Source organism: Zootoca vivipara, chromosome 3 (assembly GCF_965207765.1).
Source record: "Zootoca vivipara chromosome 3, rZooViv2.hap1.1, whole genome shotgun sequence".
Classification (NCBI taxonomy): Eukaryota; Metazoa; Chordata; class Lepidosauria; order Squamata; family Lacertidae; genus Zootoca; species Zootoca vivipara.
The window spans coordinates 16,901,894-16,967,240 of record NC_142586.1 but is presented as its reverse complement, the minus strand read 5'-3'; the positions used below and the strand labels follow the sequence as shown (position 1 = coordinate 16,967,240).

Sequence of the window (65,347 nt, the reverse complement as noted above, 5' to 3'; positions counted from 1 at the left end):
TCTCTCTCTCTCTCTCTCTCTCTCTCTCTCTCTCTCTCTCTGTGTGTGTGTGTGTGTGTGTGTGTGTCTAATGTTGCACTTAATTTTCATAATGCTTCCTTGATTGGATGTTGGAAGAAAATAATGGAGCCTTTATATTTAGCTCAGCTAGTATTGTGGTGTTTTAGATTTTTGTCCCGTGGACTGTGCATTTAAAATAATCTGCTAGATGCTGTATGCACATATAAGGATTAGAGGATATGCAAAGCTTAGAAAGCAAAATAAATCCATCTTTTAAGGGCTGTCAGTATAAAATACTCTCACTGCGTTTACATTTAGCATTACATGAACAGCCTTAGCCTCCCCCTCCCCCACCTAGCCTTATGCACTTATGGCATGTCCATGAGGAGAAAATCAAAAGCTTCCACTTAGATTAAGTGCAGTTTAGAGTGCCATTATAGAATCATAGAATTGTAAAGTTGGAAGGGACCCCAAGGGTCATCCAGTCCAACCCCCTGCAATGCAGGGATCCAAACCCTCAAAATTGCTTAGAGAAAGCAAGTCAGATTTATAATATATGGTCTGAAGTTGTCTTGTTTTCACTAACCATAGTTAAGGTTATCCACAGTTTTAACAACCTGGGTAGCTGCTATTAATCTAAAATAGAGGCAAAAACTTCTGAACTTCTCACGGCCAAGTAAGAAAAGGGAGAGGTGGCACATGAGCCAAACAAATGTGACACTAGATGGCGACAGTGAGCTATGCAAATTTCAATGTATTTTCCAAAACTTTTTTTTTAAAAAAAAAAACATTTTCACAGTGTTTTTTTATATGTGTGTAGATTCCACCACGGTCTTTCATATAGCGTGGACTTACAGCATGTAGAGTTTTATAGGTCATAACCAGCACTTTGAATTATACCTGGAAACAGGCCAGTAGCAGATGAGCGATGACAAGCCATTAAATCTAGTCATGGGAAGAGAAACTCACCAAGTTTATTTAGAAGTAGGCTCCATAGTGCCCAATGGGACTTTTCCCCTAAGAAGACAACAGTGGGACTTCTAAGAAAACATGCCTAGGATTGCACCACACAATAAGATCAATTGCAGGAGAGATTCTCTGCAGCCCATCCGCTGCATATGTAAGAGAAATAGCACTTCTATCAGGATTAGAAATAATAAAGATATATGTGTGCCAACTTCCCTTCCCACCAGAAGTCTTTGTAAACCCTGATACCTTCCGGAGATTTTCATCCTCCTACCTTCACCCACTGCGCAGAGCCCTTGTATAATCTTTTATTCTGTTTGTACGACTGGAAAGGGGAAGGAAAAGGAGCTAAAAGCCTTGACTAGGCGGCATGAAACCAACCTAGCAATGGGCTAATTATATGTAAGAATGGGGCTTTCTAAGCAGTAGGGCTGAATCCAAAGAAAAGCGCAGAACTTTGAGAATCCCAAGTGAGCGGAAAGGTGGGGTTGGAGGCACAGAAGAAACACGAGGATTTGTGGAGGAGGAGGAAGATGTCAGATGTGGGCAGTGAATATAAAGCATGGTGGAAAGAGAATAATGTAAACATGAACCCTTCTTCTTCTTCTTCTTCTTCTTCTTCTTCTTCTTCTTCTTCTTCTTCTTCTTCTTCTTCTTCTTCTTCTTCTTCTTCTTCTTCTTCCAGAAAACTCTTTCAAGTCTCTTGGCCATTTGCATTTTTTAAAAAAAAATGGGGAGGGGAGTCCATACCGTCCAACATTTCTCTGAGGAAAATAGTGATGTCCTATTTAATAACAACAACATCAGTTTTACTATACCCCACCCATCTGACTGGGTGCCCTCAGACACAATTCTTACCATATTCAATGGGGCTTACTGCCCCTAGTGTGTTTAGAATTGCAGCCTTACAATGCAATCCTGCATATGTCTACTCAGAATTCGTGTCCTCCCTCAAAGAGGGCATGTGTTGCGCTGAGACCTGGCAACCAAACCCTTGTATTGTGGGTGGGTACGATTGGATAGCCCCAACACCCGATTGGTAGGTCCCTTGATGCTGGGTTTAATCTGACCAATGGGACGCTAGCCAAACAGATCAAGGGACCTATATATGCCAATGCATGTGACCCTGAACTTTCTCTCTTGGTCAGTGCATCGGAACACCCACACACCTCTCCCTATATTTAGGGCTTGCGCGCTTGACCTTGCTATGCCGTCATGTTTCGTCTGTCGTTGAGACAAGGGCACGGAAGGAATTTTCCCCACTTGCCTGATTGGCTGGTGCCATTTGGGTTTCACCTGCCGTGTAGCAAATCGTCACAACTTGTAAGGTTGTGGATAGGCTCTGGTTCAGGTGATAGGGATGGGGGAACGGTCTCGCCATCCCTATGTGAGGGGGTATTTCGTTAAAGGAATCCAGGGACTCAATGGTTTGGTCCACCTTGCAAGGGGTTGTGCCCGTGCCTGAGTCCAGGAGGACATCTGAGTGGTGGACATAGCATGTCCCCAGCTTTCCGCCATTCCAGGTGTTTACCCTAGGCTGACCTATGGTAGAGCCCTGGGTCAGCGCTACCTGCAACGGTGCAGGGAGCTAGTCGAACCAGAGCCTATGCAACCACTCACCTTCTGTAATCAATAAAGTGGTGGCCTAAATTCTGCCAAAAACCAAACAAAAAAACTGAGTCTTGTGTGAATTTATTTAATGGGGGAGGTTTAAAGGTCTGAACACGCAATTAAGTCCTATTGAGTTCTGTGGGGCCTGCTCCCTGGTAAGTGAGCATAGGGCTACTACAGCCTGCAGACTCCACATGTAATTTATAATCAGATTAAGAATTTGTCCTCCTCCTGCAGACCGGTCAATGTAGGATCACAGATGAATGAGAACAATTTTAAAAATGCACTATTTCCTGGGCAAATGTATCTTATCTGCTCTCAAATCAATGTCTGGGGTTCTGCCAACAACATTTTTAAAAGGTTTATATGAATTTAAATTGATAGATATGTAGAGAGATATTTCATTTTCATTGACAAAGACTATGCTATGCTTTCTATTCACCTACCTACCTCCTATTACTGTACAGTATAAACTTTTCTTTGGTATCAACAGACATGGTGACAGAAATACTGGATATTACTTATTAAGCCTCAGATTTATGCAGATCATACTTTGATTATGTTAACAACAGCAACTGGTTCAATAAGGTAATTAAAGAATTGGCATTTACGTTGTTATTGAAAAGGAAAATAGGGTTATAAATGCAATTAAGAGAGAGCCACCAGAGTAATTTTTCTGTGACCTCAGCGATGGCATTGGGAACTAAGTGGGAGAGCTTGGGAAATCACTAATTAGGAGAAACTTTTTGGTCTGCATTCCAGACTGTCATGAAACTGGCCTCCAAACCAGAGGAGAAAGAATGTGCCTGAACCAAGCTCCTCACCTGAGTCTGAGGCTGGTGGTCAGACACTGGAGCCCTCATAAACTAACAGAGATAGAGTGAGGGCCCTCAGCTGTGTCTCCCCGAGGAATCATGTCTCCTGCAGTTCCACAGTTCCACACCTGCTTAACAGTGCAGGGAGGCTACCAGACAGGAGACAATAGGAAGGAGAATAATCTGTATTCAGATCTGGAATGGCCCTTTAAGAATTCTACATTCTTCAAGCAACTAGGTGATGCTTAGGAGGAATAAACTGGAGGCAGGGGTTAATTAGGTTCACAAGGAGCAAGATACTTGCTAGGAGTAATCTAAAACAGTAGTGGGTGGTATGTTGCTGCTCCTCTGACAGCTAAGGGCACCTCCCAGCATGCTTCCTATTGTGCATGTATTTCATTGCCCAATTCCTGTTCCTTTGCTTGCAGATAATAGCTAGGTTCCCCCTCCCCCCCAAGTTAACTTTTTAAAACCACTTCAAGTCAAGTCATTTTATTATGGTCAATGACCAGTATCAAAACAAAACACTTGTTTTAGGTATGTACAGTGCAGGCATCCCCAAACTTCAACCCTCCAGATGTTTTGGACTACAATTCCCATCTTCCCCGACCACTGGTCCTGTTAGCTAGGGATCATGGGAGTTGTAGGCCAAAACATCTGGAGGGCTGCAGTTTGGGGGTGCCTGGTACAGTGGTACCTCTACTTACTAATGTTTCTACTTACGAATGGAGCTCTGTCCACCATCTTGGATGCAGTTTAGATAGATTTTTTTCTACTTACGATTTTTTAGATAGGGTTGCTTTGACTTACATTTTTTTTTGACTTACAAATGTGCGTTCGGAACGCATTAAATTCGTAAGTAGAGGTACAACTGTATTTGTTCTCCCCCTCCTCAATGTAAGTATCAATCTTTGTACTGAAATATTTGTTTTATTCAAAAAAATACATTGTCTTCAGTGACTGCCAATGGCTCGCTAGGGTTTCTGGCAGACATCTTTCCCAGCCCTTTCTGGATATGCCAACGACTGAAACTGCAAAACGGATCCTCTTCTCCTCAGCTACAGCCCTTCGTCTAACAATATTTTTTCTATAATCGGATTTATTTACACATAAACTAGCAGAACCTATTGGAAGCAAGCAGGCTGTTGAAACAGGCAGGAAAACTAATGATTCTACTTCAGATTTGATTCAAGCAACAGGATAAACTATCACGGGTCTCATCTGCTTTCAATCTGGTGCTCTCTCTGTGTGTGGACAGATGAAAAAGAAGACTGGGCTTCTGCATCTTTAGTTGTAGAGAGGAAAGGAAGTTAATCTTGTTAAAATGCCTTCTTCTTCACAACTAAAGGTGCAGGAGCTCCACCCTCCCTCTCTCTAAAAGCTATTTACCAGTCTGTCTATATTCAAATGGGAACTGCCTTCAGTCTTTCCCCAGAACTTAAAAGGGTAGCAGATTTTCTAGGTTGGAGGCAAATTTTAGACCGGGCATAGGCAAACTCAGCCCTCCAGATGTTTTGAGACTACAGTTCCTGTCATCCCTGACCACTGGTCCTGTTAACTAGGGATGGTGGGAGTTGCAGTCCCAAAACATCTGGAGGGCAGAGATTGCCTATGCCTTAAGGCAGGCACCCCCAAACTGCAGCCCTCCAGATGTTTTGTCCTACAACTCCCATGAACCCTAGCTAACAGGACCAGAAGTTGGGGAAGATGGGAAATGTAGTCCAAAACATCTGGAGGGCCGAAGTTTGGGGATGCCTGCCTTAAGGAATCTTAAATCCTTTTTGTTACATCCCTGAAAAACTTGGCGTTTTCCTGATAAATTTGATGAGGGTGTGGCGATTCACAGTAATCAAAGACAGCCAAAGTCACATCTGTCCTAATTTAAATAAGGTTGACATCTCTTTAACAGTTCTTCCCCCCTCCCACTCTGTCTTCTGTAGCATCTTGATGTGCAGATACAGTGGTACCTCGGTTTATGAACACAATTGGTTCCGGAAGTCTGTTCATAAACTGAAGCGTTCATAAACTGAAGCGAACTTTCCCATTGAAAGTAATGGAAAGTGGATTAATCCGTTCCAGACGGTCCGCAGAGTAACCGTTCATAAACTGAAGCGAACTTTCCCATTGAAAGTAATGGAAAGTGGATTAATCCGTTCCAGACGGGTCCGCGGAGTACTTAAACTGAAGCGTTCATAAACTGAAACATGGGTGTAATTGGTTCCGGAAGTCTGTTCATAAACTGAAGCGTTCATAAACTGAAGCGAACTTTCCCATTGAAAGTAATGGAAAGTGAATTAATCCGTTCCGGATGGGTCTGTGGTGTTCATAAACTGAAAATTCATAAACCGAGGTGTTCATAAACCGAGGTTCCACTGTATTACCACATGGTAATATTCACCTCCATGGGGAGCAAAGCTTTAGTTGCTTATTTTCTGACGATCAAATGCCTATTAAAAGCATTTGAGTGGGGCAGACTATCCCTCCCCCCAATCTGTTGGAGATCCAAAATATACCAGTAAATAGCTCTTGATACAGAAAAGATACTAGGAGCATGACTCGATGGAAGAAGGGAGCATTAAAAATCCACAAAATGAACAACTAGTAGCAGATGGTAACTTGTAACCTGCTGAGTCATTAGAGAAGTGACTGCTTTGTTTGTAGTGGAAGAGAGAAATGCATATGCTGAAGTCATGTTTAACTTTGAGAACGTTGCTTCTACTAATCAAAGGGCATTTTTTTTTACATATGAGACTTGCTTGGAGCAGCTCTTGTTTCAATCAGTTTGCAATGCAAACATAAAACTTGCATTAGCCAGAAAGCAAGTTTATATTAACAAGAGTTTCTCTTCGGCGGTAACAAGAAGCAGATGTTCACATAAACAGCATGTGAGCGGCTCAAAGGTTATTTAAGTCTGTCGGCAAAATATGTGTTGCCTCTATACGTCGTTTCTCCTTACAGATTTAGAATGCAGAAGTGATACCAGCAGTGCATTTGGAAGCCGCTGTAGTAAGTTGCCCCTCTCTCTGAAAACCTTTATCCTCCTTATTCCCCTAATAAAGCACCAATGGACCTACTTCCAACACTGATCAAATAAATGCAAAATCACTGAGATGGTTCTGAGAGGCCAGATTCCAATTTTGCTACAGACAATAGTACTTCCTCTCTCACTAAAGCAAATTAGCCATGTAAACACCCAGTATCAGAGAAGAGGCACCCCACTGTCTCTAACACACATCCTCCAGTGATAATGTGATAACTATGCCGTGTTTATACATTCAGCAGAGTCGCAAAGTTATTTCCAATACCTAAATCTCAGCAGGATTTCAACACATATTTCTGTAACTGAACCCTATGGAACAGTAATGCTTGATCTTATCAGCCAACAGCTGGTTGCAAACAGGGGGAGACAGTCACTGTGGCAAACTGTAACAAAACAACTTTAAAGGTATGTCTGCCCACAGTGGGGAAGAGAAGTCACAAATGACTGTGTGAAACACCAAAATCTCAATTACAGAGGTTTTGAATGACAGGGTGCTAACTTTATAAGTTGGGGGGGGGACCCTGCCAAAAAAATAGAAGGAATAGCAATAGCACTTACATGGCAATTTTGATGTATATCTCTTTAATACATGAAAAGAAAGTGTTTTAACTCCCAAGCATTTATGCATCAGCCCAGGACAGTTTTGAAACACAGGCTGGTAAAATGCCTGACTCATGAAGCAGCTGAGATGTGAGTTTTACCAGAAAAATGCCCATTGCATACTCACCTTTTCCGTTTTCTATACATCTGTTGTGGGCCCTGCCACAATTCCCCAGGATGCACATGAAATAAATGTACAATCATACCTCGTGTTACGTTTGCTTCACATTGTGGCTTTTCAGGTTATGAACGCGGCAAACCTGGAAGTGTTTACTTCCGGGTTCGCTGTGTGTGCACGCACAGAAGCGATCTGTGCGCTTCTTGCATGCACAGAAGCGGTCTATCGCGCTTGGCATGCACGCAATAGCGGTGTTCTACTTATGGACTTTTCAGGGTGCAAACGGCACCCCAAAACGGATCATGTTCATAAGTAGAGGTACCACTGTATCCATATGTTACCTCAAAGCACCAACCTACATATGCTCTAGCCTTTCTTCAACATTTAACCCAGAAACTTTCACTCTAGCCCAGGTATCCCCAAACTTCGGCCCTCCAGATGTTTTGGACTACAATTCCCCTCATCCCTGACCACTGGTCCTGTTAGCTAGGGATGATGGGAGTTGTAGGCCTAAACATCTGGAGGGCCGCAGTTTGCTCTAGCCTATTAAAACGGGAAAACCTAAATATCTCTATGGAACTATGTATAAGATCACTTGTAAATCTTCTTATTCTTTGGCGATCACTCGTAGCCAAGTAAGATTGTCTTCCATAAACATGGTTTTAAAAATGAGTCTGTAAGTGACTATGGAGGCCAATTCTGGATCCACACATCCGTCCACAGTGGGGACATTGGTTTCCAGGCGGGAGTTGATCACAGTGTGGATTTGCCAAGTGTGCCTTCCTCTTAGCATTTTTCTCCCTTGCGTCCTGAGTTTGAGTGTCTTCAAAGCCCATGACACCTTTGGTAAAGGCTGTTCTCCAACTGGAGTGCTTGCAGGCCAGTGTTTCCCAGTTGTCAGTGTTTATACTACATTTTTTAAGATTTGCCCTGAGAGAGTCTTTAAACCTCTTTTGTTAACCACCAGTATTACGCTTTCTATTATTAAGTTCAGAATAGAGTAGTAGTTGCTTTTGAAGACGATCATCAGGCATCCGTACAACATGACCAGTCCAACGAAGTTGATGCTGAAGAATCATTGCTTCAATACTGGTGATCTTTGCTTCTTCCAGTACACTGATATTAGCTCGCCTGTCTTCCCAAGTGATGTGTAAAAATTTTCGGAGAAACCATTGATAGAATCTTTTGACGAGTTGGAGATGGCGTTTATAAGTGGTCCATGTTTCACAAGCATATAGTAAGGTTGGTAGTACAATAGCTTTGTAAACTAGCATTTTGGTTTCCCTGCGAATGTCCCAGTCCCTAAACACTCTGCACTTCAATCGGGAGAAAACCGCACTAGCAGAGCTCAGGCGATGCTGGATTTCGGCATCAATGTTGGCCCTTGTGGAAAGATAACTGCTTAGGTAGGAGACGTGATCAATGTTTTCCAACATTACATCATTGAGTTGGATTTGTGGCGTTGCAGAGGGGTTATTTTGTACTTGTTGGTGCAGCACTTTGGTTTTTGGGATGTTGAGTGATAGGCCAAGCTTTTTGTAAGCTTCTGCAAAGATATTTAGGATGGTTTGGAGTGTGTGCACGCTATGTTGTCATCAGCATACTGAAGCTCTATGACAGAAGTTACGGCAACCTTACTCTTTCCTTTCAGCCTGCTCAGATTGAAGAGCTTTCCATCTTTTCAATATATGATTTCTACTCCGGTGGGGAGTTTCCCTTTGACAAAGTGTAGGATCATGGCAATGAAAATAATGAATAGAGTTGGGGCAATAACACAACCCTGTTTAACACCTGATCCCACTGTGAATGGTTCACTTTGAGAGCCATTGTTATCTGCGATTTGCTGTCATATTATCATGGAGGAGCTGAATGATGTTTACAAATTTATCAGGGCAGCCAATTTTCAGAAGGACAGTCCACAGGGCATTACGATTTACAGTGTCGAAAGCCTTAGTCAGGTCAATAAATGCCATATACAGGGATTAGTTTTGCTCCCTGCATTTTTCTTGAAGCTGTCGAGCAGTGAAAATCATGTCTACTGTCCCACTAGAAGGCCAAAAACAATTTTGGGATTCAGAAAGGGTCACCTCGGATATTGTTACAAGACGGTTTGCTAAGATCTTTGCAAGAAATTTGCCGGCTGCAGCTAATGAGATATGCCTCGATAGTTTCCACGATCAGTTCTGTCACCTTTTTAAAAGAAATTGATAATTTTGGCATCCCTAAAGTCTGGTAGGATTTCTTCTCTTTCCCAGATTTTTTTCGATGAGCTTGTGAAGTTGTTGTGGAAGTTCAATTCCGCCCACTTTGAAGATTTCGGCAGGTATCCCATCAGGTCCACTGGCTTTGTTGTTTTTCATTTGGTTAACAGCTATACACAACTCTCCCAGATTTGGAGATACTGCAAGCTCATCTCTAACTTGTTTTTGCGGAATTTGTGAGCTACAGGGGAGTTGTGGTTAAGGAGATGTTGGTAGTGTTCTTTCCAGCGCAGTGCAATAGCTTCTTTATCTTTTAGAAGTGTGATACCATCTGCTGAGCGTAGGGGGCATATGCCATGATTTATTGGCCCATAGATGGTCTTTGTGGCTTTAAAGAAACTCTGTATGATTCTTGAGCCTATAGTCTGTGTGTGTGTGTGTGTGTGTGTGTGTGTGTGTGTGTGTGTGTGTGTTATATTGCATTGTGGGAATCTTTGGGTCTTCCATAATCCCTAAAGCCTAGGGTCATGTAGGCAGGATGCCCATCAGGGAAGTGCCTAAAGGAGTTTCTCTTCCAGAATCTGCAAACACTATTGTGTTAATAGCCTTAGAAGGTTGTCCCTGTTTGCTCAGGTACCCTACATAAAAGAAATCTCTGCATCCTGCTGTGCACGGCTGTTATCATGTAGACTACCCTAAGAAACTCTTATTTCCAGTGTCAATACTTCGTGTAAAGTCTGTCTGGAACTGTGTGAAAATGTGGTAATCTTCAGGAATGTGACACCCCAAACAAACAAGCAAATAAATAAATAAAAAGGTAAAAAAAGGTATCTAATGTAACCATGACAAATATCCCAAATGACCCTGCAGAAGGGGATGTCCTCCTTCACCCAAAACGCAAAACTTTCAAGAGAGTGGTTTTTTCTTTGTTTGGGGTCTTTCACCTCCTGGGGTGGGGGTGGGGATTTGTTGCAACAGATAATAAAAGATCAGCTTTGCTTTCACTGGAATTCTGCCTCAGCTCATTCATCTCTGTCCAGTAACAAACTTGGGGAGTTGAGCCATCAAAACACCCAGGCTGCTAGTTTAACATTTAGCTATTAATTATCTACCTATTTGTAGATAGGTACAAATGGTTTTTTTCTTTTTACAGAGAAGGACAGGCCCCTGCCTCAAGGGGGTAACTGTCTAAATGTTGGCACTAAAAGTTACTTTAAAGAGGTGCAAGTCTGAGAGTATGTACCCCGTTAGCATGCCTTTTCCTGATACAACAAATAAAGGTAGAAATTAATATTCAACTGAATAAATATTTCCTCTTGTCTCAGAGGGGTTGGTTATTGTGGGGAGGGGCAACAAAGCAGTGACATTTTAGGTGACCATATCTCTGCTTAACCATTCCAGGAGGAGTGTGGTGCTCTTTTGTTTAATGTGTAATCAACAAGAGATGATGTCAAAGATTTAAGAAGTGAAAAGAGGCAGAGGCAGCAGTCAGTGGATTTACAGGTGTTGCAATTCATCTTGCTTGAATGTGCCATACCAGAGGTAATGTAATAGAGGTGATCTCCTAGCCTCTCCAGGCCAAAGTAGCACTTTCCTTATCAGGTACAGGCTACCTTTCTGGGTTTACGAGTGCTTTGTGACATTGTGAGCAGACTCGACGCACATTTAAAACACATGGCTTCCCCATAGGAGCTGTGGTTTACCCATCACAGAGCTGCAAGCCTGGCATCCTTCACAAACTACAGTTCTCAGGATACTTTGGGGGAAGCCATGTCCTTCAAATATATGGTGCAGACACTCACTAGAGGAATCCCCTTTGGAGGGTGTCCTGGAGTGCCCAGAGTAAAATACCACAGAGCAGCAGTTTGTGTTGAATAATAATAATAGTAATAGTAATAATTTATTATTTATATCCCGCCCATCTGGCTGGGTTTCCCCAGCCACTCTGGGTGGCTTTCAACAGAATATTAAAATACAACAATCTATTAAACATTAAAAGCTTCCCTAAACAGGGCTGCCTTCAGAAGTCTTCTGGTAGTTTCTGTACCCTGTTTCTAGGGTTGCCAGACTCAATAGAGGACAGGACTTCTGTGCCTTTAATTGTCCTGCTCTCTTTTGAGTCTGGAAACCTTAAAGAGAAACCAGCAGACCCTTTGTTTAATTTCCAAGCAAAGGGTCTGCTGGTTTCTCTTTAAGGTTTCCAGGCTCAAAAGAGAGCAGGGCAATTAAAGGCACAGAAGTCCTGTCCTCTATTGAGTCTGGCAACCCTACCTGTTTCTGGTAGTTGTTTTTCTCTTTGACATCTGATGGGAGGGCATTCCACAGGGCGGGTGCCACTACTGAGAAGGCCCCCTGCCTGGTTCCCTGTAACTTGGCTTCTCGTAGTGAGGGAACCACCAGAAGGCCCTTGGCACTGGACCTCAGTGTCCAGGCAGAACGATGGGGGTGAAGACGCCCTTCAGGTATACGGGAGAAGGCCCACATGGGGGAGATCTGCAGCCTTAGGGGAAGCAGCAATTCAACATTACACCTCAAAGCACAAGTTGCCCCATGTCAGGGACAGAGGCAGAGGCTGACCCTTAAGGAGTGCAGGTGCCGGCTCAGATAGCTGCAAAATGCCAAAGTGCCTGCCTGAAGGCATAGCTGTCAAGTTTTCCCTTTTCTTGCGAGGAAGCCTATTCAGCATAAGGGAATTTCCCTTAAAAAAGGGAGGAACTTGACAGCTATGCCTGAAGGATTCCTCAGGAGTAGATGAATACTTCCAAGAAAGCTAGTATATGAAATATTCAAACACAATGGATGACTTGCAGCTGTGTTCTGAAGGCTCAGATCTAAAAGCCTTCAGTTCCAGTCCAAGCATGCTATGACACTATCTTTGCACCAGCTCTTTAGTACCCAGACAGTACTGTACTCATATTTGTGTTTGTTTTTGTTAGCCATTTTCTGCTGGCACCCTTGGCCCTTTTATTGATATGTGTGTGTGTGTGTGTGTGTGTGTGTGTATGTGTGTGTGTGTGTGATGTACCTCATTTATATCAAAAACTGCTGATACCAATTTTTCCCTGACCCCCACCCCGTTTTAGATTTCAGACTGTTTTTGGACCTTGGTTTTCCTGTCGCCTTATGTTATGACTTTGAACTGTTTATTGACCTTGCTTCCTCCGTGCCGCTCTTGCATGATTAAACTTTGGCCTACTGTGATTCACGGATTGTCTCTTGTTAACTTTTAGTCTCCCTGTGTGCCACATTGTAGGCACATTGATGTAATGTTCTTGAAAAAAACTTAGCAGCAGCTGTTTCAAAGAAGCTGTTTTTAAAATGTATGGTTAGAGTAGAAAAGCAATTGCATGGTTTTCAATTTCCCTGGGAGGGGAGCTATCGTTGAATGAATGTGAACTTTTCAAGGCGAATTCTTAGCGATCAAGCCATGGGGGAAAGGGAAGCAGTTTCATGCTATTAAAAGTCACCAAAGCACAGCTAGCAACAAGAGTTGGAAATCTTATGCTAGCCACTTGCTTAATGAATTTGTTGATTAGGCTGGGTGGCAAGGAGGCAGGACACTGGCACCTGCATAGGTGCATAGGAGACAATTTCAGACACTGTAGGATCTGAAATTATACATTCTGCAAGGTTATACACCACATTACATCAAAAGCAAGTCCTAGGCCCCCTGCATTTCTCATCAGTTTCTGTTCCAAAAAAAAGGCACACATACAAATGGCTTTATTTTTTGTAGGGTTGGGGGAAGAGAGAAAGCGGGTTTCTTGTGCCAATGAGTGTCACACCTGTTCCATCTGCGTTGCCTAAAATTGCCAGTACCCAACTTTAATAGAATTTTAACTTCTTTTTTGTGTGCGCAGGGGGCTGGAGATTGAGAATGGTTTACTATGAAGGATGCACAGGTTTCTCCCGGCTGCCTCATCCCCGCTTAGTGTATATTTGTACCAAAAATGGAGAACACGGACAGGCAGGCAGCTGCTCCTGCCTCACACCGTTTTTGTTGATGGATGGGGCCCATAAAGAACGAAACTTCCTCGCTCGGTCTGGGGGTTCCCAAAGAATGTCAGTCGGATCCCAAGGGTCATCTAGTCAAGCCCTTTGCAATGCAAGGAACCAACGGCTTTATTGTCTCCGTTTGTTTGTGCTTTTAACGGTTTGCTGTTTTATCTTTCATTTATTTACTAGATTTCTCAGTCGCAGGGCAACCCAAAGCAACTAACCCTTGGAAATCTAAAGCAGATTCCTCTCCTCACGTCAAGGCATAGCTGCCAAGTTATCCCTTTTTTTTAAAGGGATTTTCCCTTATGCTGAATAGGCTTCCTCGCGAGAAAAGGGAAAACTTGGCAGCTATGCGTCAAGGCCGCAAAAGCTCTCAGCATCCTCCACTCGGACACCACTAACGCGACTGACGGCGTGATGGGGGGGCGGGACTTAACTCTGAGGTAAACGCGAGCAGGCTCGCAGCGCCAACGGCCGAAGCGCGCGCCTGCCCACATCCCGACCGCGACCAATCGCATAAGCCGCGCCCCACCCGCGGCCACGAGACCCAGCCTCTTTCTTTCTCCCGAGTACTGTCGTGAGGCGTCGGTGGGCGGGGTTGCCTAGCCGCCGGGAGCCTCGTTAGTGGCCGGCTCGCCTGCCAATAGCGCGCCGTGGTCCCGCCCTGCGAACTTGATAAAGGAAGCCCTTCACTTCCTGATCCGCTTGCTGATTGGTTTATCCGGCTGCGTAGGGACGCTTTTAAGGGGACCCCTCAGCGCCTTCAGCGTTCCGTTCCGAGGCGAGCGAAGCGGGCCAGCGCCATTAGCGACACCGCCATGACTTTCAAGCGGGCCCGCGACCGGCTCTACAGCACCCGCTGCTGCGGCTGCTGCCATGTCCGCACCGGCACTATCATCCTGGGCACTTGGTACATGGTAAGGAAGGTCTCGCTGTTAAGGGGAAAGGGCCGCTTTTGTCCGTTCGGAGAGGTTGTGAAGCGATGTTCCGGGTGATGGGGATCCTTTATTGCGCCTGCGCGGAGTACAACGTCCCTTTTTTCCTCGGGCGCTGACGTGCCCCATGGAGCAGTCGCGCATGCGCGTTGCCCCCCCCGTGTTTTCAAGAACTTTGCCAGCAAATACGTAAGACCTGGGAGAGCGGCGTTCCCGGAAGGAGACTGGATTGGCCGCCTGCGGTTGGTCTTTCTTAGGCATGGCTTTTGAAAGCAACCTTGCAGCTGCACCTGCGCACTTGTTGCTATGTGTTCCCAAATTTTTCCGCCAAGTAGCTCTGGGTGACGTGTTGTACGTAGCTCTCCTCCTTTTTATCCTGGCGTTAGCCCTAAGAGACCGTGGCTGGCCGAAGGCCACCCCAGTGAGCTTCATTGCTGAGTGAGGATTTGAACTCTGGTCTCCCAGATGCTAATCCAAAGTGAGAGCCAGTGTGGTGTAATGGTTAAGAGTGTTGGACCATAATATGGGAGACCAGGATTTGAATCTCTGCTCAGCCATGAAGCTCACTGGGTGACCTTTGGCCAGTTACCATCTCTTTCAAGCGAACCTACCACACAGGGTAGCAGGTGCAGGTGGAGCTGTGGGTTAAACCACAGAGCCTAGGGCTTGCTGATCAGAAGGTCGGCGGTTCGAGTCCCTGTGACGGGGTGAGCTCCCGTTTCTCGGTCCCCGCTCCTGCAACCTAGCAGTTTGAAAGCATGTCAAAGTGCAAGTAGATAAATGGGTACCACTACAGCGGGAAGGTAAACGGCTTTTTCTGGTTTGCCAGAAGCAGCTTTGTCATGCTGGCCACATGACTAGGAAGCTGTATGCTGGCTCCCTTGGCCAATAACACATAATGAGCGCCGCAACCCCAGAGTCCTCTGTGACTGGACCTAATGGTCAGGGGTCCCTTTACCTTTCCACACAGGGTTGTTGTGAGGATGAAATGGGGAGGAGGAGAACCACGTACACCACCTTGAGCTCCTTGGAAGATAAGATTGATATAGAAATGTAGTAAATAAATAATCTGACACCCTCTCACCTGTGAAATCTTTACTCTCATGGAGGTAGTGTCTCAAAGAGACCTGCCAAGGTTTGTGTGAGAGAATTGGTTTGTGTTCCTCCTTAGGATTCTTCCCTGCTTCATGCCCCTTTTGTCAATTGCACAAAGTAGAGTGGGCTCTGAGTGCTAAACATTTGTTCTTACTCCCTTCCCTTTCCATGCTGACTACTCAGTCTATTTCTGGTCCTATAGTTTCTGCAGTGATGGAGAAGAGAGAATAAACACTAAAAAATAGTTTATATACTGGTTAATTACAGTTTCCTCTTGAGAATTATTTTTCATAAAATTCAGTAGTCTCCTAGTTCTAATATTGCCACTCTTCCATAGAGAATTCTGGGAGTTGTGGTTTTTGATGATGGTGGTGAGAATTCTTCTGAAGGTTCATAGTACACCTTCCCCTAAAATATAGATCCCTTGGGCAGAATGAATTTACTAGTTTATTTTGTCTGTTGTTGATGTTTCCAGACTCCAAACTACAGCTGGCTTTATGCTTTATTTCCAGATGCTAGTGGATATATTATAAGAGGATGTTACTGAAAGAGTTAATAAAACCAAACAATTGGCACTTTCACACTATGGAGAAAACGCATAGCATTGTGGCTTTGAAACAGCCACTTGCAAGGTTGTAGTTGTGAGCGCAATTTTAATTGAAATAGAAATTCACTGCTTCTTGTGAAACTTGCTACATAGTTCATAATATATGTAACATTAGTTTCCACTTCTATAAGGAAATTGGGAAATCACTTAGCAGCGAGTGTTTCTTGATTGTGCTAGTTAGCATGGAGGGGGTTGGGGTGTGACTTCCGTGAGTTTTCAACACAACTTGTATCACTTGTCTTCACAAGATCTTCTATTTTTGATGTTTTCACCTGCTGGTACGCAGGGAAGTGTTGGCATGCAGTCAGTTGTCCTTTCCATGGTGAGGGTGACCAGTCACCCTTATGATGCTGTTTGTGTTGCCTCTTACTTTCAGCAGGAAGAGATTGCATCTTTGTACTAGGTGGGAGGGAATATTGGGTCAGTAGGACACTTCCCACACAGCAGTAGTTACAGAAGGCATTTCCGGCATAGCATCTCATTAGCTAGGGTTCATAAATGTGCTTAACACTGGAGAGTTACTTTTTAAATCTTTCAATTCCTTGCCCCTCCCTTGAGCCTGGCATGGGTAGGATTTTTTTTAAAGAAGCAGAAAATAGCCATCTTGCTGCTTTCGGAGACTTTACAGCAGGGGTATATCCCCACCCACTCCCCACCCCTTATGCTGTAGTGTAGCAGAATTGTGCTTTCAGAACCTGCGACTTGATTATATGTTTCTTTTGACAAGACCCATCTTGAAGAGAGTACACCCTTGTCAAGTTCTCAGACAACAAAAAAGTGAAAAAATGTTAATTTGGGGGACACTAGTGCAGATCAGGCTAATTCCTGGCCAATGCACTAACACTAATTAGATCTTTCAATCAGAGTTTGAATTTGCAACCCGGTTAAGTGAGGAATAAAGCCATAGGCTCAGGATTGTAACTGAAATGAAAAATTTGGATTATGGATATACAGTGCTATGAAATTTTCAAACAATAAAACTTCTTAAAGGAATGTAATATAATACAAAATATATGTATTTTTTTATTTAAAAAATGGCACCAAGTTGCAAATGCATTGCACAATCAGAGTAAGTCATTTTCTCAAGCTTTGATTCCTAGCTGTTGGACTACAACTCCCATCATCCCTGATCACTGGTCCTGCTAGCTAGGGGTGATGGGAATTGTAGTCCAACAACAGCTGAGGACCCAAGTTTTAGAAACACTGAAGTATGGTTAAAATAGTCTCCTCCCAACTCCCCCCCCCAGCCCATCTAGTTGTGAAAGTTGTTAGCTCCCTAGCATTTTTGGATTTTAGAACAAAGTTTATAGTTACCAATCCAAGGCAAAAGGCCAAGATAATGGGACCTGTAAAGGTAAAGATAAAGGCACCCCTGACCATTAGGTCCAGTCGTGACTGACTGGGGTTGCGGTGCTCACCTCGCATTATTGACTGAGGGAGCCGGCGTACAGCTTCCAGGTCATGTGCCCAGCATGACAAAGCCACTTCTGGTGAACCAGAGCAGCACACAGAAACGCCTTTACTTGGGTATAAAAGCACATGAAGCAGAGATGGATAGATAATAGATAGCAGAAATACTGTGGGGGGGGGGAGATGATTCTGAAATCTGTACAGCATTTTCAAGCAGCTTGCACAGAAATGACAGTCGTACATTTCATCCATTTTGATCAACCATGGCTGCTGCATTGTAGGTTTGAAGTTTGCTGTGGTGTAGTTGTTTGTTCTGGCATAGCAGGATTCAGATTAACAAGGATTAGCTGACGTTTGGCCTTCAGGTGTTACTGGGGTACAATATTTATCTTTGGTCATGCTGGCTAGAGCTAATGGTAGTTGAAGTTCCACAACATCTGGAGCACCACAGCTCAGCCATCTCTACTATAGGCTGTACAAGTTAAGCCTATGTGCACAAAACTATTCACTGTTGAAATGAATAGCAATTCAGGACATGAATGTTGGCATTGTCGCAAGACAGGTGGATGGCAACATAGCACTAACAAAACTGGTGTGATAGAGTTGCAGTTCTGTTGTGTGTTCTTCTGTGGAAGATGTCAGCTCCTTCAGATTCTATGAACTAAAGTAAACATAGGAAAATTTATGAGATGGCGGTTTCTTTCAGCTTGTTGATCAGCTTAAATTAAAACAATGGGAACTATTGGTATTTATATTGTAACTGTATAGTGGCCTTATGGACTGGTTAGGACAGGCATCCCCAAACTGCAGCCCTCCAGATGTTTTGGCCTACAGCTCCCATGATCCCTAGCTAACAGGACCAGTGGTCGGGGAAGATGGGAATTGTAGTCCAGAACATCTGGAGGGCCGAAGTTAGGGGATGCCTGGGTTAGGATATTTAATGTGTTCTCTTGCTGATTGTCAATAGGACATTGTGAACCTACAAACTTCAAATTTAGAAATGGTTTTAAATGCCCAAGAAATGCCTTTTAAGTAAAGTGTGTATCCAAAATGTCTTCTTTCAAAAATAGCTTTTGTGTGACTTAGGTAGTTTTGGAGAAAATTCTGGGGAAAGTACTTGGGAAGTTAACACTTTAGATAAGTGGGAAGGAAGTAAGGAAATTAAAAATACGTTGACTTGACACTTCTGTCAGAAATGCATCCTGAAATTGGAGGAGGGGGAAGGAGAGATAATAGTACAGAGAAGGTGATAGAACAGGAAAATGATGAGGCTTCATATGGCTCCTTGGAGTGCTGCAGAGATTTCCCCCCAGAAAGTACCTGTGCCCTCAAAGCTCATACAAACTCCTTAGCCCTTTGCTACGTGACCAATTACTATGTTGCTTGCAGATATCCTTTGAATTGCAAGGATTTTTCTCAATACAGTATGTGACAAAAGGTCATACTCTCTGTCCATATCAGGTTGCCTGTAGGCAAATTGGCACAGCCATCCTGAAATGTGCAGTTTCATGGAATGTTATTTTCCTTTAATCTGATGTTTGGCTTAAACAAAATCCTGTTTATAGCCACCCGCAACTAGGTTTGTTCTCTTTGGCAATCTTGTCAGAGCTCACATTCCACCTCTTTTTATTCACATAATTTACATTCATTGCATTACAGAATGTAGTAAAATTAAAAATGTAACCAAGTGTGTATGGATACATTATATTATTGAGATCTTCAAACACTTTTCAACAAAATTGTAGGTGCACGACCTTTCCTACAATTGTTTTTGTTTACTTTAAAACTACAGAGTGTAGTTTTAAGCTGGAATCACGATGAATAAGACCGATCAATACTTAGTTGAGGGAGGTACAGAATTAGAGATTTTTATCCAGATATCATTTCCATGTGTTATATAGTTACATACTTATATAATGTATATAGCCACATACTTCTATAATGCATAACATTGTTAATGAGGCATATACATTGCATTAATTTTAGAATTTTAATAGTCTTGCAATTAACTAGGGATCCAATCCTATGCACATTTACTTAGAAGTAAGCCCAGTTGAACATTGCATGATTTCTGAGTAGGATTGGGCCACACCTTGAGTTTTCATAACTAGCACAAGTCTTTAATTGTAGTTGTGTTAAATAAATGCTTTTTAAAACTGAGGGTTGTATGTAACACTGCAGTTTTGCTCGTGCAACAAGGTTCCATGTGCACAATGGAACTGCCCTTTCCTCTCTGTCACTTGCACTCAGGACCATTATGGGCAGATTTTGGAACAGCCGGAAGGGAAGGGGAAGTCCTACTGTTCAAGTGAAAATCCACTTGAGTAATAATGGATACAACCCTTGAACAGTGTTTGATCATATTTCACCAGTAAGTTGCCCAGCTCCTATAAAATCTTTTTGGTACAGTGAACCTGTGTTCCTCTGTTTTAACCTAGAAAAACACTTATTAAATGCAAGGCAAAGTGCATTTCAGTCTCTGTTCTTTGGTAAGATTATAATAGGGAAAGGTTCACTGGCTGCTTGGAACACAAATTATTACATAATGCCTGTCTATTCATGAGGCACTTTTGTTTTCTGTTTGTGTTGCGGATTATAACAAACCTATTAAGATTAGCCAAACAAAATCCTCTTTTGCAAACTTAAAGGAAAGTGTTGCAGTTCATTTTGTAAAAGCATGTCTGTTCTGTTCAATTGCTGCCATTTGATTTCCACCCCTCCTTGATGGTATGCTTTCTCAGATTTGGTATGTGAGCAATATTAAGCTAGAATACTTAAAAACAATCACATTGGGGGTTTGTATGTGCAGTTTAAAATTTTAATTCATGTTCCCTGAAAAAATATTTTACAAAATATTAAACACTATGCCATATTCATATTTTCTTAGGCGGAAAGAGTAGATTGTCAAACCATCCAAATCCTTTGAAATATTTTAAGTAAATGTAAAGCTTTTTACTACTGCATTGGGCTGATAGGAAGATTTGGAGCCAGATTATTGCTCTTTATAGTTTTCCAACTGTCCACATTCATATTCAGCCTTTCCTAGATATATAGCTCGTTTTGCAGTGAATGTGAATTCCTGTTAATGGGGAATAGATTACTGTGAAGTTTGTATTTCTAAATTATTCATTGATGGTGATCATTAAGAGAGATGAGCAGGGTATAATAGTATCACAATTGTCAGATAGAGAATGCTGTACCTAAGTTGCTTAACTGTTGTAATAAACTGAAAAAGCTTGAGAGAGGCTTCCCAGTGTGGCTTCTATTATTTGGGAGTGGGTCTTGCCGATTTCATTTTAAACTAAATATGTTGCACTGGTGATATTTATTATACGGCGGGGGAACATTTTTTAATACCAGTTTGGGAGACTGAAGACAGCATTAAAATTTGTTGAAACAGCCATTTAGGTGGGAAAACATGACCTTTTATGTTACAGAACAATTTTTACGAGGTGGAAATACTGGTCCTTAAATTGTTTAAAAATCGTTAGCCATTTTGCAAAGTGAATATTTTATATTGACTCAATGCCTCCTGCGTGTAAATGTGATCTGAAGTCAGCAGAGAGAGAAACTCTACATTGTGGTTGTCATTGTAGTGCCCATGGGCACCCATTTGCTTTCAGGGGTCTTCTTTGCTGTCTGCAGGACTTCCCCACCCTGTCTGAAATTAGTCTTGAAACAGGCATTCTAATGTCACCATTATAGCATTTGGTTGCAAAATGTGATATGGTGCCCATGAGTTTCTCCAGTTTGTTGATGTGCCCAATGACCTCAAAAAGTTGGTGATGTTTTCAGTTAATCCGTAGGAAATGTGGAGGGAGGGGGCATGGAAGATGAAGATATTTCCTGCTAAGATTCAAAACATTTGGTGTGCCTAGTGCATCTTTACATCTTAAATTCAATCCATGGCCTTGAATTTAGTGTTCCAAAGTTTGGTGTTTTTGGAGACTGTGTTAGAAACTGAGATATGAAAGCTAGGAGTTAAATGGCACCTTAAACCTAGGCGTGCTATGGTCCATGGGGTCACGAAGAGTCTGACACAACTAAACAACAACAACAACAAACCTAGGTTAGGGGCACAACGGAATGTCTGGATGTGCTTTTTTATAACAAGAATACAAAGCTGGAAATGCATGAACTGCAGCTAAAAATATTATGTTCATTTTTCACATAGCCTAGTCCAGGCATCCCCAAACTGCGGCCCTCCAGATGTTTTGGCCTACAACTCCCATGATCCCTAGCTAACAGGACCAGTGGTTGGGGAAGATGGGAATTGTAGTCCAAAACATCTGGAGGGCCGAAGTTTGGAGATGCCTGGCCTAGTCTTCCCTTGCTCACCCCCCTAATATTTTTAAGAGAGTTTCAGACACTGTTTGGAGAGTTGCATTGGGTTTTTTTTTTCCATAACCAGAACTACCGTTATGGCCAGTGCTTCTTTTGGGGGGACCAGACTTAAAGTATAACATTTAAGTGTGTAACACAGTGTTTCTGTAGGATTTCCCCCCCTTTGTGCAGCACAGGTGGTATCACCTGCGTTCCTTAGCTCAGGCTTTTATACCTACAGCTTGTTATCTTAATGTTTGTAAAAGTTCTCAGGAGTTAGAAAGGTCTCATCACAGCATCAATATATATTAATAGCTCAGTTAAGTGTAACAAGAATCTCTTGTGTTTCATTAAGTGGTATTACTCATACAAGTTGTTCCTTTTAGCAACCTTAGCAACCTTGCCACTTGTCTCCGCAAGGGTGATTTGCCTGACAACTTGATCTGTGGGATTGTCACACAGTTTCTCATTAAGTTTCCTTCTGGCACTGGTTTGCTCTCCAGATTTCTCTGCTTTCACTTTGTTTTGTGTGTCGGTAGCCATTTGGATAGGCAAAATAATGGAGAATTGAATGTTCCCCTTGCCGCTTGTCATTTATTCTCAAGATCTTGTGGAGGTCATGTAACATAATGAGTTTAGTTTGTAGTTTGTTGGGAGAACGTAAGCACTACTAGATCAGGCCAGTGGCCCATCTAGTCCAGTTTTCTGTTCTTACAGTACCTAACAAGATGCTTACAGAAAACCTGCAAGCAGGACCAGAATAAACACAGTGTAAGAAACTCAGATATATAAGTTAGACACTAAATGGCTCCTTTAACCAGAGTTGCAGTCACCAAAACAAAATGTCTAGTTGCCATTTTTGGGTAAGACTGCTTGAAAGTCTTATTTTTCAGATGATGGACTGACTGTGATTGATTCTCAGTTAAACATCTGGCTAGTTCAGATGAAAACCTTGAGCTAGGTTAAGAACATTGAGAACCTAAAGAAGAAAAGTCCCTTGATCCCAAGGACAGTCCACATGTATATTGGCCTATTTTGACCTCTTGTTCTTAATGGTGACTACTCCTGCTCAGGCTGCACAGAAAAAGCATTTTGGTTCCAGAAATTCATTCCAATTGTACAGATAAAATATAACTGATAGAATTCTACATGGTGGTGCATTTAGTGTGTGAAAACAGTCTAGATCCAATGATTCCCAGGCATGTATCTCCTGATGGTAGAGATGTCGGGGGCCCTTGCACCCAAGCATCTTCACTTGGTCGCAAGTAATCAATAGCCAGGTGCAAAATGCGCCTGGAGCCTGACTAATTTCAGACACTGACAACACACTCCCCTCTTGTGATTCCCAGCAACTGGCATGCAGAGGTATACTGTCTCTGACAGTGGAGGGTAGTATATAGCCATCATGGCAAATAGCCATTGGAAGGTAATCTTATCCTCTGTGAAACTTAAAACTCTCTCTTCATCGATAACTAGAAAGCATGGGCTCTGCTGTGCTTGACAGCAGAACATATTCTGGAACAGCAGCTTCTGTATCGCTTCTGTCCTTTCTACTTTTACATTCCTTTCCTTTAAAAGCCTTGTTAAGTCCCTTAGAGACCTCAAGGACTGGCACAGCCCCATAGAAATGATGCCAAGAACAAAAGAAGGGGATGGGTCACATTTGTTGACATGATGAAAGAAGCATAGAATTGTAGAGTTGGAAGGGATCTGCAGGGTCATCTAGTCCAACCCCCTGCAGTGCAGGAGGAACAAGTGGAAGTAGGAAGACCATTTTTTCTTTTTCTTTTTTAGTCTGAGGCTTCTGTGCTCTAAATAGTTAAAGAGGGGAAGGGGGCTTAATTCATCTACCGCTTGCTCACCCTGTTCCAGTTAGCTGCAGTCTTGACATGCGAAGCTGAAAATGTGAAGCTTTTCAAGTGCTTATGTTGTAGAAAACAGAAAAAATAGATACAAGTTAAGGAATGGAAACCAGAGTAAATACTGAACTGAGGTGAGCAATCTATGGCCCAAGGGCCAACTGTGGCCTCTGCCTGATTGAGTGCAGCCCTTTGCTTGATTTCTTGTGGGCGGCATGGAGCAGGAAGTGGAACAAAAAGAGAAAAGCGGGTCCGCTACTCACCACTGACTGTTCTAGTTCTTAATTAGAGCTGTTTTGATGTCTTCGATATAGTTAAAGAAGCTTATCTAATGTAAGCAGGCGGTTTGCTGTTTGTAACTTTTGTATCTTCTGTCCCCCAGCATATCAGACCTGCCAGATTTTAGACAGGGAAAAGAGTCACTGAAACTTCACCAGATGACAAGTGGAAACTTCAGACACAAATGTGCTTATTAGGGAGCATTCCTTGTTGAACCTTGTGGGGTTTTGAGTAAATATACTGAGAAAGCTTTGCTATATAAGTGGTTTGTAGTACTGTACAGTATTTTGCTTTCCCCCGTTCTCTTGTAGTAGCTTTTCTTTTGTTTTTTGCAGGTAGTGAATCTGTTGATGGGCATTTTGCTGACTGTTGAAGTTACTCACCCTAATACTGTGCCAACAGTGGATATCCAATCTGAAATCATTGGTAGCTACTATCCCTCTGAGAGGGTAGCTGGTAGGTATATATATTTCCTAGAGAGCAATTATCTTTGATGTACTGTAGTGTATTGTGTGTTTTTCAGAGTACATAACTCCATATCAAAATGTGTTTTTAAATTCATTTGTGAGGTACATTATCGGGGATCAAGCACTTCACTTAGCTTGCCAAGCCATAATTTGTGGCTTTCAGTAATTTCTCCTCTTTTTTGCATATGCCAGAGAACATGGGGAAACATGTCTATGTTTCTCTTTGGTGAGAAGATGATTGATTAGAACAGGCTTCCTCAACCTCGTCCCTCCAGATGTTTTGAGACTACAATTCCCATAATCTCTGACCACTGTTCCTGCTAGCTAGGGATCATGGGAGTTGTAGGCCAAAAACATCTGGAGGGCCAAGGTTGAGGAAGCCTGGATTAGAAGATCCCTCACCACTCCGCAAGTCCTATTTACAGGAGGTCTGTTCACATTGACCTCTCAACTTTGAATACAAAGATCTTCATGGAAGATATGTATAGAAAACAACACACTCCATCAGTTGGAGACAGAAGAAACTTAACTACTGTAATGCCTTTTTCAGCTAAGAATTATTCTTGTGACTATAAGTGTTGCCTAGCATATTGTCTTTCAGCTTTCTTTAGACAAATAAAACTCGAATGGCAAAGTATCTTCTATCTCAAGTGACATTAAACAGTTCAGTGGTGCCTCTGGTTACAAACGCTTCGGGTTACAAACTCTGCTAACCCAGAAGTAGTGCCTGGAGTTACAAACTTTGCCCCAGGATGAGAACGGAAATCGCGCGCCGGCAGCAGGCCCCATTAGCGAAAGCATGCCACAGGTTAAGAACGGTTTCGGGTTAAGAATGTACCTCCGGAATGAATTAAGTTTGTAACCTGAGGTAGCACTGTATCTTATTCTATTTGTGTAGAGTCAAGCTGACTTGGTCAAAAAATTGATAAGCAGGAAATGCAGACTGAAACTCAGTTGGCCTTCAACTGGTGGGTCCGGACCCACTAGTGGACCATGGCCTAATCCATGATGGGTCACAACAAGAGCACTGCCGCAATGCAAATATATTGTAAAAGATTAAGAAATGGGTCCCCAAATGCATGTTTGGGTCAAAGGTGGGCCATGGGTCTAAAAAGGTTGAAGACAACTGCTCTAAAATCCATAGCAGAAGTCAAGGTGCTCCCTCCCTACCAAGTGACATTGAGATGCTCAGCAGAAGAGTAGTATTGCAAAGCTGTCTAACAAAGGTGAAACTATAGAGAACATAAAAAGAAAACTTAAGTATTCTTAAGGAATATGCATTATTAAACTAGCTTCTCCCCTTGCAACCAGCATTCCTAAGATAGATAAAATAATTCAATTTGGAAAATATCGTTGTGGTGAAAAAATTCGTGAGTGCTAAAATTTGTCGAAGATGTAGAGAGTTCTGGTACCTTAGAAGTGGGCTCCATTATGCCTCTATAGTAGCACTTATGCCTACATACTGATAGATTGTCAGTGTGCTGCAATATCCCCTTTATGTGATAGAAATTCTTCATCATATTGTATATTTAAAATGGTGGTTCAAAAAGCAGTTACTAGAGGCACCTACAATACTTTTGATCACATTTCCGAATTAGTTTCTTCTGCCACATTCTGATGTGCTCTGCTGTTTACCAATGCACAGTGCTTTTGCGATACGTGTTCGTTTTCAGTCCATTTTGAAAGGTGCTTAATTGGATGTTCAGCAAATATAAATCCTTAATGTACTTTTATTGTTAAAAATGACCCTTTGTGTTTTTCTCCCACCAGAAAATGCATGTGTTCTCTTTGCTATCTCGCTCCTCATGTTCACAATAAGTGCTATGATGGTGTATGGAGCAATTGCTGTAAGTATATATGAATGGTTTTCATCACTAAACTTTCCTTGATTCGATTCACTTCAGAATTAATGAACTCTTCTTGTTTTGCACTTTTAGCATCGAGTTGGCTGGCTGATTCCATTCTTCTGTTACCAGCTCTTTGACTTTGTTCTCAGCTGTCTGGTGGCTATAAGTTCTTTGACATACTTGCCAAGAATAAAGGACTACCTGGATCAGCTGGTAAGTGTCTAAATGTAAATGTTTTATTCTGATACGGAGACAATAATTTATTATTTATACCCCGCCCATCTGGCTGGGTTTCCCCAGCCACTCTGGGCGGCTTCCAACAGAAAAATAAAATACAGAAATCTATTAAACATTAAAAACATTCAGATGTCTTCTAAATGTCTGGTAGTTGTTGTTCTCTTTGACATCAGATGGGAGGGCATTCCACAGGGTGGGCGCCACTACCGAGAAGGCCCTTTGCCTAGTTCCCTGCAACTTGGCTTCTCGCAACGAGGGAACCGTTGTAGATAATGGCCGATTTAGCATGGTGAGAATGAGGTTCAGTGAGCCTTGGGCTCATGTGCTCCCCCTCCTTTTCCCCCTTGGCCACAACGAGCAGTTTGGGAGCTTTCATGTCTAATTTATACGGTAATGACTTCAGCTTGTAGTATAAAGATTAACACTGAAACAAGCTGGCTTTAGATCATGGGTTATGAAGCTAGCTTGTTTACAATGTAGATTTGAGACAATATGCTAAACTGGTTAATAAACATTGAAAGCAAAAACTTCCAAACTCATGGCTGCATCAGAGGAGCAGAGGGAAATGAGTGAGTGGCTTGCTGTGGCTCATTCTTAGTGACCTCCATGCATGCCCAGTATGTTTGGATCCTAACTTCTTTATTTCTAAAGAAAACTTCTACATTTGTTTGTTTAACAGCAGGTGTTCTCCCTTATCATATTGGTTAAAATATATTTACTAGCTGTATTTTTAGTGGATGAAAATTATAGCTTGGTTGAATGTTATTATAACTTAAACTCATTTTTAAAAGAACAAGGTCTGACATCCTTGTTCTGGTTATGACTGGTGTATTCCTCCCTTCTGAAACTTTTGAGGAAAATCTTTGTGTTTTGGCCTTGGATTCCATGCTAATGAAACACATTGACTTCCTCCTTGCTTCCCAGAATGGATCTGTGTCATATTTAAATATGCCAGGAGACTTGTATGGGCCTGCCTTCTATGGTTCCCAAGCAGAGGTGTATCTGTCACAAGCTAAATGGATACTCTATGAAACTGTTTTCATTTCATCTGATTTTCTTTACAGATAAAGTAGAGCTTAGGAAACATAGATTTGTTTGTTTTTTCTTTAAAAAAGAACTTCTAAGTACAAAAGATAGCTTTTGAAGTTGTTGAATAACATTATCCTGGTCTATATTTAAAACATTGCTATTTCCTTCACTAGCCAGAGTTTCCATACAAAGATGACCTCCTTTCCCTTGATTCAAGCTGTCTTCTGTTCACTGTTCTGGTGTTTTTTGCCTTGGTGATCATCTTGAAGGTCAGTTTTTGGATTCTATACATTGCAACTTTTAGGGAACACTGGTGTTGTTGCTGAATTTTCTCTCTAGCCTTCTTCGAGTGTTTAACTTATGGCTAAGTAAACCGGGTTTATAGCAAGTTGAGATGAGTGTGCTAATTCCCTTGTTAGCTAAAAGACACTTTTCTAAAGTACTTGAGGTTCCCTGTGCATTTAATGAGTACAAGGGACTCCTCACTTCACAAGGTCAACCCCCACAAACGAAAGGTGATGGAACTAATAAGCTCTGCCCTGCCCTGCCCCCCCCCATGTTTACTAAATGTGAGAACCAGTTTGTGAGGTCTGCTCCTATTCTTATGTTTCAGCTTATGGAGCATGGCCTTGTGAAGCAGAGAGTCTGTTGTACTAGGTCAGAGATAAAAAAGAAGATGAAATTACTACCAATCAGACTAGTACAGTAACTTTTAGGATGTTTTAGACAAACATGTTTTATGAACTATACATTGCAAGTACATGGCATCCATATAGTATAAAACTATGTGTGTGCTTAGATTGGAGGTAATAGATTTCCATGCCTGGTGTTACGTGATAGTCATACGGCAGGCAGGTATAGTTTGCCAAAAAGCCCTAGTGGACCAAGTTCAGGAGCCTGGAAGACATAAATAAGTATGCAGGCTAAAGATTCCCCACCCACTGCTAACAGTTAGGAGGCAGCCTCTTTGCAGCATCAGGTTACCTTGTTAATACTGCTTTCCCCTTTGTCCCATCATCCAGGAAAGGGTCCACACTTTCTTGACAGTGGAATGCACCAGGGGTTCCTGGCCTGTCTTTTTAATTTTCTGCCTACAAATTAGCTTGAGGATAGGTGTGGAGGTCTGTTGCATGAAGCTTTTCTGCTCAAAGAGGCATGAGATGATGCACTCAGCACCATGCCTTTACTTTTTCAGTTTGATAATTTCAGCTCCTTTCATAGCAGTTTCAGAATCTAGTCTAAAAGTTCTCTGTTTGGTGCACTGGACCTGATTTTTTTAAGCACAAAGAGTACACAATCACAGTTAGGAACTGTTGAAACAATTAAATTCCATCTCCCCTGCATCTCTGAAGTTTACATTCCTGTGTTTTGTTTTGTTCTCCATATACATTATGCTGATGTTGGCATGCTATCCAGCTAAAATGAAGGTATTTTAATTTGATGCACTAGAAGTGCTGGCTCTGTGACAACAAGGTGTTTGTGCTGTAGTTTTAGCTGTAGCAGCCTTCAGTTCCTTAGAAAATGATAGCACTTACTTTGTGCTGGAACAAACAACTAAATAAGCTTACATGACATGTCTGCTGAATGGTATGTATGTATGTATGTATGAATGATCTTCCTAGAAATTAATTCACAAATCTTCTACTATTCATTATTTTAAAATATTGTTTGTTCCCTTGCAGGCCTACCTAATTAACTGTGTGTGGAATTGCTATAAATACATTTGCAACAGAAACTTGCCTGAGATTGCAGTGTACCCTGCATTTGAAGCACCTCCTCAGGTAAAATCTTGACAAGACCAAAATAAGCTTCCAGTTGTAACTTTGAGTGACAGGGCTGATGACATTATCCAGTATGTCTTTGAACCAACTTCATTGCTTACAAGTGCCAAATTAGCATTCTTCCGCCAAGCATAAGTGTTTGGAGGCAAAATGCAACAACATGAGAAATCTAATAGCTACCAACTTTGGTACCAAACTGACAGCAGTGTATTAAGGCAAATGTTATGTAATGGCCTGGTTTGCATATCATGGTTAGCCAAGCCTGGGACTATCCAGACATACATACGAGCTCCCAGAAAGGAGCTTTACTCTTCCCTGGGCCTTTTCGCTACAGCACCTTGCTGAGTTGAGCCAAGGCTTGACTTGGTGTCATGGGTTTCTGCTTAAGCTTTCTGCAGGCAAACCGTGAGTTTCAACCAAGTGGTGGTCTTGGTTATAGCTTGTGGTTGGTGTGGAGAGAACTTTACCCATGAGCTTGAAGAGAGTATTTCAATGAGGAGCAAAGCAGCTGCAAGTTCCTCTCCAGGAACCCACATGGTCAGTTTTGCTATGCCCTGATTTGGGCTAGCATGATGCACAAACAGCCACTGCAAACATTTTAAGGCAAAGCCACAGCTACTCTTAATGTTGAGAAACACTGAAACAAATGAAAAATGTTTGGCAACTCCAGATCAATGAATTTTTCTGGAATCTTATAAAAGTTTCAAAATTCCACTCATTTATGGCCTGAATACATCTGACAAATGAATAAATTAGTAGCTGTTTCAAATTGTATCTGTGCCTGCTATTAAAGCAGTACAATTATTGAAATACCTGTGTAAGCGTCTGCTGTAACGTATGCTATAACAGAACAACAAATGCTTACATGAAGTGAACCATGTAATGAATTGGAATAAGGAAAACTTTTATTTTAGTGTTTATCTTTGTGAGTGCATGATTCTGAAGGAAAGTGAACTTTTCAGGATGGATGCCTCCAAAATCAAATTTTACTCTTCAGTATTATTTGTGCTAGGGACACGGGTGGCACTGTGGGTTAAACTACTGAGCCTAGGGCTTGCCGATCAGAAGGTCGGCGGTTCAAATCCCCACGATGGGGTGAGCCCCTGTTGCTCGGTCCCAGCTCCTGCCCACCTAGCAGTTTGAAAGCGCATCAAAGTGCAAGTAAATAAATAGGTACCGCTACAGTGGGAAGATAAACTGCGTTTCCGTGTGCCGCTCTGGTTCGCCAGAAGCGGCTTTGTCATGCTGCCCACATGACCTGGAAGCTGTACACTGGCTTCCTCGGCCAATAACGCGAGATGAGTGCCACAACCCCAGAGTCTGTCATGACTGGACCTAATGGTCAGGGGTCCCTTTACCTATTATTTGTGCTGTACCTCTTGAGGTGGAGCAGTCACCCCCAAACAACTTACTTTCTTTGATTTCTGTGATAAAGTAGTAGCACAAAATGTGAGCAGTTTTCATTTTATGCTAATTTGCAATCTTTCAACATTGGGCGAAGGAGTTCTTTGCAAGTCTACTCGTAACACAAGCCAGGTACTTGCTTGACCAGAAGACACAAAGTGATAGCTTCATCTAAAATGTTTATGCTAAGGGTAAAGTTATTCTGAATCCATTGGATTTATTGTTGAACTCTTAAATGCAGGTATCTTGACACACTGTTCAGCAATAAGCCACTTTGTTCTGTGGCCTGTCCTAAAACACATAGCAGTGAAACTTGCTCGAGGTTATCTGAAATTGGTTTCTCAACTTCCTCATATATTTAAAATTTCTGTTTCCTTTCTATAGTATGTCCTGCCCACCTATGAAATGGCAGTAAAGATGCCGGAGAAGGAACCTCCACCTCCTTACATACCTGCCTGAAGAAAACTGAAAACTTATGGATGAACACCTGTACCAGCTTCACTTTTTTATATTGCCAGACTGCTTTAATATTCAGGGCTTTAGGTGCAAAGCTACATGGTTGAGAGGCATTTGATATAACCTTACTAAAATCCATATGAAAATCATCCCCTTGCCAGTAGTTTTTAATTTCATTGATCATCTCAATCATTTTACACAGTTATGCCTTAGGGTTTAATTCTGCAAGTACCTCTATATTTGTATATAACTTCATTCATATGCATTTACGTTTTCATTTAATCTGATAAATAAGGATTAGTATCGGATGTAGGTGTTCACATGATCAGGCATTTTACAAATACGGATTAGTTCTGAAGGACAATCTGATCAGTTGGCAAGATAACAGCTTGTGTTTTTTTTCTTCATTTATATTGTAGTGGGAAGTTCAGATGTGGTATACGACATATATATATATATACATGCATATATATATATATATATATATATATATATATATATATATTTACTTGCACTTTCTTTTACCTTTCTTTATTGTTATTCAATGCCTTGAAAACAGTATGTTCAGGAAGCCTAAAGCTGGCACTAATTTGAAGTTTTTTCCTATATGCTGTGAATGCAGCAAAAGTGCAGCAAGAAGTTACATTTGTGTCAGTTGCATGCTTCCAATCTGTGTGCATTTCCACCTTTGTTTATAAATGATGTTTAATAAAATCTTGTTTAAAAAATAATTCAGTGGTGTATGATTTCATTCGTTGTGTTCATTAAAATAATTCTTGGGTTTTTTTGTCTGCTAAAATAAAACTCTTACTTTGAAATCAGTCCTGTAGCTTCAAGCAAAAACAATTAATTACCAGAGAATATACATTTATTTTTAATTGTGGTGGTATAAGAAATTGCTTTCATATCTCCTTTCTTTTGTGCCAGTGCTAAGTCTATTTCATCATTGGAGCCAGGGACAACTGTTATTAACTGGGTTGACATAGGAGACTGTATCTGTATGACAGTTCAGTAGTATCTCATGTTCTGTTTATCTGAAGGCATAGCTTGGGTTCTCTCTCTCTCTCTCTGTGTGTGTGTGTGTGTGTGTGAGAGAGAGAGAGAGAGAGAGAGAGAGAGAGAGAGAGAGAGAAAGTAAAAAATAAAGATACCAAGGCAGTTTTAAATATCATATTGGCCCGAACATTAGCCACATCTTTAAAATTCCAGGGGGGAAAGAAAAAAGACAATACCCAAATATAAGCCACTCGCTTAGAATTGCGCAGCACTCGCACCCATTCTGTTTTACTGTATGTCTGTTTCAGCAGCGATATCGTAAAAGCCAATTTTTGTAATGCCGTGATTTTAAGCCGCACTTTCACAGTCGGAATTTGGAAAAAAAGTGAGGCTTATATTCAGGCCAATGCGGTAATACATTTGCGTGTGGGGTAATGGCACACATAATATTTTACAGAGTATGCTTTATCTATGTATTAAACATGGACCGTTAATTTTAGCAATACATGCTTTACACAGACTTTGAAGTCAAGGCATCAGGTTTCCCTTCTGGAGTGGAAAAGTGAATTTTGCAATATATTCTGTCTGTGCATGTGCTTCCTATGTCTCTAGTTACATTAAAATTGCATATGAACTCTGGCTGGGATTGTGATGAGGGCACCATTCTTCAAGAAGGGAGCAGGTTATTTGGACCATCTCCTGCTTGGGTTGAATTGTTAGAAGGCATGCCTGGTGGATCTTTGGCCCCACAGTGATCCCCCCCCCCAAAAAAGGGGGCTTCCTTAAAAAAAACAAAAACTCAGCAACTTTGGCCCATCCAATGACAATGGGTAGATCCTAGATCACTGCCAGTTTTTTTTTTTTACTGTGATTAGATCACAGTCTGTTGGGAGTTGGATGTCCCTGCTCTAGATGTTAGGGCAGGCATCCCCAAACTGCAGCCCTCCAGGTGTTTTGGCCTACAACTCCCATGATCCCTAGCTAACAGGACCAGTGGTCGGAGAAGATGGGAATTGTAGTCCAAAACATCTGGAGGGCCGAAGTTTGGGGATTCCTGTGTTAGGGCATGCTTGGGGAAGCACCTTCAATGGACTTGTCCACCCTTGAAGAGAGTGGGAACATGGGTCAAGACTACCTCTGAGCCTACTCCAGAGGTTTCCCCCACCCACCACCAACTGTCCTTTGGGAGAGGATTCCAGGAGAGAGTTGGGTGGCTGACAAAAGTCAATCTCAAAGCCTGGTCTGGATGGAAAGAGGGGTAAGCCCCCTCTTCGATGTTATGGTCCCAATCCAATATCACTTAGCTGCTTTGAAGAAGCCCTTGGGAGGAATTCAATGTTGCACTAATATGATCATTCCATTAAGGGAAGCATTTTAAACAACCCTACCTCCCTTCTCCCTACATACTGTTATGGGGGTTCTCCCAACCCCTACCCCCCCCAAAGCCAATTTCAGGAGGCCTGGGGGGAATAGAGAGGGGAAAGCTGTGTTACAGACGCCCTTATGCAGGTGATGGGACTCCTTAGCTGAATCCCATCCCCAACATAGAGCTGTCTAATTTGGCCCTCATGACATTGCAACATGTATATTTTATTTTCCCATAACCATAAAACAGATGTGGGGTGCAGGCTGGGTATCTGAAGTTCAGATACAGAATTCTGCTATAAACATAGTTCAGAGCGATCTCCCAGTCTTCAAAACAGATTGTTTGTGCTATCTACTTTCAAGAGGGTGTTCAAGTTTGATAGGTAAAAACACAGTCCTGAATATGCACATCAACTTTAACTGCAATATCTCAATCTCCATGGCAGATACCGCATAAACATTACTTTTGCAGTGTTCCCCATACACCTTTTAAAAACAGGTGCAAGGAGTTCAGTTGGTCTTCAGATCTCAGAACTGCTGTTAAACATATTGACTCCCAGGTTGATACTTCAATCTTCAGGGTAGATATTGTACTGTGCTGTACGTTTCAATTTTTCTGGCTTTAATTAAAAGGCTATCCATAACAGACCCATTAAAATTAATGGACATGACTGACTTAGGCCCATTGATTTTAGTGCGTCTACTCTGGTTAATCCGTAGTTGGCTGCAACCCTCTGATATGATGGCATAGCCAGATGCTGTCATGATGGGCTCACTGCTTGAATACTTTTCTGTTCTTATGTACAGTACATATCTGTGCTTGCAAGAAGTCTGGTTATATTTTTAGGAAGCAGGAGGATTTCAGCTCCATTTGTATCACTGACGTTGATTCTCCGGATTTCGGAATGTGGACTATTGGTCATCTTGGGAGTTTATACGAGGGTGGTGGTCCATGTAAACAAGCCAACACTTGTTCTTTGGCTGTCTGTTACCGTGCCGAGAACAATATGTGCAACTTCATTGCCATTATCCAAACATTGATTTGCTTGAATGTGAAATGGTACCTATATTCAGCATGCAGCAGGCACATTGAGCTAAAAGGCCATCAGGCAGAAGGATGCAGAAAGTCCCGGGTTCAAGCCCTGACATCTCCAGATCCTTGCCGAGCTGCTTTAAATATTACTTGAGTAGTTTAGGCATTGCTGAGCTAGATGTGGTCTGACACAATTCAAGCCATCTCCCTTTGTTCTTCCAAAATGGTGATACTATTTTACTTTCCAATTAGCTGATCACTTTAAATCTCTCAATTTAATCTGAGATGCATGTACGAGTTTTCCCAAAGAGATTTGGACAGGTGGTGGTGGGGAGATAAATTCACTTTCCTGGTTGTCCAGTTACCTATGAATTTAAATCGGATGCTAGTGTCGATGAATTAGATACATTTTTTTTCTACCTTGCCCTGCATTTTTCTTGGGTAGTGGCTTCCCTTTGTGCCCTGTTTTCATTGCAGCTGATCCCCTTGCTAAGTCGAAGTTGGCCACCCCAAAACCTGACAGCTGAAGCACTTGATTGATGAAGCAAAGCCTCATGCTGGCTTTGATTTTCCCCTTCTGATGAGTCTTAACACTGTGATTACTGAGAAGGCTACTGAGGGAAGGTGGGTGACTCAACGGAAGAAACCCCGGCCTGGGAAAGGGTGGAGTGAACTGACTGTGCTTTCTCCTTGCCCGCCACACACTTGCTCTCTGGCCAGGAACTTCAAAAATAAAATAAAACCTGTCTCAAGGAAACGCAGACAGACAGCGTCAGTGAGGTAGAGGAACTGGTGTTCAAACCAAAGCAGCTGAAATGCTCTGGCTACTCAAGACGCCTGGCGTTTGCCTTTTCCTACTACTGCCTGCAGTTTTAGGGGTCCGGTACAGGTTTCCTAAGCGCTCGGTTCGGGTAGGTTTGCGCTCCATTCCATTGCAGGGCAAGACATTCGGTGGAAAAGCTGCAGCAAGGGCCGATGAACCCTACTCTGGAGATACAGAGGGTTTTTCAACAGTCTCCTCTACAGGTAATTTAGCTTCTGTGCTATGGGCAGAGGGTCTGGAGAAATGCTAAAGGTCAGGCATATTTTCTAGGTGTTGGCTATATGTTCCATGTCTTGCCATCCCAAATATTCAGATAATAATAACATTAATAATAGGAGCTGGACCTCAGTATCTGGGCTGAACGATGGGGGTGGAGACGCTCCTTCAGGTATACTAGGCTGAGGTCGTTTAGGGCTCAGCCTTGACACTTTGAATTGTGCTCGGAAACGTGCTAGGAGCCAATGTAGGACCTGTGTTATATCGTCCCGGTGGTCACTCCCAGTCTCCAATCTAGCTGCGGCATTCTGGATTAATTGTAGTTTCCAGGTCACCTTCAAAGGTAGCCCTACGTAGAGCACATTGCAGTAGTCCAAGTGGGAGATAGCCAGAGCATGCACCCCACGGGCAGGTAGGGTCTCAGCCTGCGTACCAGATGGAGCTGGTAGACAGCCACCCTGGACACAGAATTGACCTGCGCCTCCATGGACAGTCATGAGTCCAAAATGACTCCCAGACTGAGCATCTGGTCCTTCAAGGGTACAGTTACCCCACTTAGGACCATCACAATCTCCTTTTTTCTGGCAGGTCTGCAGGTGGGACACAAATTGTTCTGGTGTATCTTTTTTTTATTGACAAGAGATGTGATGATGGCAGGCATTCTATCATAAATACTCAACAACCATATTGGATTGATGAGAATTCCTGATGACACGTTGGGGTACTTTTAGGCCAGACTTTCTCAACCCTGTAGCCGAAATGTTATGGACTACAGCTCTCACAAGCCCATAGCTACCATGACAAATGATCAGAGATGATGGAAGTTGTCACCCAAAGCATCTGGAGGATACCAGGGTGCTTTAGAGAAAAGCCAAGTAGTCATAATAATATATTATAAATTCGCATGGAAATATAGGTTGTTAGAACTTTTAATTATGCCCCTGTGAGTTCCAAAACTTCCCTCTTCCCCTAGCATAGAAGAAGACCCCACATCTGTTAAGTTAAAAATTAGTTGACTTATGAACCCTTCAAAGGTCCGCTCCATGTGCTATTCCATACATCCCTCGGAAAAGTTGTACAGGCAGTATAACTTGGCTTAGTTGCAAAGTGGTGAAAGTTCCCAAATCATTGTTATATAGGAACTCAAGAGAGGCTTTTTAGAGCCATGTGGCTAAGCTACTGCAACCAAAATAAGGCAGGCAGGGTGGGGGTGAAGAGAGGATAGGGAATTTGAAGAAGCTGTAAAAGTTGTACAAGTGTTCAATATTCTCCCAGACTTGCTATCATGGTTGAATCTCCAGACAGGGGCTTAAACGGCAAAGAAGTTGTTGAAATATCACAAATGGGTCATTGGTGACATGTTTGTGTGTGTCCTGCTTTCATATTTTCTCCAGAATTGGTAACTTCATATTAAATGGGGGTGGCGGGACATCGTGAAAAACTTGCATGTGCGAGGAGTTCCAATCCCACAATAAACACTTATCTGAAAACACACTATTCCAATTGTGTCAAGCCTGTTGTGATGACCATTAGTGTAGAAATCATTTAAAAATTAAAAATAGCATTGATATTGTCAACACTTTCACAGTGATAAAATCATTAAACTCTTCTATATTCTTCTAAAATGTACTTCTGAGCAGACCTAGAACTGCACCATTTTGTGCTACACATTACTATCCCAGGCAGGCAGACTTCTCGATTTTCCATTTGTACCACACTGGAGTCAAACTTGTAAAAAGGAAAGAAAAAAAAATCAAACGTTTTTCAATGTCTCTTTTAAGTCCAGCCACTTAATTTGGAATATTGTGCTTCAATTGTCTTGCAGAGGATATATGCCGGAGTCGCCCCATAGACCTTGTATTTATAATAGACAGCTCCCGCAGTGTCCGGCCTCTGGAGTTTGAAAAAGTGAAAACCTTCTTGGCCAAACTGATTGAAGCCTTGGATGTGGGGGAAAGAGCGACTCGTGTGGCTGTGGTCAACTATGCCAGCACAGTCAAGATTGAATTTAATCTTCAGAAGTACTTTGACAAAGCTTCCATGAAGAATGCCATCTATCACATCCATCCATTATCTGTGGGGACTATGACTGGCTTGGCCATCCAGACAGCCATCAACGAAGTTTTCACCAGAGACGGAGGGGCAAGGGACTCTTCCCATGATGTCCCTAAGGTGGTCATTATTGTGACCGATGGGCGGCCTCAGGATCAGGTCCATGAGGTGGCTTACAGGGCTCGAGCCTCTGGAATCGAGATTTATGCCGTTGGGGTTGACCGAGCAGACATGGAGTTCTTGCGGCTGATAGTGAGTGAGCCGGTCAATGAGCACGTTTCTTATGTGGAGACCTATGGTGTGATAGAAAAGCTGGCTTCCAAATTTCGAGAGACGTTCTGTGGTAAGATAATCACTACATGGTGATTATTCCCCTTTGTTTCTGCTGCTAGGATAAGGATATACAGTCGTACCTTGGAAGTCGAACGGAATCCATTCCGGAAGTCCGTTCGACTTCCAAAACATTCGAAAACCAAAGCGTAGCTTCTGATTGGCTGCAGGGACCCCCTGCAGCCAATCAGAAGACGTGGAAACTCCGTCGGACATTCGGGTTTCAAAGGAACATTCGCAAACCGGAACAATCACTTCCGGGTTTGCGGTGTTCGGGATCCAAGGTATGTTGTTAGGTAAGTCAGGTTTTTTTTCCATTTTTTTCCTTTTTAAATGTATTATATGGTTTTGTTGATGTGAATTGCTTTGATATATCTTTTCATGATACAGCCGTATACAAATGTTTAAAATAAGTAAATAAATTCCCCACATAAAAACTGAACTGTGTCTCTCTATGAGACCGTTGTGCCATCTCAGCCAGGAAATGCTTAATAAGTTATTTGACCAGAGAGCATTAAATGTTTTCTGTGGTACCATCGGACATAATTCTTCTGTACACTCCTTCCCTAGCTGTGGATGTTTGTACCCTTGGGACCCACAACTGTGAGCAACTTTGTGTGAGTAGCGATGGCTCTTGGCGCTGTGAATGCTATGAAGGTTACACCTTGAATCCGGACAAGAGAACTTGCACAAGCAAGGAGTTGGAGGCACGTTCAGGTAACATGTTTTGTGAGGAGATTTGTTTTTTTTTTAAAGTAATTTGTAATTTAGTTATTAATGTAATTCCTTATTATCTGTCCTAGCTGGAGAGGGTTGTGCACCTGGAAGCCACGACTGTGAGCAATTGTGTGTTAGTAGCGATGGCTCCTGGCGCTGCGAGTGCTATGAAGGGTACACACTGAATCCAGACAAGAGAACTTGCTCAAGGAAGGAGTTGGAGGCTCCCTCAGGTAACACATTTTATGAGGAGATGTGGATTCTTACTATTTTATTAATTAGGTATTAATGTAGTTCCTTAATATATCTCCTAGGTCGGGAGACCTGCGGGCCTGGGACCCACAACTGTGAGCAGCTTTGTGTGAGTAGCGATGGCTCTTGGCATTGTGAGTGTTATGAAGGGTACACCTTGAATCCGGACAAGAGAACTTGCTCAAGGAAGGAGTCGGAAGCTTCTTCAGGTAACACATTTTGTGAGATTTATTTTGTTTTCTATGTAATTTATCCATTTATTCAGGGGTCAGCAACTTTTTTCAGCCATGGTCCAGTCCACTGTCCCTCAGACCATGTGGTGGGCTGGACTATTTTTTGGGGGGAAATATGAACAAATTCCTATGCCCCACAAATAACCCAGAGATGCATTTTAAATAAAAGGACACATTCTACTCTTGTAAAAACACGCTGATTCCCAGACCATCTGTGGGCTGGATTGAGAAGGCGATTGGGCAGCATCTGGCCCACGGGCCTTAGGTTGCCTACCCTTGCATTTATTGTCCAACTATTACAGTCATACCTTGGAAGTCAAATGGAATCCGTTCTGGAAGTCTGTTCAAATTCCAAAATGTTCGGAAACCAATGCACGGCTTCTGATTGGCTGCAGGAAGCTTATGCAGCCAATCCTTAGCCCCGGAAGCCCCATCAGATGATTGGGTCCCAAAGAACATTTGCAAACTGGAACACTCAGTTCCGGGTTTGCGGCGTTTGGGAGTCAAAACATCCGAGTACCAAGACGTTCAGGATCCAAGGTACGACTGTAATATAATTCCTTATCCTAGATGGAGAGGGTTGTTTATCTGGAAGCCACAATTGTGAGCAACTCTGTGCGAGTACTGATGGCTCCTCGCGCTGCGAGTGCTATGAAGGGTACACCTTGAATCCAGACAAGAGAACTTGCTCAAGGAAGGAGTTGGAAGCTTCTTCAGGTAACACATTTTGTGAGATTTATTCTGTTTTCTAAGTAGGTTATCCATTTATTATTCAGATATTAATGTAATTCCTTAACATCTGCCAAGGTGGAGAGGGTTGTGCATCTGGAAGCCACGACTGTGAGCAATTGTGTGTGAGTACAGATGGATCTTGGCGTTGTGAGTGCTATGAAGGGTACACACTGAACCCAGACAAGAGAACTTGCTCAAGGAAGGAGTTGGAGGTTCCTTCAGGTAACACATTTCATGAGAATTCTTCTGCTGCCCCCCTACATAATGAATCAATTTATCATTCAACTATTAATGTAATTCCTTATTATCTGTCCTAGCTGGAGAGGCTTGTGCATCTGGAAGCCACGACTGTGAGCAATTGTGTGTGAGCACAGATGGATCCTGGCATTGTGAATGCTATGAAGGGTACACACTGAACCCAGACAAGAGAACTTGCTCAAGGAAGGAGTTAGAATCTTCTTCAGGTAATACGTTTTGTGATATTTCATTTGTTTATCAATTTATTATCTAATATTAATGTAACTGGGGTGTATGGGATGTTACGGGAGTGGTAGTACCAGTACCTCTGTTGTGCTCCTTCTGGGGTAGTTTCTCCACCTTTGGTCTGCACCCTGCACTCAGCTCTCAGCTGTGGCTACTAGAAGCCGCCCGCATGCGACAGCGGCCACACCTTGGGAAGTGGTTTCGACTGGCCAGCCAAACCAGGTGAGGATATCCTATTGGTCTCAAACGCTTGCTCTGCTCCCTTTGGGCCACATTAGCAAGGCTGAGCGGTGGGTGGGTCTTGTCATTTGGGCAGCCCAGGTCCTCTATATTCACTGCCCAGGTTGTACCCCAAAGAAGTTGCTCCGGTGCTGCTAATCCAGCGGCTTGACTTCATCCCCAGAGCGCATGCCATTGTTTCTCAAGACCAGGCATCCCCAAACTGCGGCCCTCCAGATGTTTTGGCCTACAACTCCCATGATCCCTAGCTAAGAGGACCAGTGGTCAGGGATGATGGGAATTGTAGTCCAAAACATCTGGAGGGCCAAAGTTTGGGGGTGCCTGCTCAAGACAGACGGATGCGAACAACAGATAAGGTAGCTTCTTGATCTCTGTCCTAGGTGGAGAGGGTTGTTTGTCCGGAAGCCACAATTGTGAGCAACTCTGTGCGAGTACCGATGGCTCCTGGCGCTGCGGGTGCTATGAAGGATATATCTTGAATCCAGATAAGAGAACTTGCTCAAGAAAGGAGTTGGAGGCTCCCTCAGGTAACACATTTCATGAGATTTCTCCCCACCACCACCACCACCATAATGAATCAATTTATCATTCAACTACTATTAATGTAATTCCGTGACATCCATCCTAGGTGGAGAGGGTTGTGTATCTGAAAGCCACGACTGTGAGCAATTGTGTGTTAGTAGCAATGGCTCCTGGCGCTGCGAGTGCTATGAAGGGTACACACTGAATCCAGACAAGAGAACTTGCTCAAGGAAGGAGTTGGAGGCTCCCTCAGGTAACACATTTTATGAGGAGATTTGGCTTCTTACTAATTTATTAATTAGGTGTTAATGTAGTTCCTTAATATATCTCCTAGGTCGGGAGACCTGTGAGCCTGGGATCCACAATTGTGAGCAACTTTGTGTGAGTAGCGATGGCTCCTGGCACTGTGAATGTTATGAAGGGTACACCTTGAATCCGGACAACAGAACTTGCACAAGCAAGGAGTTGGAGGCACCTTCAGGTAACATGTTTTGAGAGCAGATTTGTTTTTTTAAAAAAAAATTAAATTATAATTTAGTTATTAATGTAATTCCTTATTATCCATCCTAGCTGGCGAGGCTTGTGCATCTGGAAACCACGACTGTGAGCAATTGTGTGTGAGTACAGACGGATCCTGGCATTGTGAGTGCTATGAAGGGTACACACTGAACCCAGACAAGAGAACTTGCTCAAGGAAGGAGTTGGAAGCTTCTTCGGGTAACATATTTTGTGAAATTTCTTCTGTTTTCTAAGTAATTTATCCATTTATTATTCAACTATTAATGTAATTCCTTGACATCCATCCTAGGTGGAGAGGGTTGTGTATCTGGAAGCCACGACTGTGAGCAATTGTGTGTTAGTAGCGATGGCTCCTGGCGCTGCGCGTGCTATGAAGGGTACACACTGAATCCAGACAAGAGAACTTGCTCAAGGAAGGAGTCGGAGGCCCCCCCAGGTAACACGTTGTGAAGAGATTTGTTGTTTTTTAAATTATTATTTAGTTATTGATATAGTTCCTTATCCAACCTAGGTGAAGAGAACTGTGTGCCTGGAACACACAACTGTGAGCAAATTTGTTTGAGTGCCGATGGCTCCTGGCATTGTGAGTGTTATGAAGGGTACACCTTGAATCCGGATAAAAGAACTTGCTCAAGGAAGAATCTGGAGGCTCCTTCACGTAATACATTTTCTGAGGTTCTTTTCAGTATTTTAAAAAAATAGTTTAGTATTTAATTATTAATGTAGTTCCTTATCTGTCCTAGGTGGGGAGAGCTGTGTACCTGGGACTCACAATTGTGAGCAAATCTGTGTGAGTAGCGATGGCTCCTGGCACTGCGAGTGCTTTGAAGGCTACGTCTTGAATCAAGACAAGAGGACTTGCTCACGTAAGAATCTGGCAGCTTCATTAGCCAGCACATTTTGTGATGGGAGGTTTTGTGGTTTTTTTGGTTGGAAAACATTCAGCAATGTGATTTCTTAATCGCATTTGAATAATCTTATTGGACCCAGGTGGCGCTGTGGGTTAAACCACAGTCTAGGGCTTGCTGATCAGAAAGTCGGCAGTTCGAATCCCTGCAACGGGGTGAGCTCCTGTTGCTCGGTCCCAGCTCCTGCCCACCTAGCAGTTCGAAAGCACATCAAAGTGCAAGTAGATAAATAGGGACCGCTCCGGCAGGAAGGTAAACGGTGTTTCTGTGCGCTGCTCTGGTTCGCCAGAAGCGGCTTTGTCATGCTGGCCACATGACCCGGAAGCTGTCTGCGGACAAACGCCGGCTCCCTTGGCCTATAGAGCGAGATGAGCGCGCAATCCCAGAGTCGGATACAACTGGACCTGATGGTCAGGGGCCCCTTTACCTTTATTGTTGTTCAAAACTATCTTGTAAGGTGGGTCATTATTATTCATTCCCATATTGCTGGTAAAGGAGGGCTGGGTCTGAGAGAATAGCATCCCCAAAGCTTTATTTATACCTTGCCATGTCATGGCTAAAGTACAGTTAGAATTGGAGAGTTCCCCATGTATCAGGTGACAAACCTAGCTATTAGGCCACATCCGCTCTCTCTAAATACCTCAAGATGTTGTTTCGAATGATTTTCCAATTAGTTTGTCTTTTTCCCCCAGTTACAAAAGTCTTTATAAACCAAAAACTATCTATCTATCCATCTATCTATCTATCTATCTATCTATCTATCTATCTATCTATCTATCTAATGGCTGTGCAATAGTTGAGTGTTGTTTATGGACCATGGGGATTGTTTTGAGGATAATAAAAGAGGTGTCGGTGAGAACCAGGTCACGCCACTTTGAGCCCCCTTGATGGAAAGGCAGGATATTGATGTGCTAAATAACTAAATGTGTCTTCGTGAAGACCAAGTTACACAGCATAGCTCAACTCCCTCCCTAGCTAGAGAAAAGGACGTTTGCACAACTGGAGACCATGACTGCGAACAGATCTGTGTTGCCAGCGGTGACACTTGGCACTGCGACTGCTTTGAAGGGCACACCTTGAATCCGGATAAGAGGACCTGTTCAAGTAAAGATATGGCAGCTTATTCAACATATATTTGATGAGAAAGGGAGGGTGCAAGCCTATTTATCGTGATTCTCTCTCTTTTTTTAAAAATAGTTCATTCTTCAGCTTTGGACGTCTGTGGACCTGGAACCCACGACTGCCAACAAATCTGTGTTCCCAGTGGCAGTTCCCATCGTTGTGAGTGCTATGAAGGATTCACCCTGAATGCAGATAAGAAAACATGCTCAAGTAAGAATCTGGGTGATACATCAGGAAGGAAAAGCATTATGTTGCTTCTTTTCCCCCAGTACATATTTCAATTTGGTTGAGAAATTGCATTCTTAGTGGGTTTACTGCCATTTTTCTTGGAAATGGTCTGTCTCCCCTTGGGTGCGTACGTACCATGCATTTAAGGCACCCACCCGAGAATCCTGGGATCTGTAGTTTACCCCACTCAGCAGCCGAACAAACTACAGTTCCCAGGATTCTTTGGGGTGTGTGGAAATGTGTTTTTAAATGTGTGGTGTGTAACAGCTGCATGACAGGACGACGCTTACCCTTGAAGAGAGATGTGCTGAGGAGGAAAGCTATGCTGTCATGATATCTTCTGTCATGGAGACGTTAAATGGTTTTCTGCCCAGGAAATCCCATTTTGGGGAGCTGTGCTCTCCCATGGGTCATGTGACTCACATGGGAGCGCAGCCTGGAAGACACACGCCCTGGTTTTGTACTGGGACATGTTGGAAGGCATAGTGGCACCATTCACATAGCAAAAACTACCACACAGAGACCAACATTTTCAAAAGTAAGGGGGTCCATGGCTCGGCCTTTTAAAAAACAGGGCGTCCGCAGTACTCAGCTAATTGGGAACCACTGGTTTAGATACCAATGTTTTATTTCTTGTACCCTGCTCTGAGATTGGCTGGAGCAATGAAGAGTGGGTAACAACTATTGTTAATACATACATAACCGAATGCATATGGTTCATTCTCTCCTCAGGAATAGCAAGAAGCCGTCTTCCTTCTATGACAACGGAAGAGGCCTGTAAATGTGAATCACTTGCTAAATTTCACAAGCTGGCCACTTCATACCTTGAGGCAATATCTACGAAACATATCCTTTCTCTTGAGATCTTTTCAGTGGTGGATGCGTTGCTGTTTCACGTGCTTCCTCGTGCAGCAAACGTCTTTGCAAAATCTGATCTGCAGCAATGTGATATGTTCCTTAACGGTTGACCACTAGATGATCTGTCCAAGAAATTAGAAGCATACCAGTATGGAGCAGAGCATGTCTAGAGCTGAAGAACCAGCTGCAATTAAAAACAATTCTTTCCTATAGCACTTTCCAAGCTTTTCTTTCAAAGGAGTTGCTTTGTTGTTGTTTTTAAAAAATGCAAATGTGTGTAGTGACGCCACTTGTGTAATGCACATAATTGTGTCTAATCAAAGAAAGTCCATTCTGCATATAAGTCAATGTTGTTGTTTTTATAGTCGTATGCACTATGCAGTGCATATTTCTACAACTGTATTTGAATGCAGTGGTTAAAACTTAAATCTGCCCCTCTCATATCCATCCATTTATAGGTACAGTTAAAGCCATATAAATAGTTGTGGCTGGTATGGTGCATTGTAATAACTTTTCTGCATCTGGCAAAGTAGAATATAAATGCTATCTCCTATTTCTGATTTCCATTTGAATTATATATATATATGCCCTTAGAGACATATGTGTCCAGTGGGACAAGCTGCTCTAAATGACATTCAGGTCCCTTTAAACCCCATTTTTAAATCCAGGACTCAAAATATATCAGCAGAATGGACTGGCTCAAATATCACTGCTATGTGGATGAAACACAATGTACAGCGGCGGGTTAAAAACCCCTAACATTATTTGCCTATGGCACATGTTAATGTAATTTACATCTTGCAACCTTTCATTTTAATAAAGATCAGCATACTCTGGAAAAGTTCCCCCCCCTTTTTTATGTAGCTCTGTGAGAATGTATACAATACATTTAAAAAACAGGAAATTTGTTTGTCACTGTGAAAGTGACTTAGCCCATGGTGGTAAGATTCATTGATTCAACGCGAGTTCTTATCTTAATATAGTTGTCCCTTATTCTCTGTCACAGGTCCTTAAAATAAACAAATGCTTTTATATCTGAATAGCAAGTTTTCTACACGCATGGCACTGCTTATTGTTCACTAAGTTAGGGCTGCCATATTTCTAGAAGTAAGAGTCATTTAGCTTTTTCAGGCAACAACCTCCTAGATATTTTGCCGATTTCCCAAACTCCCTGCCAGAATTAAATCCCGGACATGTCTAGGACATTCCAGACGTATGGCAAACCTAACTGTGTGTGAATACAGTGGTACCTTGGGTTACAGACGCTTCAGGATACAGACGCTTCAGGTTACAGACTTTGCTTCAGGATGAGAACAGAAATCGTGCGGTGGCTGCGCAGCGGCAGTGGGAGGCCCCCATTAACTAAAGTGGCACCTCAGGTTAAGAGCAGTTTCAGGTTAAGAACGGACCTCCAGAGCGAATTTAAGTTCTTAACCAGAGGTACCGCTGTATATGTTCATACCCTGAGGTGGGGAAAATGAATTGCACATATATAAACTGAAGCAAGAGAGGAAGTAGACTAGATCAGTGATGGCAAACCTATGACACGCGTGTCAGACGTGACACGCAGAACCCTCACTGCTGGCACACGCCCCATCGGCCCATTCATGTTGCTGTTGCCCCCCCCATTTGTTCTCCTGCTCCTCCTACAGCTTGTCTGTTGCTGGTAGCCAGAGATTGGTTTTTTAACCCTTTCTGTGCTGGTTTTTTCTGGCGCTTTGGCAGACTATATTGTGTGTAACAGCGTTAATTTTTTAACCCGTTCTGTGCTGGTTTTTTTGGCGCTTTGGCAGACTATGTCAGTGCTGTGTGTTAGTTCCAGAAAAGGTATTATTCATCATTTATTTTTGTTCTCTTTCCCCCCCCAAAAGCGCAGCAGCTTTGGGGCACCCCCCCAAAAAAGCAAAGCAACTTTTGCACCCCCCCAAAAAACCTCCAAAGGTTAGCAGCTCCCCCAAAAAAGGTCAACAACTCTGGGCACTTTATGATAAATAAGGGGTTTTGGGGTTGGTTTGGTTAAATAATTAGTTTTTGGTTTATTAAATACAGTTATATATTACAATTATACATTTTTGTTATCTAAACTATAAATATCACGAAATTATGGGTTTTTTCTCGAAGTGACACACCACCCAAGTTATGCTTGGGTTTTTGGTGAATTTTGACACACCAAGCTCAAAAGGTTGCCCATCACTGGACTAGATCATTCCTAATAAAGGCTCTGTGTCTCTGATTTTTGGATACTTAATGTCAACACAGAGAGATGCACTGAAGAAGGAAGGTTAAACCTGTCCAAAAAAAATTCCACTCACACAGCTGTCAAAGATGTTCAGGACTTGTATTAGATAAAATAAACATGGTGAGTAGCTCCAGCCTCTGGGTGGGCAGACACAGACGTTGCACCTGGACAACCAAGTCATAACTGGTCATACAGCCGAGATCTCCCTCCGAGGGACCACCTCACCCCATTTCTCGCTTTCTCCCTCTCCATTCTCAGCAGCCCCCTCTACTAGCTTCCAAAAGCCAACCTTTAAGGGAGCCCATTATAGGGGGGGGCACACCTTTTGTTTTGGAGAAGATCACCCCAGGAAATGGTTCCTCATTTTTGAAGGTAGGAAGGTTGCCCCACACCTCAGAAGGGATGGTTGGATGGAAATGAAAGCCATGATGAAAGAACAGGTGCCACATTTGGGTGGAGAAGTGGGGGGTGGGGAGAGAATTTTGGGGTGGGGAGAGAGAACCAGCCTTTCCTCAACATGGAACTAGAGCAATTTATCTCTGAAATATTTGGCTGCCTCCGCACAGATTTCTCCTTGCATGGAGAATTCCACTATTGGTCAGTATATCCCACTTTTTATGTGTATATTATTATTATTATTATTATTATTATTATTATTATTATTATTATTATTACACCGCCCATCTGGCTGGGCTTCCTCAGCCACTCTGGGCTTCCTCAGCCACTCTGGCTTCCAACAGAACATTAAATACAATAATCTTTTAAACATTAAAAGCTTCCCTAAACAGGGCTGCCTTCAGATGTCTTCTAAAAGTCTGGTAGTTGTTTTTCTCTTTGACATCTGGTGAGAGGGGGTTCCACAGGGCGGGTGCCACTACCAAGAAGGCCCTCTGCCTGGTTCCCTGTAACTTGGCTTCTCGCAATGAGGGAACCGCCAGAAGGCCATCGGCGCTGGACCTCAGTGTCCGGGCAGAACGATGGGGGTGGAGACGCTCCTTCAGGTTATCCTGTTATGGAACACTAGTGACCCTATTTAAACTGCCACGCCTAAATGTTAAGTTACATTTACATTTAATATATAAATATCATTTAAGAAATAAATCAACCAAGTGCATTAATGATTCCACATATGTAAATGCATGTGCATTCAATATTTTCTGCTAATAGATGAGCATGTATAATATCAAATATATAATAAGCCAAACTCACCCTATTCACAGTGGCTTGGATCCTAACTTCCATGTGTCAACTGTTAAAAATACTAGATGGCAAATATCCACCACCTTCATAGAATGGTAAATACCTGAGACTAGGACTATTTGCATTTTTTAATTGCCAAAACTTTCTGTAGCCTCACTAGTTCAGACTTAACAAACATCACTTTTTCATAAACACAGCAAAATAATTAATGTTTTTGTCTTGTGGGTATCCCGTCAAATTCCTGTCACAGATCGTCTGCCAATTTTATGAAAAGGTCTGGCTATTTTTTATTTTATTTTAAAGGCTTTGAAATATCTGATTCTGATTCACATATTTTTCCAGTTTTTGTTCTGCCTCGCTGTGTAATAACTCCCCCCCCCCCCCGGTTTCCTCATTTTTTCCTACGTGGTGGGAAAAGGCCCAAAGTACTTTTTCGGAGGGAATATAAGGTGAGCTGAATTTAAAACGGTTTTGGCTCTTTCTCTATCTTTGCTGTCATGGAATGCACCTAAGGCACAAAATAATATAGTGCTGATGATTCCTCCTCCGATTGTTCACATACTAGCCGTGGACATCAGAGGGATGCCATGTGACTTCAGGTACAGGACCAGAAGTGCAGCCCCATTCTAAGCATGCCCCCCCCCCCGATGCACACCTGAAGAGCAGTGCTGGTTTTACATATAAGCTAAACAAGCTATAGCTTAGGACCCCACTCTCTTCGCCCCCCCCCCCAAAAAAACTTATAGAAGGACGGAATGAACTCAAAAAAAGAAAAGAAATTTAATGACTCTTCCATTCCTGCAACTGAAATGATCTGAATCTTTTCTTCAAGTCTGGCAGGACACTTTCTTAACATAAACGAGGTCTGAGACGTAACACAAACAAAATGAAAGCCTGTCCTGTCTGTCTCTGGTTACCTGAAGTCACTCTCTACTTCACAAGGCCTTCCTTCTTCTTCTTTTTGTATGGACACTATATACTGGGCCAAACAAGTTTCCAGAAACGTTGGAAGGAAAGAATTTGTGATGGCAACCCATGCTCAAACAGATCAGTCACAGCAGCACATGGAGAGTTTTTTTTCCCAAAGCTAAAACACCTTCAAATCAGGTATTGGGTGAAGGCTGAATCCACGCTCTGCCCAAGCTGCTGATCAGCAGGATATTAGCTATTTTTAAAGGCTGCATGTGCGAACTACATGCAGAGGGTGCATTTTGCACATTCAATTTTCAACCCAGGTGAGAATATGCACCTGTAAGCTTATTTGTGTACTGTACGTGTAGTGCCCCTGTCCAGATAGGGGTAAGGGGAGAGCGACCAAGATGTTAAAGGTGTGGCAACCAAGCCTTCTGAGGAACAGATGAGGGAGTCAGACATTGCTAAGCCTGGAAAAGAGAACACTGAGAGGTGATGACAGTGCTCTTCAAATATCTGAAGGGCTGTCAAGTTGAAGATGGAGCGAGCTTTTCTGATCTAGACTAGGGTAGGTAGGACCTGAACTGATGGAACAAAAGAAGGCATTACAAGAAAAAGGAGATTCAGACTAAACATGAGAAAGAACTTTTCTGAAGGTAAGAGCTTTTGGACAGTGGAAATGTGGAAATGTCTTGGAATGTGGTGGACTCCTTTATTGGATGTTTCTAAACAGAGGTTCGATGGCCATTTATCAGAGATTCTTTCATTGCAATTCCTGCACTGCGGGACCCTTCTGTTTTCCAGGGACGTCCCTGATTTAGAGAAGCCGTCCTGCTTTTCCTTAGGATCTTTATTTTGATCAGATAAATGTTGGAGGGTAAGGAGTTATCCTCCACCCCGAGCCGTCTGAAGGTGGAAGTTTTTTGTAATGTTTAATGTTTTACTGTATTATGTTTTTTATATGTGTTGGGCAGCCCAGTTTGATGGGTGGGGTAGAAATAGTAAAATTATCCTTATGGATAATGAGACGTCCCTATTTTCACTGGAGAAAATATTGGAGGGTATTGCTCAGGGTCATTTCCAAATTTTTGCCTTTTTAAATTTACAATTTTATGATGTGAGAGTTGGAAGGACCCCCGAGGGTCATCTAGTCCAACCCGCTGCAATTCAAGAATCTCACCTATAGCATCCATGATAGAGGGCCATCCAACCACTTTTTTATTAATATTATTATTTGTATATATAATGTTATATACTGTATATATATATATATATATATATATATATATATATACACACACACACACACATATGCATACATACTGCCATAAATACTATTAGTAATATTTAAAATAATAATTATTATTCCCCCGTAAGATTCCGTAGCCCAAACCCATAAAAAAACCGCACGGACGTTCCCTTAGCTGCCATCCGAGCGAATATCCCAAACTAACCCGGAAGCTCCGAAACGTTCGGCAGTCTTAATTTCTTGAATAGATCTATGGTTGGTGCTTTCCCGATGACGTCACAGCAGGAGAGACGCGCGACGCTGCCTGAGCCCCAACGGCTGCCACGAAGGATAGTTGGGCGCGAGCGGGCGAGCGCGCACGCGGGAGGAGGGGAGGGAAGGGGGCTCTGTGGCGGGCTGGGAGGAAGAGCTGCGGGTTGGGAGCCGCCGAGGAATCCTCACATCCGAACAGCGGCCGTTAAAATAATAATAATACAGTAATGGACCGAGGCCCGACAGCTGAGTCTGCGCCTGCGCCGAACGTCCTGCGTGATGCGCACGCAGCCTTTCGGGAGAGACGGTACGAAAGGGCGGAAGAGCTGTACAGTAGCTACATCGAGTACTGCGCATGCGCTGGCAGGTGGGGATTCTAGTTCCAATAGATGAGATTAATATCGTGTGTGTGTGTGTTTGTGTATTTCGCAGGGAAACTGTTAGGTACTTTCTCCCCCTCCCCATCCAAAATCCTTCAATATCCCTGCTGCAGTAATGAACTTCACAGCCCCTTCCCCTCGTTTTCCCTTTTAAAAGGGGGTGGGGAAGGAAGGGGAGGTAGTGTGGTGTAGTGGTTAGAGTGCCAGGCTGCATGATTCATATCCTCCCACTGGGCAATGAAGTTCACTGGGTGACCTTGGATCAGTCACTACTGCCTCGTAAACCTACCTCCCGGGATCGATGTGAGGATAAAATGAGGAGGGGGAGGACTACTGGCAGCACATTAAACTCCTTGGAGAAAAAGTTGGGATATAGGACATGAGGATTTGGAAAACAAACCTCCGTGTCCTTTGCACAGGAAGCAATTTTGGAAGCAATCCCAAAGCTGCAGTTCTGTGTACTTTTACTTTAAAGGCAAGTCTCACTGCAAAATGTGGTACTACTGAGTAAACATGCACAAGATTAGCCCTGGGTTGTTGCTTAAGATGTTGCAACAGATTTGTGAGTACTGTGTGCATCTTCTTCCTGTAGTTCCAAAGTGTGATGTATTTTAAGCAAAAGATTTTTTGTTTTATTCACCTAATTTTTAAAACTCAATTTATTTTAGCCGTGTCTTAACTTTTTAAAATCTGGACAGATTTTCTGTATTATTTTATGTTTAGGTAGCACCTAATCTTTATAGCTGACAATAACTCTCTTCCCTTTCTTTTCATCAGTCATGATCTGGCAACAGCATTTAACAACAGGGGACAGATCAAGTATTTGAAAGTTGACTTCTATGAAGCAATGGAGGATTATACATCAGCTATAGAAGCCTGGCCTGAATTTGAAGTCCCATACTATAACAGAGGATTAATATTATATAGGCTAGGTATGGAAGTAAGCTTTCATTATTAGATATTTAAATGTATTTCTTTGTCCTAATTCAATTGGCAACATTCAGAGTAGGTTCTCTTGACCTATGGCTTAAAAACTTTCTACCTTCTGGGAACCTTTTCCACTTTGTTGAGGAAACCCTGTCTATCAAGATTCTGACGCAGATTCTTGTGTGCTCATCAGGCCTCTTAGGCTTGACTTGTATGAAGTGAGGCTGCACCCTAGCATCATCACCATCATTTATTATTTATACCCCGCCCATCCAGCTGGGTTTCCCCAGCCACTCTGGGCAGCTCCCAACAGATTAAAAACAGAATAAAACATCAAATATTAAAAACTTCCCTAAACAGGGCAGACTTCAGGCTTGCAGGATCAAACCCAAAATCCACAGAATAGAGGCTAATTCTAATTTAAAATTAAATAATTCTATGTGCAGGAATTAGGGACGCAGGTGGCGCTGTGGGTTAAACCACAGAGCCTAGGGCTTGCTGATCAGAAGGTCGACGGTTCGAATCCCTGCAACGGGGTGAGCTCCCGTTGCTCGGTCCCAGCTCCTGCCAACCTAGCAGTTCGAAAGCACGTCGAAGTGCAAGTAGATAAATAGGGACCGCTACAGCAGGAAGGTAAACAGCGTTTCCGTGTGCTGCTCTGGTTCACCAGAAGCAGCTTTCTCATGCTGGCCACATGACCTGGAAGCTGTACGCCGGCTCCCTCGGCCAATAATGCGAGATGAGCGCGCAACCCCAGAGTTGGTCACGACTGGACCTAATGGTCAGGGGTCCATTTACCCTTTACCTTTTTATGTGCAGGAATTAGTTTTGAGCTGAACTTCTGGTTAGCCCCAGCTTCCTTATATTCAGCAGTACAATCAGAGGTTCTGCTGCTGCTAAACATTTGAGAGGTACAGTATCTACTTTCTGCTCCTTGCTCTAGCACAAACCCAGTGCTCTCCTGTGGTTATGCATTGCCAGGGCTTAATGCTAGTGTATGAGCAGTTTTTCCAGAAACCTCCTTTCCATTATCAGTCCTTCTACTGAGGAAACCCAGATTTTAGCCCCCCTCCCGAATGCCAACCCAGTCCCTTTAACAAATGGAATAAAAAGGCAATGCAAAACTGTAGCAGCACGTTTCATGGTTTCCATTGGGTTTACATAACACCATATTCCCAAAAGATTCCACTTTAGAAATGCAGCACTGTAAAAAATAAACTGCTTGTGCAATGTTTGACCCTAGAACACAACGACCCACTATCTGAAAGGGCACAGTGTCCATAATGTGTGTTGACTTTGAAAAAGCTGCTTTGTTTCCTATTTGTTTGAAGATTCTGCCCTTTTACTTGTGTGCTGTGATTTATTAGATAAACTTTTATGAAGAAGATTCAAACTAATGTATCAGAAATAGATCAGTTCAAAGTATGATGTCAGTGACTGAAACCTTGCTTAATCTCCTGCTTGACCTGATATACTTCTACCACACATATAAACAGTTTACTCAATCATTTGGATAGTTCCTAAACACAAGTCTACACAATTGCACTGTAATACCCATTGCTTTGTCTTATTGGGCCTATGAATTAAGATTAGTATTGCTAACTAACTTAACTGCTTTGTAATAGATTCTATATGCTCCATTGTAATTCTGTCTACTCATGAAGCCAGATGATTGACGCCTCAATCACAGACATACAAACATAAATTAGTTCAGAGTTTATTATTCAGTATATTAATCATTACACTATACCAGGCACCCCCAAACTTTGGCCCTCCAGATGTTTTGGACTACAATTCCCATCTTCCTTGACCACTGGTCCTGTTAGCTAGGGATCATGGGAGTTGTAGGCCAAAACATCTGGAGGGCCGCAGTTTGGGGATGCCTGCACTATGCCAAGGAATAGTATCTGGTGTGCACTTTTTGTGTCTTTGGAAAACAAAGGTAAAGGGACCCCTGACCATTAGGCCCAGTCGTGACCGATTCTGGGGTTGCGGCGCTCATCTCACGTTATTGGCCGAGGGAGCCGGCATACAGCTTCCAGGTCAAGTGGCCAGCATGACTAAGCTGATTCTGGCGAACCAGAGTAGCACACGGAAACTTTGACGTGCTTTCGAACTGCTAGGTTGGTAGGAGCTGGGACCGAGCAACGGGAGCTCACCCCATCGTGGGGATTCAAACCGCCAACCTTTTGATTGGCAAGCCCTAGGCTCTGTGGTTTAACCCACTGCCACCCGCGTCCAAAGGGTGCGAATAACAATTATTATTCATTTATGAAATTTGTTAGGGCAACCCACCAAATTTGGGTTTTGTGGGGGGTTCTGTGAGAGACAATGAAAGTAAGGAGTTGCAGTTTCTGCAGGGCAACAATATTAAATATATTGTATTGATAGAAGAGATACAGAAAAATAGTACAATAGTCATATGCAGAGTAAGACAAAGGCATCTCTTTTTTTTTTGAGGCAGGTTTCTTTGATGAAGCCATGAAGGACTTCAACAAGGTCTTGGAGCTAAACCCTAAGTTCGAAGATGCTTCTCTGAGCTTAAAGCAGACTATTCTTGATAAAGAAGAAAAGCTAAAAAGAAACTATTGAAATCCTACTCCAGATGAACTTGGATGAATTTGAGATTGGATCACCTGGTAATAGGAACACACATTTTCTCTGCCTTAGGTTCCCCACCCCACTCCACTATGTTAATTTGTTAAATTTAAAGTCAGTTAATTTGAAGTGTAACCAGTTTGTACTGTGGATGTTTTCTAGTGAGAGCAGATTATTTTATTAACCTTGTCTCAGGTTCTGTTCATTGGAGATACTGGAACCAAGGGTGGGTAACCTTTTCTCTCCCAAGACAAGCATTAAATCCCTTCAGGGGCCACATTCATTTAAGGATTTTGCATAGTATGAAACAATCTGCCACACCTATGACATTAGACAAATGCGACAAACAAGTCACATTGGCTCTTACAAGCAGGTTTAATAATCATTGCGTAAAGCCTTCATAGATTGATTCGTAGGGGGATTGCGAAACAAAAAAAAAACCCCCTACATTTTAATAATATATTTCCAACGGAAAAGAGCCTGCTGAGCTTCAGAGAGACAATAAGCTATAGTGATTCTATAGAAAAATAGGTCAGCATGCAGGATTACAGCCTTCCAGCACTATATGATGAATGCATGAAGCAATTCTGGCAGTGCCTTTCACAGTCCCGGGGGCCTGTAAATTTAGCAGATGGGCAGCTGCTGATTGGTAGGGTTGGTGGACTCTCCCTTGGCTATGATGTCTTCAGACATGGACAGTTTACGGGAAGCCTTCGGCTATATTGTAAGAAAAGCAGATTATGCACTTCTCACGTTTCTTCTAAATGGGGATGCATCACTTCCTATAAGATCTGCGCCATTAATGTCAAACAATGGCCATACTTTTGTCTGGTGATTCTACTATAGTTGTCTAGAAGTGGCTCACTGCATTACATAAGCCTTTGTTTTATTCTATGAGGTAGTTTGGCCCACATGCACACCTGGCAGGAGGTCTAAAGTAGGCTGTTGCTTGACAGCCAGCTATTCAACTCTTGGCCTTACAAAATGGGGAATAAAGTTACATTGGTGTTGCTTGAAATGGCAAAGACATGGGTTGTTGCAAAATGTTTTACTAGCTAACCCTGGATATTTGCCAAGCTGTCTAGTACAATTGAGTAGATACAAAATAATGTGATTCTGCCTCCAAGAACAAATGAATTGGTCATGGAGAATGAGACAGTTTGATTCCTTCTACTGTAAGACACAAAGCATTATAAGTCAAGGTTCTCATTTTATCCTTGTAACTAAGGCTATGCAAGAAGGCGATAGCTTAGCATGAAGTCCATTTGACTTCCAAAACGTTCGGAAACCAAGGCGCAGCTTCCGATTGGCTGCAGTAAGCTCCTGCAGCCTCATTGGATGTTTGGGTTCCAAAGAACATTTGCAAACCAGAACACTCACTTCCGGGTTTGCGGCATTCAGGAACCAAAACGTTCAACTCATAAGGCGTTTGTCAACCAAGGTACGACTGTATGCTTTGACAAACAAGGGTCTTGACCCCCTCCCCAATCCAGCACTGAATATCTGAGTTTGGAACTGCAACCCACAGGCCTTTTGACTCCCCCCCCCAAAAAAAGATTCAAAAATATTCAAAATGCTTTTTGTAGAAGTAGCAAATTCAGTCCTAAAATAAGATCAACTCACATTTTGCACCTCCAGATTTTTATTTATGAAGTGGTTCCATAGGAAGCCAATATGTACATTTTAAATCAGTCCCAGGTAATGCACCGAATCCAAAGGCCAGCCATAGCAAGTAGGGCTGTGTAGCTATATCTGCAAAAGAAAAGTAATTTTCTGTTTGCCCCCTTACACATGTGGGTGCCTACTAGGTAAATACATGGACCACACAGACTTGCCCTTGTCCCACAATTCAGCAAGTAAGCATAGGTTTTATACCAGGTAGGTGTTTTGGGTCGACAGCTTGTGAAAGTTAAGTCAAACTTCTCATTCAGCAGGTGTGGCTACATCAAGCTGCTAAATTTGTCAAAAGGGGTTTCTGGAACCAGGTGATGGGCCATTGTCTTGGACTGTTGCCTATGCCTCTGGCAGGATCAAGAACAGGATTAATAGGCAAAGTGTCCTTGTCTCCACACCAGTCTTGCGGTTCTGTGATCACGGGGTTCATTTTTATGGTTTCAAAGTCTGGGAAAAAGACTCTGCCCAAAATTCAGTGTAGAATTAGACATGCTTGAATCTGTCATCAATGAAGTTCAGACAGGTTAAATCTATTTGTCATCAGCAGAACCTAACTGCGTATATATTGCAGCACCAATTGTGGCCTAGGTTATTGATCTTAAGACCGAAGGCATTATTTCGACCTGCATACACAGCATCTTGTATACCATCTTGCTATAAGGCTGGGGCCTATAGCTGAGCAGAATGGATGCTTTGCATGCAAAAGGATCCCAGGTTCAATCATCGTTTCCAGGTAAGTCTACGAAAGGTAGGTTGGAGAACCCTGAATTGCCACAGGCAATCAGCAATACTGATGGATGCACAACTATAGAACGCACAATTCTATATAAAAAAGTAACTTCTTCTGTATATTGCTTATTGAAATTCCCCAAACATACCTTGTATATCTGTGTGTCCGACTACTTAATTTGTTCAGGAGTGAATAACCAAGACTGGTCCAGCCACTGTATAACCATGGATTTCAGAACGCTGATCTGAAGTATGACAAGTATAGTCAAATGTTCCTGGAATTAATGGGTATATATTTACCAGGAAGTTTGAAAAGAGCCGGTGACCCCCCCCCCCCAATCTTTAACAACATCATTACACTGAAATTATGGGATAGGACAAGTAACCTTACAATACATATTAAAAGTTAAGCAGCCGGTTATGAGTTTTCAGTGGTGCACCTACCAGGCTTCCTTCCTTGTAAACATTGTCCTTCTGGAAGACCATTACCAGGCAGATGAAGGCAGGTGCCGACTTTTACAGTACAGTGGAAGTATACCTAGAAGGGGAAGAGAGAAATTAAAGGACCCTTTTTTCAGGCGGGCTTAGAAAATTGCAAGAATAAGTCATACAGCTGAACATGTTTCATTTTTCTGTTGTAAGCCGCCCAGAGTGGCTGGGGAAACCCAGCCACATGGGCGAGGTATAACTTAATAATAATAATAATAATAATAATAATAATAATAATAATAAATATTATTATTATTATTATTATTATTATTATTATTATTATTATTCCCAAGTGCTCTCCTTCAGCAAGCTTTATTTCTATGGAGATAATCCCTTAATTGGACTTTGTTTTTTTTAAAAAAAGCTTTATGAAAATATGCTAGCTTTGTTGCAGTGGGATTTTACACTTTTTTGTTTCAAACAGCAATATGCTAAGTGTCAGCCTTTAAAAACTTGCTTAAAAGTGACACACTTCTGACCAGTGCTTGGATGACAACAGTATAGAGCAGTCCTGCGTAACTGTGATGCATCAAAACTCTCTCTGTGTGAGAAGGTACTCAAGAAAAGCACTGAGCAAGCTTAACCAACACAGCCCCCTCTTGTATTCCAAGGCAAAGAGGTAGGGAAACCATTGAAATGATTGAGTTCTCTGCATTTGACCTGATGGATCACAACTTGTGCAGACCAGGTCTATGCCATTCAGAACTTTTAAGAGAAAAAGACCTACTTAGACCTCCCACCAGTGTTCACTAGCAAAGAGGGATGATGTCAGATGTTTGTGCTGTGATACTCTAGGGCTGCTTATTCTGTTTCCCCTGCATGGCATCATTCGCATTGGCCCTTTGTATGCCATTTCTGGTTTTGCTGAACTTCAGTAGGCATTTGGCTTAAGCGCTTTTGCCATATAGAATGGAATCCCAAAGAAACTAAAATTAAGTACTGCCCACCGGGTCACATTATCATGCACTTCCCACCCAATATATTTGCAAATGTGGGGTGGGACATTTGATTGGGAATGCCACAGAACTTAATTACTCATGCTCCAGTAAAACTGACAATTGTGAACTGATTGCTTCAACTTTGGAAGTTGCACCATGAATATTTTCTGGTCCTGTCTGTTTCACTTGGATTGTACCTTTTTCAGAGGAAGAGTCTGCATCTGTATTCTCAGCCTTTTGAAGTGATTGGGATATTTCACTCTGTCACTTTTAGTAACTGGGCTGAAGCTCACAGATCCACTGTCTTTGCTCTCGCATCTGTTTGAGAGAGGAAACATAAGAGTCATTAGTCCATGAAGCTTGATCAATATGGTTATGGAACAGTTGTTTAGAGCCACTTGCCCATCTTCAATGATGCTCCATTGAGGAATGGTGCCAAACTCTTCAGACCCAGCCATCCAGCAGTTATCCAAGAACAGTTCGACACCAGGAGCTTCGTCTTTTAGTTCAACTTCAAGATAAACAGGTTCGCTTGAGTATTGGAGAGCTACGGAATGTTGCCCATAGGTTTCTGTGAAAGATTCATCTGCCAACAGCAAGAGCAATAAAGAGAAGGAAATCATTTTTAAAACAAGTGATATATTCAGTTTTAGTTCTAGTATAGCTCCTTCTCCCTTTAGGAAAATGTTACCTTTGAACATGCTTGAGATGATATGTAGAACTTGCCTTGCTCTTCTAGGACCTATAGGAGAAGAAAGTATTTAATGATTATTCTCTTGCGCGCGCACACACACACACAAAATGAAGTTACATACTTCCTGGTTTTTGCATTTTACAAGATTGCTTACCTGCCACATTTGTCCTAGTCATCATTGTGCCATAGCCAGTAGGAAGAGTTCTAGAAGAAGAGGAGGAGCCATAGATCACAGCACTTTGCATGAGCGTCTCTTTGATTGGGTAGTAGCACAAGATAGTAAGCCTACAAAAAAAGTGGCATTTCTTAGATACTAGAGTAGTGCTGGTTTCATCTTTTTTTAAAAAAAACAGTAACTCCTACCTGTATGCTGGATCTCTTGTGATAGTTGGTGGTCCCTGTGCTGGAAGAATCTCTTGTTCAAATAATAATTCATTTTCATAAATAAGGTGATCGCCTTCAAACTGTCAGGAAAAATGTTTCAGGTTCATCATGCTTGGAAAGAGCACCCCTTTCCCCTTCTGTTCTCCACACCCTTCGCCCAAGAACTAACCCTTAGTGAAGTACCACAAGTAGAAACATGAAACTGGAAGAAGACTTGTTCCTTTGTAAACTCCTTAGGCTTACAGGTGCTGTCCTTAAGCCTAGTCTTGCCCATGTCAATGGATGGCACAGTCTTCATGAGAGCAGATACGGTTACTGTTCCATTAGGGTAGCACACTAAGAAAAGCCCGTGACAATAAATCAGATCATAAGAGTCATTGAATATTTACAGATAAAGTGTAAACAGATAAAAACATTAGCAGGATTATTGTAATAACCAGCACTTTTATGAGAGTATATATTCACAGTACATAATTAAATGAACAAGTTAAATGAATTTGGATCTGCAGAAGATATTAAATATTTTTAAGGAACTGCAGAAAGAGGAAGAAAGTCTAATTTTGTAATGTGAAATGTATAAATTTGAAAAGTATAAATAAAAAACTTTAAAAAGACAATAAATCAGATCATAAGACATCTCCCCATTTTAGTGATAAACTGGACTGGAATACAGCTCACCTATGAATTGCGAAGAGCGAAAATTGCAGCTAACAGAGAAGATATCCAAAGTCTCCATAGTGCTTGTTTTCTTCAGAAGAAGATCAAACCTGGCTCGAATTCTCTCAAATGACACTTCCTTTAAACATGTTAAGAAGTGTATAAGGTTAACTTTTCATTTATATATTCTAGCATTAGTTAAAAGTTAAGCATTTGAGCCATCATCTCATCAACCAAAATAAATTAAAAACCCATCATCCGTTAAAACCCACACGACTAATAAACTAGGATTGCTTTGAAAGGATAATAGCCCTAGCTTACAGAGACCTGTGAATACCCCTTTCTCCATACCTAGAACCTGTGCATTGTTCACCCCTGCCATCATCTGAGGCACTGTCCACCCTCCCTGGGCATCCATACTTTGACACACACATCCTTGCAGAAGAAAAGCCTATGGGGAGCCTGTGGACCTTCAGAAGATTTTGGATTACAGCTCCCCATCATCACTATTAGCCCTGCTAGTTGGGGTCGGATAGAACTTGCAACATCTGGAGTTCTGCTGGCTCGCCATCCCTAGAAAATCACATTAGTTATATCACTGCTTTTCCGATCAAGTGAGATAAGGAAACTTTAGGCGCCAAGGCCATCACGTTGTATACCTCATAAGTAATCCCAACAGCAAAGAGAGGCACTTGCAATATTAGATGAGTATCATTTGCAGTAACAAAATACCCATCTGCGAGGGCAGTGGCTTGACTTAGTGGCTTACTGCCTACATATAGGCTCCAGTATTTGTATAGGCCTGCAATCGGAACAGCTAAATACATGTTCTCTTTGTCACAGTACCCAATGCCTTCTGGTAGTTCTGTAAAGGAAAAAAGAAAGTTGCTAAGTGTTGTTGTTGGTTTTTTTTTTTAAGCTATATGAAAAGATATCATCTCATGACGCTTCTGACAGTAGTGGCTTAACATTGAAATGGCTAATAGGTAGAGACACCAGAAAGTGCTTCTCTGTTTGGTAACACTTCTCCATTTGGTTGCAAAAAATAAAGATTATCAATATCGGATGGGTAACCTGGTGTCCTTCAGATGTTGTTGGGACCCCCAACTCCCTTTGCCCCAGCCAGCATGGCCAATAGAGTTGAAGTCCCTCAGCATCTGGAAGGCCAACTGGTGGTACACAGTCAAATTTGGGGTTGTGCCCTAGATGGTTTACACTAAAAAAAAAATGTGATTAAATAATGTATCCAAAAATAAAAATAAAAATGGAGGAGTCATGGAGTTAGAGAAAAGAAAAGAAAAGTAGAAGTAGGTTCTTTGTTTCAAATTAGATTTGATGGTGGAAGCCAGAGCCTAAAGACGACTGCTTTCATACAGTTTGGGGTTACGTATTGCAAATATTTGCCTCTCCTTTGGATAACAAGACCTCTTTAGGACATGCTATGAGAGTTTTAAAGTCTTAAAAAGCAAAGAAAGAAAATCCATCCAGACAGTTTACTGACTCATCTACTCAGTTTTACACAGATTTCATTGCTCCCAGTGGTTTATATTTCTAGAGGATAGAATAAGAATTGTCTAGCTATCATGCATGCAACTTAAACAAGCCATTCAGGAGTTATAACTTCGTCAGTATAGACAAAACAACTTACCAACATCTGCAATTATGCATTCTATGTCCGCAGGGTGGTGATACAACCTCAGCTCAGGCCCCACATTCAGAGTGTAGTTCACATGAAGGTGATACTTGGTTTCATTTTTGTTCACATACTTTAAACAAGTTTTATAAAACCCATGAAGAGAGAGAATTTGACAGCATTAGCTTAATCAGAATGGATTTTTAGGGCAATAGTCACGTTATGCCAAAATCACTTTGGAAGGACGACAATAGAACGATCTCTAGTACAGTACTGCACATATGTTTTTCTCACCACCACCATATTCTAGGTATGAACTTCTCTCACATGTACCTTTATATTAGCTTTCACCACCACTTCCCACCAATATTTTACCATAAGAATGCGGCAGCTAGACTGGTGACTGGGAGCGGCCGCCGAGACCACATAACACCGGTCTTGAAAGATCTACATTGGCTCCCAGTATGTTTCTGAGCACAATTCAAAGTGTTGGTGCTGACCTTTAAAGCCCTAAATGGCCTCGGTCCAGTATACCTGAAGGAGCGTCTCCACCCCCATCATTCTGCCCGGATACTGAGGTCCAGGACCGAGGGCCTTCTGGCGGTTCCCTTGTTGCGAGAAGCCAAATTGCAGGGAACCAGGCAGAGGGCCTTCTCGGTAGTGGTGCCCACCCTGTGGAACACCCTCCCATCAGATGTCAAAAAGAAAAACAGCTACCAGATTTTTAGAAGACATCTGAAGGCAGCCCTGTTTAGGGAGGCTTTTAATGTTTAATCAATTATTTTATTTTATTTTTCTGTTGGCCGCCGCCCAGAGTGGCTGGGGAAACCCAGCCAGATGGGCGGGGTATAAATAAATTATTATTAATTATTCTTATTATTATTAGCTAAAAAGCACAAGATCAAGCTTAAGCATCAAGTTGAGGCAAGTGTTACCCAATACTCTCAATACTTTGAGTGGTCAGTGCAGGGAAACACATGGATATTTGCCAAGATCAAGTTAATTATATGCACATTTGTATGGTTAGAGTTAATGTCTAATTCCGGGATCAAGAAAATACATGCATAAGGAGACTCAAATAGCTTTTGTATCCAACCTACCAGTAACTCAACCATTATGTGTGCACAATGCTTGCCCCAGTGAGATGTCATGCCTTACCTCTCTTAAGATGTTGGGATCGTCGAAAGGTACTACCAGTTTAAAGCCTATTGTTCCATTGGGGAAGTGAATGTCGGAGATCTTGTAACCCCTTTGCTGTGCTTCCTTACGGGATAGAGGTTCCTCTCCTATTTTAAGTGCTACCAGAATGACATCAGGAAGGAAGACTCCCAAGGTTACATCAAAGAGCCGTGTTTCTGGAACAGTGTCTGTGTAAAGACAAAAGCATTTTGTCACTGGGAAGACATGAATATTATAACAGTGTTCTGCAGCCTAAGGCACCCAGGTGTTTTGGAGATCATGGGAATTTTAGTCCAATAATATCCGAGGACTCAAAGTTTAAGAACAGTGCATTAGAACACAGTTTCTTTCCCGTGGTCTCCACTTTGAAAATAAACTCTCAGGAGAATTTACCATTAGCTTACTCTCATTTAAGAATGTGACGGGGGGGGGGGGTTAGAATTCGAGTTCTGTAAACTGATCTACATGTCTTTTGTAACTAAATGATGGAAGTCAATTGGTAGCCACTGGTAATAACTGGTAGGTTTAGTAAACTGACTCCCAAAAACGTTCCATGCAGAAGAAAGGGTTTTCTTTAAGGATCTATATTCTGCCTAGGGTGTGTGTTCTTGGATGTATTTTACAAAGGAACCTACAAACTCAATTTGTTCAATAAGAAATTGGAATCTTAGTCTTGTCCCTCCAAAAAGACCCTTTACCACAGAACTGTTTTCTTCACCTTTGAGACAAAAAAAAAAGCTACAAGCCTTGCATTTACACCCTTCCACATACCATCTTTGAGTCAAAATTAGGACCCAGGAGGACTAGGGGATTAGATCCCAAATGGTAAATTAAGATTTTATTTTTTAAAAAACCCCAGCAGAGGAACTAATGACAGTACATTCATCTCTTAATAAAAAAAATAAGATCAAAATACTTTCTCAACAAGGCACAGCTTCATACAATGGCCCAGCAGCAATCCTATGTTTTACATATAACTGAAAAGTAGATACATCTTAGCCCCACTTACTATTGACTACTCTTGGTATTCTAGGCATGAAGGGTGTGGTGATTGGCTTAATCACAGTGTACTTGGTCAAGTGCCAATCTGTATCTGTCCAGCTATGCTCCAATAATAAGTCAATGCTATATACTGCCCCATAGACACCATTGGATACAGTGCTCTACAAGAGGGGAAAAAAGTGTTAAGGAAAGTAGATTCATTTACACAGGCATGGCCAAACTTGACCCTCCAGATGTTTTGGGACTACAACTCCCATCATCCCTAGCTAACAGGACCAGTGGTTTGGCTGTGCCTGATTTAGACGAACAGCAGTGAAAACCACCTCTACAGTCCCCTGAACTCAAAACATACAGAGTTTGTATCTCCCCACATTCTGTTCTGCAGTGAGCTGAAATGCATCTATCATTGTCCCAAATAACAGAAGTTTAACACTTTATATTTATTGACTTCAAAGCTTGCCCCATCCAGAGGGTTCTGGATAGATTGACAGTACATGATATTGTCAAAAAGCTATTCTGAATAAAAATATATCACACTGCTTTCTGAAGGCAGGCTGAGAAAACTCTAGAGGAAGGGCACCCCAGAGTTAAAAAGCAGCCATCAAGAATGTCTGCACACCTTTTTAAAAATCAGATTTGGTGCATAGATATGTTTAGGAGTACTCTGGTCACCCTTAGTGATTTCTCAGGTATGATGGATTCAACCATCTAAGGCACGGGTGTCAAACACAAGGCCCGGGGGCCTAATCCGGCCCGCCAGACCTCGTCATGTGGCCCGCGTAGCCACCGCCGACAGTATCCGCCGACAGTAGTTCTGGAGCCTGTGATTGGCCGAGGGTCAAAACCGGGGGCGGGGCTGCAGGCGGAGGCCGGGGTGCTGGAGCCGTGCTGACGGCCTTGGCCAGGGAATTTCAATTTCGAATGAGGCTGAGGGAGGCGGTGGCACAGCGGCCAGACGGGGAAGTGAGATGCAGGAGGAGGAGGAGGAAGCCTGCCGAGGAGGTAGGAAAGCCCTACAGGCGCCGCCGGCAAAGTTGGTGCCGGGACGGAGCAGCGCTGGATTTTTTTTTGGCGGGCTTTGCTGTTGTCTCTGAGAGCGAGTGAGGCGGCACTGGGGAGCCGCCGCCCGCCGCTTCCCTTCCTCTCCTCGGCTGCATCCGGGAGGTGGGCGAGCGAGCGGGCGAAAGGGACGCGGAGTGAACCTGAGGGGGAAGTAGGCTAAGCGCAACAGCCGCTCTCTTGATGGAGCCGGGTTTCTCTTCCCTCTTCTCCCGTTTTCTCCTCATAGACACTCGGGAGGGTGCCTGGCTTTTGCTCTGCCCCCCACCCCCGAGCCGCCCTTTGACTTCTCAGTTCCGGCGGAGCTGCTCCCCGGGGGGCGGCCGGGAGGGAGGAGGCGGCGACAGCACGGGTTCCTGCTCTTCCCGCTCTGCCGCCGCCTCCTCTCAGCCCCTCGTGATGTAGGGCTCCAGATGGAGTCGTCTCGCGGTTTGAGTAGGTGGG

General features: G+C 42.6%; 4 protein-coding genes across 9 annotated transcripts in view; 3 read left to right on the top strand and 1 right to left on the bottom strand.

Moving 5' to 3' along the window:
- Positions 1-14,068: 14,068 nt before the first annotated feature.
- On the top strand, positions 14,069-31,810 carry LAPTM4A (lysosomal protein transmembrane 4 alpha). The gene is made up of 7 exons (XM_035110016.3): positions 14,069-14,267; positions 24,194-24,314; positions 26,096-26,172; positions 26,263-26,385; positions 27,612-27,707; positions 29,121-29,219; positions 31,008-31,810. Exons 1-7 carry the CDS (start codon positions 14,169-14,171, stop codon positions 31,080-31,082), a joined length of 690 nt encoding a protein of 229 aa, XP_034965907.1. The 5' UTR covers positions 14,069-14,168; the 3' UTR covers positions 31,083-31,810.
- A 4,208-nt stretch (positions 31,811-36,018) lies between these two features.
- Positions 36,019-44,818, top strand: MATN3 (matrilin 3). The gene is made up of 7 exons (XM_088665501.1): positions 36,019-36,052; positions 37,338-37,907; positions 38,465-38,587; positions 38,926-39,055; positions 43,480-43,604; positions 43,698-43,832; positions 44,583-44,818. Exons 1-7 carry the CDS (start codon positions 36,019-36,021, stop codon positions 44,816-44,818), a joined length of 1,353 nt encoding a protein of 450 aa, XP_088521627.1.
- Positions 44,819-50,571: 5,753 nt separating this feature from the next.
- Positions 50,572-54,600, top strand: TTC32 (tetratricopeptide repeat domain 32). 2 transcript variants are annotated; one of them, XM_035110021.3, is made up of 3 exons: positions 50,572-50,927; positions 51,718-51,872; positions 54,332-54,600. In XM_035110021.3, the coding sequence occupies exons 1-3, from the start codon at positions 50,788-50,790 to the stop codon at positions 54,457-54,459; spliced, it is 423 nt and encodes a 140-aa protein (XP_034965912.3). In that variant the 5' UTR covers positions 50,572-50,787; the 3' UTR covers positions 54,460-54,600. The 2 variants fall into 2 exon arrangements, with proteins under 2 accessions (XP_034965912.3, XP_088521742.1); XM_088665616.1 differs by having other exon boundaries at positions 50,590-50,867.
- Positions 54,601-56,006: 1,406 nt separating this feature from the next.
- The window catches only part of LOC118082464 (uncharacterized), an 18,719-nt gene continuing 9,378 nt past the window's right edge, over positions 56,007-65,347 (bottom strand). Inside the window, exons 11-24 of one of the 5 annotated variants that reach the window (XM_088665614.1) lie at positions 63,852-64,005; positions 62,822-63,030; positions 61,679-61,796; positions 60,690-60,895; positions 60,052-60,169; positions 59,543-59,709; positions 59,353-59,453; positions 59,144-59,274; positions 58,987-59,037; positions 58,698-58,881; positions 58,493-58,613; positions 57,313-57,406; positions 57,018-57,143; positions 56,007-56,217 (exon numbers count right to left, since the gene is read on the bottom strand). In XM_088665614.1, coding sequence (XP_088521740.1) covers positions 57,052-57,143; positions 57,313-57,406; positions 58,493-58,613; positions 58,698-58,881; positions 58,987-59,037; positions 59,144-59,274; positions 59,353-59,453; positions 59,543-59,709; positions 60,052-60,169; positions 60,690-60,895; positions 61,679-61,796; positions 62,822-63,030; positions 63,852-64,005 — 1,746 coding nt within the window. In that variant the 3' untranslated portion in view covers positions 56,007-56,217; positions 57,018-57,051. Of the gene's footprint in view, positions 56,218-57,017; positions 57,144-57,312; positions 57,407-58,492; positions 59,038-59,143; positions 59,275-59,352; positions 59,454-59,542; positions 59,710-60,051; positions 60,170-60,689; positions 60,896-61,678; positions 61,797-62,821; positions 63,031-63,851; positions 64,006-65,347 lie in introns of all 5 variants that reach the window. The other 4 variants (XM_088665612.1, XM_088665613.1, XM_060272434.2 and 1 more) reach the window with 4 other exon arrangements.

Bases quoted from the DNA above. Each gene is read 5' to 3' on its own strand.
- LAPTM4A (XM_035110016.3), top strand. From the start codon at position 14,169: ATGACTTTCAAGCGGGCCCGCGACCGGCTCTACAGCACCCGCTGCTGC. The intron at 24,315-26,095 runs GTAGGTATATAT...TTCTCCCACCAG, and splicing joins TCCCTCTGAGAGGGTAGCTG to AAAATGCATGTGTTCTCTTT. The intron at 29,220-31,007 runs GTAAAATCTTGA...TCCTTTCTATAG, and splicing joins CATTTGAAGCACCTCCTCAG to TATGTCCTGCCCACCTATGA.
- MATN3 (XM_088665501.1), top strand. From the start codon at position 36,019: ATGACTCCCAGACTGAGCATCTGGTCCTTCAAGG. The intron at 37,908-38,464 runs GTAAGATAATCA...CTCCTTCCCTAG, and splicing joins ATTTCGAGAGACGTTCTGTG to CTGTGGATGTTTGTACCCTT. The intron at 39,056-43,479 runs GTCGGAAGCTTC...CTCCCTAGCTAG, and splicing joins AGAACTTGCTCAAGGAAGGA to AGAAAAGGACGTTTGCACAA.
- TTC32 (XM_035110021.3), top strand. From the start codon at position 50,788: ATGGACCGAGGCCCGACAGCTGAGTCTGCGCCTGCGCCGAACGTCCTG. The intron at 50,928-51,717 runs GTGGGGATTCTA...TCTTTTCATCAG, and splicing joins TACTGCGCATGCGCTGGCAG to TCATGATCTGGCAACAGCAT. The intron at 51,873-54,331 runs GTATGGAAGTAA...TTTTTGAGGCAG, and splicing joins ATTAATATTATATAGGCTAG to GTTTCTTTGATGAAGCCATG.